Source organism: Hevea brasiliensis, chromosome 18, assembly GCF_030052815.1.
Source record: "Hevea brasiliensis isolate MT/VB/25A 57/8 chromosome 18, ASM3005281v1, whole genome shotgun sequence".
Taxonomy (NCBI): Eukaryota; Viridiplantae; Streptophyta; class Magnoliopsida; order Malpighiales; family Euphorbiaceae; genus Hevea; species Hevea brasiliensis.
Genome location: NC_079510.1, coordinates 39,988,244 through 40,044,713, shown reverse-complemented (window position 1 = coordinate 40,044,713; position 56,470 = coordinate 39,988,244). Strand labels below are relative to the sequence as shown.

Genomic DNA, 56,470 nt, shown 5'->3' with positions numbered 1-56,470 from the left:
CATTCTTAATTGATCTGTGGGAGGTAACTGATGGGTATTGAAGCAAAAAAGTGAAATGGGCCTTTGTCGGAAGATGATGCTTGCATGTGAGTGGAGAGTGAGAGAAGCTGGGATTGTATTGGCGTGGTTGTGTGAAGAGCCTTAAGAATGCTCTGTGGCGTTGAATTTCTACCCAGAAGTGAAGGGATGCTGCTTGAAGGGAAGTGGTGTTTTAATTAACTCTAATTAGGGTTTTCTTTATGTTTTAATTTGAAATTAAACATGTTGATGTGGCTTTAGCTGTAAGATTTAATGGCTTAATTGATGGTAGGGTATAATTGTAAAGAAATTAAAAATTTAGAATATTTTTATTAAAAGGTTTGGGATAAAATTATAAAAAACTTCAAAGTTGACAATTTTTTGGCATTATCCTTATTATTATTTTTTCTTTTAAGAATAAAACCTTTGAAATTATTGCTTATTGTACTCACTAAAGATAACTTCATCTTGAATTTTTTTTCTAATAAAGTAAGCTACTCTTCATTTGGAGGACTTTTATTTTATTCGTTTTGTTTTATCTGTGTTAGTGGGAATTTTATTCTCTTTATATTAGGGTCTTTTTCTTCCTAACGTAAAGGTGGGATAAATTTAAATAGTCATCACTAAATTTTGGGTTATAATAAAGTTATTTGGTGTAAACTGAGGTTGATTTGACTCTCAATTAAAAATATAGAGACTTATTTATTTTTTTTTTAATTTTTTATGATTAAAAGAGGATTTTAATATTATTTAATCAAAACTTATTAATCAGCTAAGAATTTTTAGAACAATTTTTTTTTCCATGATAGAATTTCAATTATCAATTAAAAATGATAAATTATTATAAAGTCTTTATAGAATGTCAACATTAATTAGTTAGTCTCTATTTTTTTAAAACCCAGCTAAAACATTCCTCTATCTTATGAAATCAATTTATTTAGTCTTTGTTTTTAAGACTTTGTTGACAAATTCCCTTATTAGTAATTAAAAAAAAAAAAACAAGATGATAAAATTAAGGTTAAATTAAATCAGATCGCTATATCATATAAAGTTGGTTAATTAATTAATCTCTTATTTTTTAAAATATACTATTTAGTCCTTATATATTTTGAAAGATTTTGAGTAATAAAAATCATTGAGTAAGGGAATATATTAAAAATATTGAATGAAAGAATTAGAGAATTTGATTTTATAAAATTGAAAAACATTTTAATTGAATTTTTAAAAAAAGATGTTAATTAATTAATTGTAATATTATACAAAAACTGATAATAATTTACTCAATTAAGAAAGATATAAATTCCTCGCAAATGCAACAAGAGAAATGCTTTATTTGAAATTTTTGTTGAAATTAACATTTAAAATTTATTTTTATAAATATATTAATTTAAATTAAATTTAACATATTTTATTATAAAGTTTTAAAATATTAAAATAATTTTTAAATACTTTCTCCATCCATTTTTATCTTTTTTAAAAATTATTTTGTCTAAAATTATTTATTCATTGTGAAAATTAAGAAGGGTTAATTTTTTTTCCTAATTTTATATTTATTTTTACTAAATACAATAACTATTTCTATAATTTTCTAAAATATTTTATTACTTTATCTTCCCTCTCTTAATTAGGTAAGATATTTATCTCTATTAAATATAATAACTATTTTCACAATTTCATAAATTATCTTATCACCTTCTCCTCTCTATTAATTATGTGAGATAAATAATAATTTAATAAAATAAAAAAAATTTATTATAATTTAAATGATTTAATTGATATTTTAATAAATAATCATCACACAAAAACCTAAAATGATAGATAAAAATAGAGAAAATAATATATTTATTATTTGAAAGGGAAATAATATTTAAAAAAAAAACCTTTTTGAGATAAATTTTACTCATAGTCATTTAACTTTGCTATTTGTTTTATTTTAGTATTATACTTTAATTTACTTCACTAAAATCACTTATTTTTTATTTATTAGCTATCACTCAAACTATAATCCAATAGAATTTCTGGTAAAATCATAAAAAAGATTATATCTTTATCACGTCCTATCAAAATATGTTTTTTTTTTTTAATTTTTTAAATAAAAATTAATAAATATAATAAGTAGCATGAAGATAAATTTTATTTTATCTTATTTTATTTTTTTTGTTTTTTAATCTAATCTAATAAGTATATAAACTTTTTTTTATAATTTAAAGTCATGCTAATTAAATTTTGATCTGAATGATAACTACAAATAATTTTATTAAAATAAATTAAAGAATAATTATTGAAATAAAACGATAAATAAAATTGAGTTTCTGTTAAAGAAATTTTTTTATTTTTTATTTAAAACCCTAATGCCCAGAATGAGTCGGCGTCTCGCGTCACACGCCTGTATTTATTGGCCTCCGGACTATGCGTTATGGTCGTAGCATGGTCCCATAGTTCTTTCATAATAATCGGCAATTTCCTTTTTTTTTTTTTTTTTTTTTTAATACTCCCTTCTAGTCACTGCCTCTATTTAATACACACAACTATTTTCTTTTATATTTTCACTTTTCTTTTTTTAAATATTTATACTTAAATTATGTAGGGTGAAATTATTATGTTTATTTCATATAAAAATTTACTTTATAATTATTAAATTAAATTTTTTTATTTAAATTCATTAAATTGTTATATATTTTAATCAATTTAGTAATTTTAAGTCTTAGGTCTACAAACTCAACACAAATACTTTTAAATTAAATTAATAATATATTAATTATTTATTATCATCAAAACATAGATTAAGACCTTAGGTCCAATAATTTTCATAAATTTAAATATTATTTTTTTAATAATAAATATATTTTTATTAACAAAAAATCAACAGACCTCTAATATAGAATAAATTATTATGCATTTGTAATATATATGCACATCTACTTATAAATATATGTGTCCTATTTTAATTTTAAAATTTAATTATTTTTTTATAAGTATTCAGTCTATTATTTTTTAGTATAATAAATATATTATATAATTTACCTATATATTTTATAATTTGCATTAATGATACACATTTAAAAACTTTTACTATATTTACAAGTTTACCCAACAAAAGGAAAAAAAAAATCAAGTAAAAGCATTTAATATTTGATTTTTAAAAAAAGATTTAATATTATTTTAATTAATCAATAAATTTTAATCCAATAACATTAAAATCGTTTCTAAGGCTGTGGGGTATCAAATTGAATATCAGTTAATTATAAAAAAAAAATATTTAATTAAGATTTTGAGAATCAATTTTAAATTTTCAATTATTACTTAAGGTAATATAAATTTTAGAATTCTTTAAAAAAAATTAGTAATTTTTTTTTTCAGGAAAAAAATTAGTAATTATGAAAGTCAAGTCAATTCGTACCTTCAGTGTCGATAAGGATTTTATAAGAATTTAATATCGAGTGCCATACACTTGTCATATGATCCCTAACACCGCTACGGCTGCTATTCCATTATGTAGTTTATAAAGGTTTCACAATTTTTATTTATTTTATTTTTGGTTTATATATATATATATATTCATTTTAATTTTTATTTTAATTTTAAATCCTAAAAAGAAATATTGATCGAAAAATAAAACCTTTTTGCAACTTTATTATTTAATCGACGTGTTTTTATTGTTACTTTTTGTTTTTTAATATTTTGTTTAAATTTTATTTTATTATCTATAAACGAAGATTGGTTACATAATCTGAAAATATTATTAATAAATTATTTTATATTTTAATTTTAATAAATTGTAATAATAAATTTTAAAAATATTTAATAAATTATATTATGGACATTTTGTTCACATTAAGAAGTCAAAATAATTACCAATTAATTAGGAAAATTTAAAAATTAAAATTAATCATATTATTGTTGACTTTCCAACTCTTAAATAAGCATTCTCTCGTTTTGTTTTATATCTATTAATTACATTTGGACTAGAATCAAAATTTGTAATAATATTATAATTGAATATTTTAATTTAATATTCTCTCCATCATATTTTAAGTGATTTTAAAAATTTTTATATAAAAATTTAAAATATAATTATATAATTTCATTTTTATAAAAAAAATATTAATAATTAACTAAACTATCCTTATCAAAATAGAGAAAGATGATAGAAAGAGATAATAAAAATAATAAGGATAAAGTTGAAAAGAATAATTAATATTTTTTTTTCATTTTTTAAAAGGACAAATAAAGTAGGATATATATATATATTCACTTGAAATTAGACAGAGGGAATATATATTCAATAAGGTTAGTCATAAGACCTAGAAATATGATTTTTTTATTTATTTTAAGTGCCTTTTAAGATTTTTACACAAAAATTTAAGAAATAATTGGTAATTTTATTTTTTTTAAATATTAATAATTGACTAAAATATCCTTATATTTAATTAAGATAAAAAATACCCTTATATTTAATTAAGATAAAGAAATGTGATAAGAAAGGGATAATGCATTGAAATAACAATTGATAAGAATAAAATTGAAACAAATAATTAATGTTTCTTAGATTTTCTAAAAAGATAAATAAAGTGGGATGATTTTTTTTTTAAAAAAACCACTTTAAATGATAAAGAGGGAGTATATAAATTTCATTCCAAGAAAAGATCAAATGTTAAAATAGCGAATAAAATAAAATGCAAGATTTAAAAAAAAATACTTCTAAAAGATTAGTAATTATACACAAAAAAAAGAAAATTTATAAATTAAAATACTATGAAAAGTAAATAAATGTATTGGAAAATTATTAAATTAAACATTTTTATTCTTATTTATATATTTATTTTAAATATTTTAATTAATTATGTATAATTTTATTATGATATAATTTAATAATTATTAATTTTTTATAAATAACACACATAAAAAATAAATATATATAAATTATGATAATTTTATCAAAACATATATATGCTGAAAGCATGGAAGAGACTATATAAAATTGAGTTTATGTAACATACATTCATTTTTATTTTATTTTGCAAGATCATCAAAACTAAGATTATCACAAAGCGAGAACAAATAATAATAATGAGCTTTCTTGTCTATTTCTGTAATTCTATTTGTAGCTGCCAACAAAGAACAACTGTGGCTAAAGCCAGTATTAGCTGGACCAAAAACTTGCCCTTCCTTTCCCTTTCTTCTTCATGTTCAAAGACGTGCAAGGAATGGCCATTTCAAGTTTGAACATTCTGCTCCATCCACTCTTTGAAATTTGAACCCTTTTTTTCTTTGATCATTAATTTTTCTTTATTATTTCCCTTCGATTTCCACTCCAGATTACAATACTCCCATAAAAATTTGCATATACATTTATTTCTTTCCCTGTCAAGACCAGTAAAAAAATGAATATTTTTAAACAAGATTGCAAATACACAGAGAAATTGACATCTCCTTCCTTCTTCAAGATTCAAGAACCCTTGTGTAGGAGTAGCATATAATCAAACCTGTCATCTGCCCTCTCTACGTGGTAGCCTCTCTCTAATTATCGATTGGTGAAATAGAGGTCGTTGTTATAGTTGTATCAAACTTTTCTAAAACCCACCCCCCTCTTCCTTCTTGTTTATTTCTTTTCGCGGATCCGTATTCTCTACGTGCACTTCTCCTATACACTATTTATACTTCTCTTCACTCAAAACCCACTTCGCCGAATCATTTCTAGACCCCCAATATGAGCTCTCAATCGACTATATCATCCTCCGCCGCAGCCGCTGCTGGTGGTGGTGGTGTTCAGATCAAGCAGTCCCGACGATTGCCTGATTTTCTACAGAGTGTGAATCTTAAATATGTGAAGTTGGGGTATCATTATCTTGTGAGTCATTTATTGACCCTCTGTTTGATCCCTTTAATGGCGGTCATTATCGTTGAAGCCTCTCAACTGAACCCGGAGGATATTCACCTACTCTGGCTCCAACTTCAATACAATCTTGTTATTGTCATTGTCTGCTCCGTTTTTGTTGTCTTTGGATGTACTGTGTATATTATGACTCGACCCAGATCAGTTTATCTCGTTGATTACGCTTGCTATAAGCCTCCATCTAATCTCAAGGTCGAGTTTCATCGGTTCATGGAGCATTCGAAGCTAACTGGCGATTTTGATGATTCCTCGTTGGAATTTCAGCGCAAGATTCTGGAGAGATCAGGCCTCGGCGAAGAGACTTATGTCCCTGAAGCTATGCATTACATTCCACCAAGGCCATCAATGGCAGCAGCAAGGGAAGAGTCAGAGCAGGTGATGTTTGGTGCGCTGGATAATCTCTTTGCCAGTACCAATATCAAACCTAAGGATATTGGTATTCTTGTTGTGAATTGCAGCTTGTTTAATCCTACTCCATCCCTTTCCGCCATGATTGTTAATAAGTATAAATTGAGGGGCAATATCTTGAGCTTCAATCTTGGGGGTATGGGGTGTAGTGCTGGGGTCATAGCTATTGATCTTGCTAAAGATTTGTTGCAAATTCATAGGAATACTTGTGCTGTTGTTGTGAGTACAGAGAATATTACACAAAATTGGTATTTTGGGAACAAGAAGTCAATGTTGATACCAAATTGTTTGTTTAGAGTTGGTGGTGCTGCAGTTTTGCTCTCAAATAGATCCACAGATAAGAGGCGGGCTAAGTATAAGCTTGTTCATGTGGTTAGGACCCATCGTGGAGCTGATGATAAGGCGTTTAGGTGTGTTTATCAGGAGCAGGATGATGCTGGAAAAACTGGGGTTTCTTTGTCAAAAGATCTAATGGCAATTGCAGGTGGAGCACTCAAGATCAATATCACCACCTTGGGTCCTTTGGTTCTTCCAATAAGTGAGCAACTTTTGTTCTTCGCAACTTTGGTAGCCAAGAAAATGTTCAATGCGAAAGTGAAGCCTTACATCCCAGATTTTAAGCTTGCATTCGACCATTTTTGCATACATGCTGGGGGAAGAGCTGTGATCGATGAGCTTGAGAAGAATTTGCAACTTCTGCCCGTGCATGTTGAAGCATCGAGGATGACTCTGCATCGGTTTGGTAACACTTCATCAAGCTCTATTTGGTATGAATTGGCCTACACTGAAGCAAAGGGCAGGATGCGAAAGGGAAACCGTGTGTGGCAGATAGCTTTTGGAAGTGGTTTTAAGTGTAACAGTGCAGTGTGGGAGGCTCTGAGGAATGTTAAGCCCTCTACTAGTAATCCATGGGAAGATTGCATTGACCGGTATCCAGTGCAGTTAGTTCTGTAGTTCCCGAACAATTTGATTAGAGACTCGATTTAGAGAAGGGTACTTTGATAGATTGACTGGAAACTACTCTGCTATTTTGTTCTAGCCTGTGTTTATTTTCCCTTTTTTTTTTTTTTCTGATTTACTGTGTCCGGTCATGTGTGATTTTTCTCACAAGTCATGTGTGATTTATCTCACAAGCCAGTGTCTCACATCATTTCTCAAGCTGGCCTCTCAAATAAAAAAAAGAAAAGGCTAAATCCCTGTTCTACTTCAATGTTTTGATAATTATAATGCTGAATGTATGACTATGGTGTCTTCTATTTCTTTGAAGGTTATAAAAATATGCATTTTGATATACTTTATTTATTAGTTTTTAAGAGAATTTGAATATATAAGAATCATGGTTTGCCGGGCAATTGCCAAACCTGAATGTAATCAGATCGTTTCTTGGGAATTTCTTTCTAACTCGAACTTAAGCAATTCTAAAAGTAACATAACTTGAGTTGGTCATCATGAAACTGTCACAAGGTGATTCAACTAGGCATTCCTCGCTTTCACAATTTCTTGGCCACCTGCTATGTGCAAGTCTTGTTGCCATAAGTTGGTTCAAATGTGCCATCATAGCTTGACTTTTTGGATGAAAATTTCATGTCCTTGGTGTAGGATGACATCACTTTTTCATCAATTAGAATTTTACCATTGCAGATGATCCATGAAAGTATTTGTTGTGTTTATATCCTATATTTGGAGCCATACTGATCCACGCAATTGGTCTTGAACTACAAGTTAAATCAACAGTAGCAACCACGAATTTTCCTAGCTATTTCCGGAGTACGGATGATCCATTGTAGTAGGTAGGCAATCTTTTTTCTACCAAGGTTAAAACTTAGTTCATCTTCCAGAGACTTGATGTCATGCATATTTTCGCATTTGTATATGGAGCAACAATTTGGCAACCTTTCCTAGCTTGATTGATAGCCTTTCAAGTATCTTAATCTGGTAGAAATCTTCTACCATAAGTCATTAGACGGTTTAACTGGTGGAATATTTTTATCTGTGTACCTTTTCTTTTTCAAAATCTTGTGCATTACTCCACAGGTGTTATTTACTGTTCAATATGCTTCTAGTAGTCTTTGTTGGATGCCTTGTCTGAGGACTCACATGAAATGCTTATGATGGTGCTGAATTAAACAGCATCAAGTGCTGAGAATGAAGTTTATTATTCAAATTATTCTTTACGGTGTGACTCAGTGCACGAGACATCCCATACTTGTGGGCTCTGAAAATGGTTGATGTATGTAGCTTTACCCTTATTTTGTAAAGAGATTGTTTCCGCGACTCAAACCCATAGCCTTTAGGTAACAAATGCAGTAATTTTACTGTTACACTAAAGTCACCCTCTTATTCTTCACTAACACGATTTAGCGAATTTAGTATGATGTACCAAGAAGATGAGTTTGGCTCCTGTTTTAATTGGGAATTGGTGAAGTTCTATTCTGAAGCTTGGGATGGTTTGGCTGCTTATATATTTATATGTGTTAATACAAAAGGACATGGCTAACAAAGGAACGTGTCCAATTAGTCTTTTCTGCAATGTTATATGGTCACTTTCTGAGGATTATGTCCCTTTACTCAACTTTAGGTAGTGAAGCAGACTCTGTTCCTGCATAGTTGATGTTTGTTTGACTGAGTTGAACTCGAACAATGGCGAACGGAAGCAATTTTTAGGTTTTGAAACTCATCTGTTAGTAGGAGGAACTGAGAAAAAAATGAAAGGAAGAGATGAATAATGCTTACCTTGTATTTCTTCATCCTTGAGGATTTGAAATAGTTGATTAAGACCCACTACCAGTAGATGAGAAAAGCCAGAAAGGCGCATTGAAAACACTTCAGTTGTTAATTACATGAAATCCATCCTTTCTCGAAGGGCGTTAGGAAGCCTATCAGTTTCCTTTCGTTTTCTTCTTTATTCTATTATCTGATTGTGACAATTAAAACCACCAATGCAGAGAGTTTGCTTTTACCTTGTTAGCTCTTAGAAAATGGCTTGAAAATGACTTCAAATTTTCTTTTAATCAGAAATATTTCTTTTGTTGAATTTTTGAGTGCCTCAAGAACTGAAAATATTAAAAATCTGTGAAACAAATAGAGCATAATTTTTTTTAAAAAAAATATATAATTAATTTCAAATGAAATTTAAAATTGAGATCTCACTGAAAATAACACTAATACTGTTGATTTAATGGGTCAGAAAATTTTGAATCCTTGTTAAGTGCTAAATACTAGTAGATCTAATATGGTAATTAGCAGCCAGTGCTCAGAACATGGTAAATTTTGCAATGTAGTTTTTACTAGTTTTTTTAGGGTAATTTTTATAATTCTTTTTAAATTTTACCTAATATTTCACTTTAATCCCTTAACTTCAATTTATTATTAAAAAATTTCTAAATTTTAATTTTGTTTTTTAAAAAAAATCATTCTAACTTATTATAACAGGTTTTCAAGTTAAAAAAATTAAAATTACTTTTTCATATTTTTTTTTCTCATACTCAAAAAAATCAGCCTTTTGAATCAGTATTTAAATCTATCAAAAAATAGCAGTGCTATCATAACAATCTACTTTCTAAAAATGATGAGAATTTATGATTCACCAAAAAGTTTAAAATGATTTTTTAATCTGAAAATCTATTATTATAAGTTAGAGAGATTTTATGTAAAATAAAATTCAAATTCAAAGATTTTTTAGTAAAAATTTAAAGTTAAAGAACAAAAGTAAAATACAAAGCAAAATTCAAGAATAAATTATAAAAAATACCATTTTTTTTAATTTTTAGTTGTAATTTTTAATATATATATATATATATTGCAAAAGTTAACAAGTAAAAAAATTAAATTTTTTTTTTTTAAGGAAACAAGTAAACAATCTTAAGATATACATTAGGTTGTGTGAATTTAAATCTTACACGTTACTAAAATTTTTATTTATTTAATTTTAACTCAAAATCTCATAATTATTAAAATAATTTTAATATTATTAAGTTAAAATTTATTGATAATGTAACTGAATTTTAATTTTTTTTTTATTATCTGATACCGAAAACATACTACCATTTATTCTCCGTTTGTTTTGTTATATAATTTATAATAAAAAAAATTGAAAAAAAAAGCCACATTTTCATATGCAATTTTGGTGAATTGCACATTCTTTTGTTCAAAATGAAAATTTTCAAGACTGGGGCTTCGTTTGTTTATGAAAAATATTTTTTAAAAAAATATTTTTTATATTTTATATTTTTTAATATTTAGAGCACTTAAGAAAATTAGTCTAATAAAAAATATTTTCTCAATTAAAGGAAAAGTTAAGATTTAAAAAAAAATAACTTCTTTTTTTTAAAAGAGTAAGTTATTTTCTTGACTTTAATAATTTATTTTTTTAACTTTAATAGTCTTATTAAAATATAAAAATACTTAGGCATGTATAATATAAATATACACCTATAACTTAATATTGTAAATCAAACAATGAAATATATTTTCATGAAAATATTTAATTAAAAAATAATATCTATAAAAGATATTTTTTATATATAAATGATTTTTTATGAAACAAACGGAATCTAATTGTAATAACTAATTTATTAAAGTAGGGAACTTGCATTGTTTAATTAGTTTCATTTGAAATATTAATTGTTTAAATAATTGTCATTTTTTAAAATATTATACTGAAATTAAATCTGACCCACTTGTCAAATAACATTTTAAAATTCATAAAATCATATTTTTTTAATCAAAACTTTAACAGTAAGTTATATATTGCACATGAAATGACAAAATATTTTGTCTATCAAGATGATAAATTATGTTATCAACTATATAAAATAAATTATACTGTCACAATTTTAATTTATTATAGTATGCTGGTTCTTATATTTCTCGAAATAATAAAGTATTTTTGGAATTAACTGTAATTTGATTAAAACTATTTAAATGAGTAATTAAAAGAATTAAATTCTGACAAGTGAATTTTAAAGTTAATTATGGTAAAGTTGATATAAACTTAGACCCGGTCAGAGCCAATTCAAAACTTGAACTGAATTGAGATCGATTTGATTTAAATTTGAAATTGGTATGGATAATGATTCAATGGGTCTAAATTGGCTTAGAAAAAGGGCATTCCACTATCTTCGGGCCCAAATAAGAAGAGCTTCCATCCCTCTTTGATGGAACGAGAAGTTTCTGATTGCTTGGGTCCCCTTCCTTTCTTCCCTGATTTGTTGTGGCCGCCCGAAGCGCAGTTGTCGGACTGATCAATGTCCCATCTATAGGAGCATTATGCACAATGGCAGCTGTAGTCACAGACTGTGGATCCTCGGAGAAAGGAAGAGTCTTTGGAATGGTTGCTATCGTATTGCTCCTGTGTAGAGAGAGAAGATTAGGGAGATCTACATGACAATAATTGTCAGATTTTCTTGGGGAATGAGCTTGGCGATGATCTGAAGCATTAGGAGGCTGCTTACTCAGTGCCGGAGTTTGCAATGATGAACCTTGAACGTTGGCTGTGATAATAAAAAGATTTTGTAATGTCTCACCTGTTGGAACAAAAGGATTTGATGAGATTTGCAGATTATCTCTGGGGCCTTGGGATATTAGGTTCTTAGCACTCAGCCATAATCCATATTTGAAAGGAGGTGTAACAGCTTGGCCAGTAGCTTCCAACTTCTGCTTCTCCTCATAATTTCTGACAATATGCCCAATAATTCCACAAAGAAAACAGAATACAGGTAGTCTTTCATAACGAATACTGATCCATTCCTTTTTCCCATCCTCTTTTGGATAAAAGAAACTTGTAAGAAGAGGTTTAGTAACCTAAATTCTGACCTTGATTCGTAGGAAAGAAACCCACTTTACGTTGCTTGATTTTGGTCTATCCCAACTGATGAGTTCTTCAAAGAGCGAGGCTATCCTCTTAACACTATCCTCATTCCAGAAAGTAGGTGGTAGACCATGAATCTGAATCCAGAACCATGTAGATGAAAGATCTACCTCTTGTATTGCAATGTCAGGTGGCCACTTGTTCAAAATAATCAAGTTGTTATAAATTGACCACAGTCCCTCATCGTAGACTTTGTCCTTCTCTTGACAATTAGCAAACTGAAAGATGAAAATGCCATTTGGATCCCTTCTTACTTGCAGTTCTGCTTCCAACTTCCAGGCCTTAGATAAAGTGTTCTTTAAAAGCCATGGATTGTATTTATGAACCGATACAATCTTAGCAAATATTTTATCCTCTGTTAGTTGTTGTCCAAAATTATTAGAAGCCACCAAAACTAGGGAAGGTTCCTCACAACTTAAAGACTCTGTCATCGTGATTATATCTTTTAAGGCTGAATCACCTGCGTTCATAATTAGGAGAGATAGTAGATTTTATAATAAAGGACTGGAGAGAATATAAGAGCAATAAAGGAGAGATTTAGAGAAATAAGTGAAATATAAGACTAGTTGATGTCAGAGAATCAAAAGAAAGAAACACCCGTAAAACAATCCACACAACTATTCCCTTTCAAAAGCTCCTCAAGGATGGAGATATTCCATAGCCATTCACTTAATTGTTGTTTATCTCACGTCTAGTCTAGCCTACCTGTTTGGAGAGCCCAGAACAACAATCTTTATGGGCCAAAAAGAAATGGACGTTAAAGGAAACTCTCCCTCAACTTCAACTAAAGAAACCCAAAAACCTTGACCTTTCCTTCCTTGAGCCAAAGCCTTTGGATTGTCCAGTGCACTTGGCTAGTAGTATTTACAAACCTGAGACAATTATTTCAGGGCCCAGTCCTGCTAAAATAGCATCCATCCTAAAATTAAAAGTTCCAGCACTAAGAAAAGAAGGAAATAACGATAACACTCAGCCTAAGGGACAATATGATATAGAGACAACTTCTGAGGAGAATGCCATAGTTGGGCAAGAAGGAGTAAGTGAACGGAACATGACTTGGAAGCGTAGAGCTCGGCAAGGCTCTCAAAACGAAGGTGTTACTAATCCAAATTCACCATTAGAGAGGTTGACTGAGGTAGATAATATTTAGAGCACAGATATCCATTACAGAACATTTAAAATGGACAAAGAATCTTTGGATACTCCTCTGACTGAGGCTTCGATGGCTAGCATAAAGCCACCACAGGGGCCATGAGGATCGTAGCTTAGAACTGCTAGGGAATTGGGCAAGCCCCGGCAGTTTGAGCTCTCTTGGAGCTCATACGTCGACATCGCCCCTCCATTGTGTTCTTGATAGAGACAAGAAATAAGAAGAAGTATATGGAAGGTTTAACAAGAAGAATGGGCTTTGATAATGTTCACTATGTAGAACTTTAGGGCCTATCTGGAGGTTTATGCTTATGGTGGAACAACGAAGTGAACTTAGTTATACATAAATCTTCTCCTAATTTTATAGATACTGCTGTGTAATTGAAGGGAAGTAATTTTATTTAGCAGTCTATTTTTGTTTATAGATGTCCAAATCAAAGGAACAGGAAAGATTTTTGGAATCGGTTACATGATATCTCATCTCCCTATATCCCTTGCATCTTTGTGGGTGATTTTAACTCTATTGCTTCTCAGGATGACAAATGGGGTGGTGCTGATTTTTCTTTCTCACAAGCAAGAGATATGCATAACTTCATCGAATTTAGGGAGCTTATGGACCTTGAATGTAAGGGTCCTTATTTTACTTGGTTCAACAAACAATTTGGTAGGGTAGCAATCCTAGAAAGACTTGATAGGGCTTTAACATCTATTGAATGGAGAGAAGTATTCTTGAAGGCCTATGTTTTGAATGGAGCCCTTATTGGATCAGATCATTGTCCTCTAGTCCTGTGTTTAGACGGCTTTCAAATGCCCAAGAAACAGTTCTCTTTTAAATTTGAAGCTAAATGGAGGCTACATTCAGAGTGTCACGTGGTTATCTCTTCAACATGGAATCAACAAATCATCGGGTCGCCCATTTTCTCCATAATGCAAAAGTTAAAATTTTGCAGAAGAGCTTTAAGCAAATAGAGCAGGGAGTACTTCAAAGGGAACTATTTGGAAATCAATCAGTTAACAAATCATCTCGAATCTCTGTACCAGAATCTGATAGATGAAGCTAATAATTTGATTAAACACCAAATTCTATCCTATTTTAAGGAATTATGGCGTAGAGAGGAAATGCACTGGAAGCAAAGATCCTGCATTAATTGGTTACAAGAAGGTGATTACAATACGCGATTCTTCCATGTTTCAACCATGCAAAGAAGACAGAGGAATGCTATTTTGAAACTTAAAACATCAAATGGAAACTGGGTGGATTCGAAAGCTGCAATTCAAGATGAGATTGTTTCTTTTTTCCATAATCTATATTCCAGTCGTACTATCTACGAGGAAGATGATGTTGTTAGTCTCTTGCCTAACATTGTGACTCCAGAGATTAATATGAAGCTAATAGCCCTTGTTCTCGAAGATGAAATCAAAGCAGCAGTGTTCAGCTTGGGTGGATCGAAATCTCCAGAACCTGATGGATTCCCAGGTCTCTTCTATTAAAACAATTGGGACACAATTGGTAGGGAATTGTGTATTGTTGTACAAAGTTTCTTTACCAATGGCTTTATGTTAAAAGAATGGAATAAAACAAACATCGTTCTCATTCTGAAATGTAAAAGCCCATTTAAAATCAATCAATATAGGCCTATAAGCCTATGTAATTTCTATTACAAAGTTGTCTAAAAAATCATTGTGAATAGGCTAAAGCCATGGATGAATTCCCTCATCTCTCATGACCAAACTGCTTTTATTTTAGATAGAGCTATTCAAGATAATGTTATTATAGCCCATGAAACATTCCACTATCTTAGATCTTCTCATAGTAAAAAGCACTCAATGGCCATAAAACTAGATTTGCAAAAGGCATATGATCAAGTTGAGTGGATTTTTCTCAAGAAAGTTCGTCTGCAGTTTGGTTTTGATGCAGCATGGGTTCACCTTATTATGCAGTGTGTCTCTACTGCTAGTTTTTCTATATTGATCAATGGTGCCGCTTCTCCAGAGTTTTATCCTTCAAGGGGGTTAAAACAAGGAGACCCCTTGTCTCCTTACCTGTTTCTTTTTGTATCCCAAGCCTTATCTTGCCTTATTCAGAAGGAAAAACAATAGGGGAATAACCAGGGAATCAAAATTGCTAGAAGCTTGCCTGCCATTACAAATATGCTCTTTGCTGATGATACTTTATTGTTTGGCAAAGCTTCAAGAGTTGAAGCCCATGCTCTATTGAGAGCAATATCTTTATTTTCAGCAGCCTCAGGTCAACAAGTAAATTTCCATAAATCCAGCGTGTTCTTAGGAGACTTTCTCCTATTCAGTTGAGACAAGACATCCTTAATATTCTAAACATGAAGGAGATGGGGGTGGATGATTTGTATCTGGGTCTTCCAGTCTTTTGGGGTCGGTCAAAAGCCTAAGCATTAGAATTTGTGAGGAAAAAAATTTTGTTTAAGACCCAATCATGGAAGCAGAAGCTCCTATCACAAGCTGAAAGGGAAGTGTTAATTAAATCTATCATTAATGCCATTCCTACTTATTCTATGGCTATCTTGCTCTATCCTAAAAGCTTCTACAAAATTCTCAATAGTATTGTCTCGAATTTTTAGTGGGGGAGAAAAGATAAAGAGAGAAAGCTCCATTGGGTGAGTTGGAGAAAGGCAACCTATCCAAAGTATCAAGGGGGCTTGGGTTTTCGAGAATTCAGGCTTTTCAATCGTGCTTGTTTGGCAAAGCAATGTTGGAGACTTATTCAAAATCCAACAAGTTTGTGGGCTCGGCTAATAAAAAGTATTTATTTTCCCCATTGTTCATTTTGGCAAGCTTCTTCTTTGAGGAAAAATAAGTATTGGATATGGCAAGGTTTTCTAGCTAGGCTGGATATTTTAAAAGAGGGTTTCCATCACAATATTGGGGACGGTAAAGATACTTTGTTGTGGTTAAATCCTTGGTTACCTTCAATTCTAAATTTTAAAGTGGCAAGACCTTTGAATTCCACACCCCCCCCCCCCCCCCCAATATAAATGTTGTTGCTGATCTTATAATCCATCATTCTCTTACTTAGAATCACAATTGGGTTGATGCTCTCTTTGAACCCAATGTAGCCAATGAGATTAAGAAGATCCCAGTAGCACCTGTAGGCTATAAAGATTCCTTTGTTTGGCACTTTGATAAATTTGGTAAGTACTCAGTTCGCTCTGGGTATAGATTCTTGGCTCAAAAGGCAAGAACATCAACTCTAATTCATCTGTCTCAGCAAGTCGAGTTATGGATTAGTCTTGGAAGCAGTTGTGGAGTATTCCTATTTAGCCCAAAATTAAAGTGTTTATATGAAAGGCTTTGCTTGATGCCATTCTAGTACATGACTGTCTAGCAAGAAGGGGAGTCCTTGTTGATTCAACTTGTCCAATATGTGGTAATACTGCTGAAACAGTGGAACACATGTTATTTTGGTGTGACCATGCTTGAGCTACTTGGTTATCAAGTCCTTACAGCTATAAGCCTAACCCTATTGGCTTCACATTCTTTGCTCTATGGTGGTCTAAGTTGATATTAGAATTTCATAACGATGTTGAAGCTTGGTGTCTAGCTGCGACTACGTGTTGGATGATATGGAAAGAAAGGAATAAGCCTTTTTTTTTTATTATATTTCTCCTAACCCCATCAATGTAGCTTGTAAAATTACAAATACAGTTGAGGAACTTCTGTTGTTGCGAGAGACCATCCATAAACCCAACCATGGTGATCATGTTCCAGTTAATTCTAGTTGGGAAGCTCCCCCGCTTGGTTTTCCTAAACTTAACTGTGATGTTGCTTGGAAAGAAAATTGCATGGAAGCAGTAGCAGCAGTTATAGTGAGAAATCATAAGGGAGATCTCCTGGATGGTAAAGCTTCCTACATTAGTGCGAGCTCTCTGCTAGCAGGGGAAGTAAGGGCTATGTTAGAAGCTCTGAAGTTAGCTACAATTGTAGAAGCCAAGTTTATTGCTCTTGAAATTGATAATGCAGAACTGTTCCATGCAATTCAAGCTCAGTCAGGATTTATTCCGTGGGAAATTAGAGCTTCAGTACTTGCAATTAAAGATCACATGGCTGCATTTGATGATGTGCGTGTAATGTTAGTGAAGAGAACAGCCAATAAGGCAGCTGATTTTATAGCAAAAAATTTTTTATCGAGTTCTTTAGATTGTTCTTGGATTAGAGCTATTCCCCAGAATCTTTGGTCCATTTTGTTTTCTGATGCTCAGTTATCTTTTTAATATAAGTTCTTGGATGCAGTTCAAAAAAAAAAAGGTCTAAATTGGAATTTAACTAGTTATCTATTCATGCATTGTGCGGTAATTTAAATTTTTTATTTAATTTAAATTAAGTGAATTTCAATTAAATTAAATTATTTATTTTGATAAAAATTTAATTATTATATTAATTTATATACTTATACATATTGATTAGTAGTATTTGGTTTAAACTAAAATAATTGATCGAATTAAAATAAAGATAGAGAAATTTTATAAATAAAAATTCTTAAAAGATATAATTGTATTTTTTTTTGAGAAAATTTGGTATTTAATTAATAAGAATAATAAGATAAGTACATTATAATGTTCTCATAAGAGAAAAAAATATAAATATAGAGTAGAATAGCTAGCCTTCCGAGTAGTAATTGGTCCTTTTTGATTTTGGATGACCTAAGAAAACTTTTACAATACTGCTCTTTTGGAAATTTGTTACTTCTATGGCCCATTGAAAATACAAAATCACCAACGTCAATGGAGGAACATGTCACATTACTAAGCTTCATTGACTGAATAATATTATCCATACTTGAGTCTCCAACCAAAAGAAATAAATAATCTATACTATATTTCAAATTGCTAAATAACTCATTCAAATATTGGAAAAAAAAAATCTCACTAAGGGATAAAAAAAAATCCTATTAAGGGGAGAAAAACAAAACCCCAATAATGAGGAGAGACAGGACCCTAATATTGATGAAAGAATGATCTATTCCTAAAAAACACAAATCTAATGAAAGAAATTCAGATATGTTTCAAATGTATACAGATCTGAGAGGTTATTAGGAAAAATTAATAAAAAATAATAAAAGAAAAAGAAAATCAATTTATAGGGGTAGCCCGGTGAAAAATTCATTGCTGTCCAAAAAAGAAATTTGAAAGATAAGAGAGAGAGAGAGAGAGAGAGAGAGAGAGAGAGAAAAGGGGGGAAGAGAGGAGGAGAAGAGAGCACAAAAAAATAGGAGCAGAATATTATTGATATAATTGTAATTCATAGCTAAAAAGATAATCAGTGAAAAATCTTTTAATATATCTGAAAAAATGAAATAATGTAAACACATTAAATAAAAAATATGATTAAAAAATGAATATTTCTAAAATAAAAAAATAATATACTAATATACCTGATAAATTAATTTTAGTAGTCTCATGGAAAAAAAGTTCAAGTTGTGTCATGAATTTAATATTTCAAAATGGGTTATTAATATATCAATTTTTCAATTTTTAATTGTAATAATAGGCATGATAAAAATTGTATTTATAATTAAAAATAAATTAAAATGTAATTTCAAATTTAGTTAAGATAAAATTATTAAGTTACATATTATCTAATACTAATAAATAAATTTATAATTAAGAAAAGATAAGTTAAAATGAAATTTTAAACTTAGTTGAGATAAGATTATTAAGTTAAGTATTTTTTCATAATTAAATTTATAATTAGAAAAAGATAAATTAAAATGAATTTTTTTTAAATATTATTATTTTTTAACCATATCAAATGTTGTGGATATAAATGCAAATTTTAGTCAACAGTTTTTACTCTTTATATATATATATATATATTAAATTAGATGGTCTATCTTTTTAATATTATTAATTATTTAATTATATATTTGTATTTTATACATTAATGTCAATTATAAATATATAACTCTTTTAAAAAAAACTAAAATTTATAAATTGATATATTCAAATGTTAATAATTATGAATCACTCATATTTTATTTTTGACAAAGTGTTTATTTCAGATTCTTTTTATATAATATTCATTCGATATTATATCAACTATTGTTTTATACGCATATGTACAAATCATAAAAGTCAAAATTTGTAAACTTTTGAAACATGAAATAAATTTGACCTTTATTCATGTTAATTATATTTTATATGTACTATCTATAAAATAAATTATTAATTTCTTTTTTAAGACATATAATTATTAATTTTAATACATATATATATATAAATGAAATAAATTGAAATTATATTTATATTAAATATATTTCCTTTCATTTTATTTTATATTTCAAATTTTTAAAATATATATTTAAAATAAAATTATTTAGTTAAACATTATCTATACTAATAATTAATTTATAATTAGAAAAGATAAATTAAAATGATAAATTTTAAATAAAATTGTTACTTATGCTAAATATCAATTATTGGTTAAGTCAGATGTAAAATGTTGGTTATAAAATTATTTTTTTATTAATAATGCCAAATGTCAATTATTGATGTAGTCAAGTGTCAAATTTTAGTTAAAAATTTTGAGGACTTAACTTTATATATATATATATATATATATATATATATATATATATACTAAAAACGTAATTATTAATAATTTTAATATATAAACCATATATAAATAATTTCTTTTTTATATATAAAAATAAAATAATATCTTAAATTTGTTGTTAATTATTACATATTTTATCTTATTAAATTTTATTTTAACTAAATTTTTTATCTCACAATCTTTTCAAAGAAGATTTCATATAATATTATAGAAACCAAAAAGTGTTGCTTAAAATAAATTGCTTAAAACCCTTGTCTCCAGCCCTTTGTCCCTTTATACAAAATTTAGAGTAATTTTTAATCAATAGTCCCTCAATTTTGATAGTATTTCACTATCATCTCTCATCTCTCATCTTTATTTTATTATTATAAAATATCTAAATTTTAAAAATATTATACTAAAATATATAATGCCAAAATTTCATAAAACGCCTATGTGACAGTGTCACGCTATCAAAATAACCAAATAAAAAAATTACTATCAATACAGCTCATCTACCATAATTTCTTCACCATAGATAAGATCTCTTTCTCCTTACTCTTACTCACCTATGTCCATCTACAACGCCTCTCACGGGCCCCCTTTCTACATGGTGTTTTTTGACACATGTTGCTACCATGTCAGCATCTTATTGAAAATCCCCTTTCTACATGGTGTTTTTTGACACATGTTGCTACCATGTATGTTTTTTGACACATGTTGCTACCATGTAAGCATCTTATTGAAAATCCCCTTTCTACATGGTGTTTTTTGACACATGTTGCTACCATGTAAGCATCTTATTGAAAATCTAAACAAATTGTGACGAAAGAGATTCTAATTTATAGATTTTATAAAAAGAAAATGAAGATGGAAGACAAAGTGAAACACCTCTCAAAATAGAGAGACGACCAATAAAATTATCCACAAAGTTAGTGCTAAATGAAATTTATTATTATTATTATTATTATTATTTTTTAAGAAATAATATAAGATATATGAAATTAAAATTTTATCAATAATATATTATATGAAATTATTGTGAGAGATGGTACATAGACACTGAAATGTGTCTATGTATTAGAAAATAATATTATTTTTTAAAATAAATTTAATAATTTATTAATAAAAATAATAAAATTAATATACTATAATATTCTTATAAAAAAATATATATATATAAATATAGATAACTAAAATATTTTATTCATAAATGATAAACCTAGAATAATCTTCCAAGTAGAAATATTATTAACTATTTCAATTTCGTTAGGAAAAAAATTTTTCTTTCATTTAAAAAATAATACATAATAATAGATTTAGTATATTTTTAAAATTTAAAAAATATATATATAATATTTTAATTTAATAACTTTTATTGCATTAAAATTTTTATTATTATAAATTACATAAAAAATTAAGGCAATATAATTCGTTTATAAGATTACTCATCCATTCGTATATTTATATATATTAGTTTTTTTTTTTACTATAAATGTTGTTGTACTCATTATATATATTTATTATTTAACATTTTACATAATTTTTTTATTAATTTTTTTATATATAATATAATATTATCATAACATTTTAAATATTATATTTAATTATTTAAATTAAAATATTAACTTTAATTATTTAATTTCCTTTATTTGCAATTGAATTTCAACACCTATACATTTACACTCACACACATATATTTCTTTGCAATTTTTTTAGTTTTTTTTATAATGTCTTTTCATTTTACTCAAATTTTTTCTCTCATATTATTTTTTTTCTTTAAATATATTTATATTCTAATAAAATTATAACTTTCATATGTATATTATAATTATAAATAAGAATTTTTTAGCATATATGTTGCACATGTATTTGTAATATATTATTAATTTTTTAAATATATTTTATATTATTAATTTGGTGGACTGCATTTCATAAACATTGTGAGGATTTTTTTTTTTATATTATATGAAATTATTAAGTGTTTTGTTTTATAGTTTGGGTAAGACTGCGAAGATATTAACTTGCCATTTGATTTAAAAAATGATGCTAAAGATTGCCATTTGGCTTAATTTAATAATCACAAGTGTCATTACAAGATTATGGTTACTAATAATACAACTCTCCTTAGCAATAAAATTCAAAAAAAAAAAAAACTCTTACAAAATAATAAAGTTAAAAAATTTATATTATACGCATATTAAAGATAAATAAATAAATTATGAATTTATATTTAACTTTCAAAAAACAATCTACTTAGATTTTAACTTTATTATTTTGTATATATATATATATATATATATATATATATATATATATATATATATATATCTTTTTTGCTATCTATTATCTATAACATATGTCTGTGTATTCATTATATCAAGACCATCAGGATGAAAAGCATTATGCTATTCTTAAAATTAGGCCATACATCTATGTAAAATGGAGTTATGGTAATTAATTATTTTATTTAAAAAAAAACAAATATAATCATTTTTGAATTATGACACATTGTTACAAAAAAATTTTTAATAAATTTGTGGATAAACAATGTTGATTGATTACAAAAATTAATCTATAAAAGGATTGAAAAGTTTTTTTAATAAAAATTCATTTATGTGAGCTTTGATAAAAAAATTAAAAAAAAAAATTCATCTTGATTGTGCCACTGTATTTATAATAAAGCTAATAGTATTTGAGTAAAAAATAAAAAAATAAAAAAAAAAACTAAATGAGACATATAACTATTCTAAATTTAATAAAATTTAATTACATTTAACATATATAATTTAGGATTTTACCACTAAAAAATTTAGCTGTGTGATTTTAAAAATATAAAATTATAAAAATTAAATTATATTTTTAAAATAAAATAATTAATAATCTGCACAAAGCATGGATAAAATTTTTTTTTATATTTTAAGTACAAACTAAAACTCATCCAACATGAAAAGATGGCTTTGGTAATTATTTTTTTTTTTAAAAGAGTGTATTTAAATTGAAAAATATATTTATTATCAATTTAAATTTATGGGTATAAATTTATTGATGGACAATGGGATAACTATTATTTTTCAGTATAATTGCAAACCATATTACATGAATAATAAATTTTAATTTAGTATTATTAACATTATTTTCAAAATTACTCCCGTTAAACCTGTCTGGTCCTGTTTTAATAACCATGCTCCTTTCACCACAGCATGCCGCTACAAAATCCGCCTCCCCTGTGTGTGTGTGTGTGTGTGTGTGAGAGAGAGAGAGAGAGAGAGAGAGAGAGGAGAAAAGATATGGTGAACATCGTTGCAATATACATGACCTTATTGCATGGGCTATTAAAGCTAGCTGGAATGAGACCACGAGAAGTGGAGATCCAGCCAGGGACGATGATGCACTTCTGGGTTCCAAGAGAAACCATAGGCAAGCCTGTTGTTGTATTTCTTCATGGTTTTGCACTAAATGGGATTATGACATGGCAATTTCAGGTGCTTTCTTTGGCCAGAAGTTATGAAGTTTATGTGCCTGATTTCCTCTTTTTTGGAGGCTCAATCACCGATAAGGCTGATCGGTCACCGGCGTTCCAAGCTGAGTGCATAGCCAAGGGTCTAAGGAAGCTTGGAGTGGACAAGTGCACTTTGGTTGGTTTGAGTTATGGAGGAATGGTTGGGTTCAAGATGGCTGAGATGTACCCTGATTTGGTTACATCAATGGTTGTAACCTGCTCGGTTATGGCTCTTACCGAGTCCATTACTCGTAGCGGTTTACAGAGAATTGGGTTCTCATCTTGGGCAGAATATTTGCTTCCTGAAACAAGCAAGGGTTTGAAACAAATGCTGGACATTGCTAGCTACAAGCTGCCCTGGCTGCCTAATTTTGTTTACAAACATCTTTTGGAGGTAATTAATGTTTAAAAGAGTTTCACTTTATTTCAAAACTTTTTTTTTTTAATATTGTTATTAATTTGACTCAATTGAAGACTTCAAAACTTAGGAGATTGCTTCAATATCAATAAGCTTTATTTCAAAACTTTTTGCAGGTCATGTTTGATAATAGGAAGGAGAGAACTGAACTTTTGGAGGCATTAATCACAAGGGACAAGGACTTTAGCATTCATGGCTACTCACAGGTTAATTAATTAACAGTAATATATTATTATTGTTGTTGTTATTGAATGAGGGTTGTTGAGATGAGGACTAAATTTAGTAAGTATTGACCTACTATGATTTTAATTAGATAAGATTTATCATGATTTTAATTAGCATCACATATATAAATTGAATGAATTTTTTATATATTAAGTATAGATAAGTATTTCTTATTGAGATACCTTTTTAATCCTTACTAAATAAATTTCACAAATTTGAAATATAATTAAAAAAAAATTGAGTTGCTTGTTCCCTTAAATTTAAGCATGAAGGAAAAATTTTTCAGTGGCGGAGGGACAAGGGAGGCTTAAGGATAAGATGCGCTTCGTTATTTGACCATCACTCGTGTCAACAGTGTTGATTTTTCTCCTAAATAAAAATTGTAAAATTGATGTTTCAGGTGGCTATGAATTATTTGGGACCATTACCGACTTCTCTTTCCTTTTCTGAAATTAACCATTAGCAAGCTTTTTCTGACTATTCATAATTTAGGCTTCAACGCTCCTATACCGCATATTTCATAATGACCTCATATATTTTTTTGCCTGAATTTAATTTGTTATAAATTTAAAATATAAAACATATAATGGGATTTATCTATTAAATATATAAAAATATCATATATTTATATTTTAAATTTATAATAAATTGGGTCTCTGAAAAATTTCTCTATTTTAATAATATAGACTTTGTCTAATTCAGTGCTCAAGTTAAAATTTTGATTCCTTTTATTACACTGATTGAGAAATGGTCAAGTGGTAAAGCCCAATTTATAGGCAAATTTGTCATATTATTATACAGACAAAATTAGAGGAAAGCCAAAAAAAAAAAAATGAAGGCTAGGAGTAAGTCCAAGACAGTCTAATTACGGGTTTGCATTCATTTGCAGAACATTCAACTTTTGTGGGGAGAAAATGACATACTTTTCAAACTGGAAGACGCTCATAATTTGAAAGGGTATGTCATTATTTATTATTATTATTATTATTATTACAAAGGAGAATTTCGAAATTAAAATTTTATTTAGTATTATTAATAAATGTAGTCAGTAGATTTTGATTGGAAAGTTTAATTAATCACCTGTTACTTGAATGCATGCAGGCAACTAAAAGGCAAAGCAACATTGCATTCCATAGAGAAGGCAGGCCACCTGGTTCCTATAGAGCGACCATTTGCTTACAATACCCTCCTCAAGAAAATTCTGGCCTCTTTCTGTGAAGATGAAAAGCAGAAATTGTGAAGAACAACAATTAGCATTTTATTGTCATTGAGTAGTTTGCTTGCCATCAAACAGTACTAATCTGATGTAATTTCTTTTTTGAGTTGGGAAATAAAGATAAATTAGCAATCCAACCAATATCATATGTTAGGATAGAAATCATCCCTAGAAAATGGGAACTAACCAATGATGAAAATTAATTTACACAGATAATATAATGTTAATAAATTTCTACATTTATTTCTCCTGTCCAATCATATATATATTCTTGTAATTTGATTTCAGACCATCTTCAGCGTAGCGAGTGATTTTATTGAAAAACGCAAAGAAATTTCCTCTGGTAATCCTACAGGATAATATACTTAAATTACACACAAAGCCTTTCATTATTTTTTTTTTTTGGTAAAATAAGGTGTAAAACACCAGGGGAGACTAACGACAATAAGTAATCCCTACCCTCTCATGAGCAAGCCATGGAAGAACTCCTGTAGGAGGGTTGAGAAGCACATGTTTGCCCAAAGGAACTGATTTAGCAATCCCAACAAGCCAGTCAGCAGAGAAGTTGGATTCTCTATACACATGGACGACACTAATATCTCTCAACATCACCATGAGATCATGAACAGAGCGCGCAAGAGACAAACAAGAAGCCATAGGCATCATAGACCCGGAGATAATATCAACACCTTTATTGTCACATTCAACAATAGCATGCGAGATACCCAACTCTTCCAATAGCTTAATGCCGTGGTAGACTGCCCAAAGCTGCACAACAAAGATAGAACACTCACCTAGATTTGAGAAAAAGTCTCTAATCCAATTGCCAAGATGGTCCTGACTAACCCACCTCCAAAAGCAAACCCATTGCTAAAAGAGAAAGCACAGTCCGTATTTAACTTGAAGAAATTAATAGGTGGACATTGCTAGCTCACAGCCATAGGACCACATATTCTAGTAGATGAACTAGCAGAAAGGCTAATCAAGAATGAATTAAACATATTAGCTTGAGAGAGAACTTCATGGACTATCCCATCACCACTAGAATAAGTGTTCTTAAAAATAAGATCATTTCTATGATGCCACAGCGTCCAACACGCAACTGTTAGTAGTATGCCCTAGAGTATATCATTTGTATGTATCTTGTACATATCTTATTAATAAAAGACAATTTCACTTTTTCATTTATATAATATATTTATGTGTAATAGAAAAGGTCCATTGATGTATTGTTAGAAATTCTATTCTTAAGTTGTTAAGAATATGAGTGATAGTATTTCTAGTACAAAGTATCATAAATTGGTTCACAATTAAGAATACTTTACAAATGACATAACTTATTCAGAAAGATTATAATCATATTTATTCCCAAGTTATTTATATGAGATATAAATAAGATGGAGTGGTGAGTCTTATGCCACATAACAAACATGATAAGCACTTATATATGATAAGTAGGCCGAATCAGTGACGCTTATGACAAGCACATAGAGTTTACTCTTTTCAATGCATTGTCATATATCATATCAGTACATATAATCTTTAGACCTGAGATAAAACAGTTATCTTGTATATAGGTGGTTTGAGCTTGATACTGTTTTCATACTTGTACTGTGTATAGGTATATGGGTATGTGTTGGCTCCTACTAGTTATATATGGAAATAGGTGTTGATCAAGATGGAATCCATTACCCTAAGTAAATAGGGATAAAATTCTATGTTCATTTAATTGTTCTTAATGTTTCAAGTTCCTGGCCAGAACAGACAGATTTAGTCAGAAAAGAGTTTCTGACAAGAAAATCTAATTAATCAAGAACTAGAATTAAAAGAGAACATAATGTTCATAACAAATGGGGTTGGACATTAACCATGACTCCAACTCGAATTGGGATTTTGTAACGGAGAGATTCTAGTGCATGGTAATATATGATTAAAGGTTCATTTAAGGTATTCCTTATTACTGATTGGGTGACCATAGCATACTATACTAGGTATCAACCATGGTCTATGAGATGCCTGAAATGATTTAGAAAAATCATTTACGGTAAGAAAGAGTTCTAATGATATTAAGAGTTAATATCATTTCTCATTGCCAATAAGTAATGAGCCTAGTAAATCACAAATCTACATAAGCTAATCACCATTTAAAATGTGATTTAATTGATTAATTAAAGAGTTTAATTAATTGATTAAAGAGGTTTGGTTTGCAATAAGATTGCAAAGTCCCTAGCATGACTTGAAACCAAATCTAGGTTATTTGATGTATAGTATAAATTAAATTTATATTTAATTTGATTAATATAAATTTAATTATGAGAAATTAATTAATTTATATTTAATATAAATTGATTTAAAGAGGATAAATTATGATTTTGGGTTGAGAACTCAAATAAAAGAGTAAGGGAAAATTGGTCTTTTCACATGGTGACATGTGGCACCATGAGATGGTGACACATGGCACCATATGATCTTGCCACTTGTCTTTCTATGATGGAAAATCACATGTCATGATTTAAATGGAGCTTGACACTTGGCTTCATAGGATTAAATCAAATAATAACAAGATGGGATCTTGTGATGACATGTGGCAAGGGAGTTAGGATTTGACCTAAGTATATAAAGAAATATTATAAAGAAAAATCAGCCACTCCCTTCTTTTCTCTCATGTTGGACAGCAACATGGAGTCTTCTTCTTCTCTTCAATTTCTCAATTGATTCAAAGGGAAAAACTTAGATTTCCTCTTGAATTAAATTATTAGAAAGTGTTTCTAACACCCAAAACATTCATACAACCTTCACAAAGCATAAACCCCATCTCAAAATTAGTTGATAAGGCTTGAGAAGCCAATCTAGGGGCTGCCATTGCATTTTTGGTGTGTGCTTGTGGTGGACAAACTAGAGGGATAATATTTGGGGTCCTAAGAACATCCTAAGAGTCGGAATTGCATCAATTGTGCATCAAGAGATTAGTACCTAAAAATCCCTCTTTTAGTTACGGTTTAATTGAATTAAATGTTAATTCACAATCTTTAATAGCAAATGAAATTTTAATGCATGTTAAAATGTGTTTTGGTATGCAATTGGGCATTGGAAATTGATTAGGATCATAAGACACTTGGTATGGTGCATGTAACCTTATAAATAATTTTTGAAATTCAAGGTTCTAATGCCCTTTAATCCATGCTTCCACTCCTTCAATTGGTATCAGAGCCACTATATTTGCCATTAAGATTGTTTATGAGGCTTAATTGTATGATTGGATCCGTACAGGGGCGTGTTGGGCTTTTTGGGCTTGGTTTTTGGGCCCATTTTGCAATTGTTGTAAGGCCCATAATTAAGCCCATACCTAATTAAATTGTTTAACTAGGAATTTTAATCACATAATTAATTTATGAAAATTGTTTTCATAAAATTAAATTTGGAAATGGTTTCTAAATTTAAATTTATTTGAATAAGATTCAAATTTGAATTTTAGTTGAATATGTGATATTCAATTTAATTTAATTTTTTTATAGCATGTATATTTCATTTAATTGTTAAATTTCAAATACACATGATGGATGATCATGGACAATAAAAGACCAATGTGATTGGATTTATTTCTTTTATTTTTCTTTGGGATGTAAAATAATTAATTTTATTTTAGTGGCATGTATTATAAATATTGTGATAATTTAGGTTGTAATTTCATTTATTTAAGGACTTTAAAGTCCATATTCTTGTAAACTCGCCTTGGTATGCTAAGGATTACAATGTAATTAGATTACAAGAAGAACAAGGAGGTAAAGAGCATTGGTGGGACTAGTGGGAGGAGATCAAGATCAAGGGTTGATTATGTACTCCTTCAGCAACTCTTGTAACATGAATGAATGAAATACACCTAGGAATGCCCTGATTCAATTCTTGGTGGCTCAGAATTAAATCCCTTAGAAAGTCTATGATCATACCATATTATTTGTTTATCCATGTATGCATGAGATGTGTATGAATGTATGCAAGTATATGATATATGCATGCTAATTGGATAATGTACAAAGTGAGACCATGATAGTAATTAAGTCGACCACAAAATCTTCTAAATAAATGATTAAGTTGAAAATGGTATAATTAAGGTAATTATATCATGGCCCTCCATTGAGGCAATTATTTTAAGAAATTTTAAATATTTGCATGTGATGCATTTATTTAAGAGATTTTCTTAAGAATAATTGTTAAGCATAAGATGTTATAAATATATAAATAGTTGGTGGCCAATAATGGATGTGCCTAAGGACATTAAAATTATTTGCATGATTACTGGCTCAATGGGATCAACTTAACTAATGCAAGATAAATCAATAATGGATGTGCTTGAGATTTTGAGCATTAGGGGCTAAATAAATGATTGAACCTCACATGAGATGTGATGGACAAGGAGTTGTTCACTTATAGTTTATTGTGATTCCAATAATGGATGTGCCTAAGGATGATCAATAAGACTATAAGAATTCAATCACCCACCAGAAATCCATCCAACTAGGATTTCCGTTTCCTACTTTGAAAGTGTGGGATTCGCCAAGTTACTGGGAGGATTAATTTGATTAAAAGACCATAATTATTTTGGTTAATTACTTAATACCTTTACTAATTAATCTAGTTATTTTCTGCAGTTAATTTTTCTGATAATAATGAGCACACAACAACCACCACCATCCAATATCCTTGCGAGCATACTTAATCACAATAGGTTGATGGGACCTAATCTTTCTGATTGGCTCAGAAATTTAAAACTTGTCTTGAACCTAGAACGTATTGGATATGTTTTAGACTTAAAGGTTCCTGGTCCCTTACCTCCAGAGGCCACTCAAGAGGAACTAGACACTTTGGACAAGTGGAAGGAGCATGATATAAGAGCCAAATGTTACATGCTTGCTTCTATGACTAATGAGTTACAGAAGCAGCATGAAAATATGCAGAGTACAAGTGAGATCCTCCTTCACCTGCAAGAGTTGTATGGTGAGCACAGCAGGAATGCTAGGTATGAGATATCTAGACAGCTATTCCGCATGAGGATGTCTGAGGGACAGAATGTAGGAGATTATGTTTACAAAATGATTCGGCTTATTGAGCAGCTGGAACATCTTGATTTTCACATGGATTTCCAATTGCAGACGGATCTGATCCTTCAGTCCCTGCCTGAGTCATTTGGGAATTTAGTGACAAATTTCCATATGACAAAGCAAGAGTGTACTCTGGCTGGGTTGCTTAACATGCTAGTTATTGCTCAAAAGAATATGCCAGACAATAAAGGAAAAGAGGTGGCTTTGATTGCATCTTCTTCTTCTACTGAAAAGTCCAAAAAGAAGAAGGGTAATAAGAATAAGAAACCTCAAATTCCTGGACCTTCCAAGAAGATAGCCAAACAGAAGGGCAAGACTGAAGCTGACAGAGGCAAGAGAAAGTGTTTCCACTACCAGAAGGATGGGCACTGGAAGAGAAACTGCCCAGAGTATCTTACTTATCTGAAAGAAAAGAAGGATAGACCTTCAGAAGGTATGTCTGTGTCTTGTTATTTAGATTCTGATGATACTCATAATTCATCTACAGCTTGAGTTTTAGATACTGGTGCTAGTTCTCACATTACTTTTGATATGTAGGAACTAGTAAGTAATAGCTACTTGCAGTCACGAGATATTAGACTTCGGATTGGCAATGGCTCAACTGTTGAAGCTTTAGCCATAGGATCTAAATCTTTATACATGAATGGACATGTTTTGTATTTAAATAATGTTTTGCATGTACCTGATGCTTTTAAGAACATCATTTCTATATCTAGTTTGACTAGAAATGACTATGAATTTCAGTTCACAAATGATGTTTGAAATATTTATTTTGGAAATAAATATATTGGCTCGGGTTATATGCATGATAGACTTTATTATTTAGATAATAATGTTCAATACAAATCTAATGCAAGCAATCTAAATGAATATAATGCCATGATGAAAATCAACTCAAGTTCAAAATATATTTGATACTTAAGATTAGCTAATGTTGCAGAACATAGGATTACAAAGCTGGAGAAATGGGAATTTTATCCTCATTGGGTTCTAAACCTACTCCAACTTATGAATCCTGCCTTGAAGGCAACATGACTAGATCACCTTTTGTTGGACAAGGGTTAAAAGCTGAAAATATTTTGGAACTTATACATAGTGATGTATGTGGTCCATTTAAAGAAATGACTAGAGGTAGTTTTCATTACTTGATTACCTTTACTGATGATAAATCAAGGTTTGGGTATTTGTATTTGATGAAATACAAACATGAATCCTTTGAAAAGTTCAAAGAATTTAAATGTGAAGTAGAAAATCAAACAGGAAAAAGTATTAAAACTTTTTTATCAGATGGTGGAGGTAAATACTTAAGTACTGAATTTGATGAATATTTGAAAGAGCATGGCATTGTCTCCCAACTGACTCCTCCAGGAATGCCACATCTGAATGGTGTATCTGAAAGGAGAAATTGTACCATATTAGATATGATATGCAGTATGATGATCTATACTGATATGCCAGTCTCCTTTTGGAGATTTGCATTAGAATCAGCTTTGCATATTCTGAATAGGATTTCATCAAAATTAGTCTCTTCCACACCTTATGAGATATGGCATAGAAGAAAATCGAGTCTTAAGTATGTTAAGATTTAGGATTTTCCAGCTTATATTAAAAAGCTGAACACTGATAAATTGGAAACCAAATAAAAAAAAGGTCGATTTATTGGATATCCAAAAGAAAGTTTTGGATATTATTTTTATTTGCCTACATCACAAAAGGTTGTGGTAAGCAGAGATGTCATATTTCTTGAACAACAGTTTATTCAAGAAGGTGGCAAAGGAAGGCAAATAGAGTTAGAATTGGAGAATTCTGACCAACCAACAGATCAAATGGATATAGATCCATCTAGTTAACCTACACCTATTGATGAAACATTTACAGTAATTCCTCGCAGATCGACCATGATATCTCACCCACCAAAGAGATATGGTTTTCTTCATGAAGATGAACAAGAGTTATTTACTCATGAAAATATAGATCATGGAGATGATCCTCTTACCTATGAAGAAGCTATATCAGATATAGATTCTTAAAAATGGATTGAAGCTATGAAATCCGAAATTGATTCCATGCATAAGAACCAAGTTTGGGACCTTGTTGACCCACCTGAAGGTATTATAACTATAGGGAATAAATAGGTTTTCAAGAAGAAAATTGGTTCTGATAGAAAGGTAGAGATCTATAAAGCAAGGCTAGTGCAAAAGGGTTTCGCCATAGGTAAGGAATCGACTATGAGGAGATTTTCTCACCTGTAGCCATGCTTAAATCAATTAGAATTTTATTAGCAATAGCTGCATACTATGATTATGAGATTTGGCAAATTGATGTCAAAATAACTTTTCTCAGTGGAAACATTGATGAAAACAGTTTCATGGAATAACCTAGGGGTTTTGAATCCCAAGATGGTTTCAAGGTATGTAAGCTAAACGATCCATTTATGGATTGAAACAAGCTTCGAGGAGTTAAAACATCCGTTTTGATGAAGCCATTAAATCATTTGGTTTTATAAAAAATATGGATGAGCCATGTGTATATAAGAAGGTTAGTGACAGTGCTGTCACTTTCCTTGTTTTATATGTAGATGACATTTTATTGATAGGCAATGACATAGGTATGTTGATAACTGTCAAGATATGATTGTCAAATACATTCTCCATGAAAGACTTAAGGGAGACAACCTATATTTTTGGAATTCGCATCTATAGAGATAGAGCAAAAAGAATAATTGGTTTATCCCAAAGTCTATACTTGGAAAAGGTGTTAAAGAGGTTTAACATGCTTGATTCTAAGAGAGGATTGTTACAAGTAAGGCATAGTATCCACCTTTCTAAAGAGATATCTCCAAAGACACCAGAAGAAAGAGATAAAATGGCCAGGATTCCATATGCTTTGGCTATTGGAAGTTTAATATATGCAATGTTGTGTACGAGGCTGGATATCGCATATGTTATTAGTTTGACTAGCGGGTTTTAGTCCAATCCAAGTTTGGAACATTGAATAGCTGTCAATAATATCCTTAAGTACTTGAGAAGAACTAAGGATTTATTCTTGATTTATGGAGGTGGCAACTTACAACTGGATGGTTACACTGATTCTGATTTTTAATCAGATATTGATGATAGAAAGTCTACATCTGGATTTGTGTTCATTTGTGATGGAGGTGCAGTTAGTTGGAAGAGTTCCAAACAGAGTACGATTGCTGATTCCACTACAAAGGCTGAGTATATTGCTGCATCAGATGCTGCAAAAGAGGCTGTTTAGCTAAAGAAGTTCGTGATAGAAATTGTAGTAGTTCCTTCCATTGAGTCAGCAGTTCCTCTATATTGTGACAATAATGGAGCAGTCATACGGGCTAAGGAACCCCAATCTCATCAGAAATCTAAACACATAGAAAGGCATTATCATATTATCAGAGCGATAGTTGGGAGAGACGAAATAGCCATGCAGAAGATAGCATCAGCTGAAAATCCCGCTGATCCATTCACGAAGCCTATGTCACAAGCTCAGTTAGACTGACATCTTGATAAGATGGGTCTGAGATACTGTAATGAATGGCTCTAGTGCTAGTGGGAGATTGTTAGTAATATGCCCTAGAGCATATCATTTTGTATGTATCTTATACATATCTTATTAATAAAAGGCAATTTCACTTTTCCGTTTACATAATATATTTATGTGTAATAGAAAAAGGTCCATTGATGAATTGTTAGAAATTCAATTCTTAAGTTGTTAAAAATATGAGTAGAATAGTTAGCCTTCCGGGTAGTAACTGGTCCTTTTTTATTTTAAATATGGGTATAAATTTATTGATGGACAATGGGATAACTATTATTTTTCAGTATAATTGCAAACCATATTACATGACTAATAAATTTTAATTTAGTATTATTAACATTATTTTCAAAATTACTCCCGTTAAACCGGTCTGGTCCTGTTTTAATAACCATGCTCCTTTCACCACAGCATGCCGCTACAAAATCCGCCTCCCCTCTGTGTGTGTGTGTGTGTGTGTGTGTGTGTGTGAGAGAGAGAGAGAGAGAGAGAGAGAGAGAGAGAGAGAGAGAGAGAGAGAGAAGAGAAAAGATATGGTGAACATCGTTGCAATATACATGACCTTATTGCATGGGCTATTAAAGCTAGCTGGAATGAGACCACGAGAAGTGGAGATCCAGCCAGGGACGGTGATGCACTTCTGGGTTCCAAGAGAAACCATAGGCAAGCCTGTTGTTGTATTTCTTCATGGTTTTGCACTAAATGGGATTATGACATGGCAATTTCAGGTGCTTTCTTTGGCCAGAAGTTATAAAGTTTATGTTCCTGATTTCCTCTTCTTTGGAGGCTCAATCACCGATATGGCTGATCGGTCACCGGCGTTCCAAGCTGAGTGCATAGCCAAGGGTCTAAGGAAGCTTGGAGTGGACAAGTGCACTTTGGTTGGTTTGAGTTATGGAGGAATGGTTGGGTTCAAGATGGCTGAGATGTACCCTGATTTGGTTACATCAATGGTTGTAACCTGCTCGGTTATGGCTCTTACCGAGTCCATTACTCGTAGCGGTTTACAGAGAATTGGGTTCTCATCTTGGCCAGAATATTTGCTTCCTGAAACAAGCAAGGGTTTGAAACAAATGCTGGACATTGCTAGCTACAAGCTGCCATGGGTGCCTAATTTTGTTTATAAACATCTTTTGGAGGTAATTAATAATATTAAGAGCTTCTTTGAATTAATAATGTTCAAAAGAATTTCAGTTTATTTGAAAGCTTTTACTATTATTATTATTATTATTATTATTATTATTATTATTATTATTATTATTATTATTATTATGACTCAACTGAAGACTTTACAACTTTGGAGATTAAATCAGCTTTATTTCAAAATTATTTGCAGGTCATGTTTGATAACAGGAAAGAGAGAACTGAACTTTTGGAGGCATTAATCACAAGGGACAAGGACTTTAGCATTCCTGATTACTCACAGGTTAGGTTAATTAATTATAAGTGGATTATTATTATTATTATTATTATTGGATGAGGGTTGTTGAGAAGGACCAAATTTAATGGGTATTAATTATATGTGAGATTTATTATGATTTAAGATAAGACTGCTTATGATTTTAATTAGCATGGCATTTGTAAATTGGATGAATGTATGTATTTGAGTGTAGGTGAATATTTATTATTGAAAAAACCTTTCAGTCCATAATTTAATCTAATTAATTTCACAAATTTGAAATATATATATATATATATATTTATATATTGAGTTGTTTGGTTCTTTAAATTTCAAGCTTGAATGATTATTTTTCAGTACTGGAGGAACAAGCTTTAGGATAAGATGCCTTAATTTGACCATCACCTGTGTCAATAATGTTGGTTGTCTCCTTCTGGTGAAATTGAAGTTTCATGTGGTTATAATTGTTTGCGGACCATAAAACACCAACTTCTAAAATTAACCATTAGCAAGCTTTCACTAGACTTTGTTTAATTAGGTGTTCAAGTCAAATTTTTCCACCTGAAAACAAATCCTAAATAGTCTAAGTAAGAGGTTGCATTCATTTGCAGAACATTCATCTTTTGTGGGGAGAAAATGACATACTTTTCAGCCTGGAAGACGCTCATAATTTGAAAGGGTATGTCATTATTATTATTATTATTATTACAACGGAGAATTTTGAATTAAAAATTATATTTAATATTAATAAATGTATGATCAGTAGGTTTAATTGGAAAATTTAATTATCCACCTGTTACTTGAATGCATGCAGGCAACTAAAAGGCAAAGCAACATTGCATTGCATAGAGAAGGCAGGCCACCTGGTTGAAATAGAGCGACCATTTGCCTACAATACCCTCCTCAAGAAAATTTTGGCCTCTTTCTACGAAGATGAGAAGCAGAAACTATGAAGAATTTAAATGCACTTTCAATAACAATTAGCATTTTATTGTCATTGAGTTGTTTGGTTGCCTTCAAACACTGATCTTTTTTTTTTTTTTTTTTTAGTTGGGAAATAAAATAAAGGAGACTTACAATTAGTCCCTGTATTTTGGTTCGTTAAACCATTTAATTTTTTTATTAAATTTTTTATTATTCAGTGCTAGTTAAATTAGTATTTAGTCTCAATCCTCCTATTTTGAAAAAAAAATATTATTTAATCTCTCTATTTTAGTAAAACTAATTAATTAGTCTCTATATTTTAAAAATATAACATTTTGAAAAACATATTATTAAATAAAAATGTAAACTTTACCCTATGAAAACTAAATCTGAATATATATATATATATATATATATATATATATATATTAATTATTCAAGTATTTTCATCCAATTTTTGAACATTATTTTTGTATTTTGTCTACTAGAAAACAATTTTCTTTAATTATTTTGAAATTTAGGGAAACTAATTAATTTTTTTGTGCAAATCGTTTGTTTCATTTTTATAAAAAATGAAAATAAAGAGAGGATGAGTAGAGAAGGGTATGGGTGTAGAGGAGAAAAAACATAAAGAGAGAGAAATAAGAGGGAGAGGATTGGACAGTTTAGGTATAAAAAATAATTATAGAACTAAATAGTTAACAAAACAAAATTACATAAATTAATTAATAGCATTACTAATGGAAAAAATTAATGGAGGGACTAAATTTAACGCAAGAAAAATATAAAAACTAAATAGTATATTTTTAAAAATATAAGGATCAAATAATGAATTTCATTGAAATGCAAAGGCTAAATAGTAATTGACTCTAAAGAAAAATTAGTTATGCCCAAAACCAACTACAATATCAGATGTTAGGAAAGAAGTCATCTCTGGGAAATGGGAATTAATCAATGATGAAAATTAATCACCAGTAATCACATGAATGATCCTAAACTATGACACCACTTATGTCAAGCAGCAAAAGACCATGAAGCTCCTGGGGAGAATCTGTAAAATAGTGAACACCCAAAGGGAGGTCCTGACCCATACGAGCAAGCGCATCAGCCCCATTCCCTGATTCACATGCAATGTCCAGTCACGACCAAACAACTCTTTGATGCCCATCTCCAAACACCAAACTAGTGCAGGAGTTAACATTAGCCATATTCTTCGAAAGACAATTAACAACAACAGACAAGTTGTCTTTTTCAATCGTATCTCTTCTGTAGCTTGTCCCATGTCAGCTGAAGACCAAGAAGTTCCCCACATCTCAGCCATAATAATCAATTTCAATTTTAAGATGCCATAACACTCTGTTAATGAAAATTCATTTGTTACACTCAAAGCATTATACTAAATAAATTAGTCATTTGATTAAGTATAAAATACTCATAATGGTGACCGAGCTAGATATCAACTTATAAAGGGCCAAATGTATATATAAGTGTACATATTTTATGAAAAAATAAATTATAATTCATATTAAATTAGTTTATTAAAATTAAAAAAAATATAATTATTTATATAAAAATAATGATGAAAAGTTAATTTTAATTACTTTTTTAATATATATGATTCATTGAATAATTAATTTATTGATAAAATCTACAAAACTCATTAAGATTGTTTAATAATTTAAATAAAAATAACAAATTATATCTAGTTAATACAAGCTAAAAATAACAAATTATATTAAGGGTAAATTATTACTTAGTCCCCGTATTTTAATGAAAATAATTATTTGGTCCTTATATTTTAAAAAATACACTATTTAGTTTCTGTATTTTGTCTTCGTTAAATTATTTAGTCACTCTGTTAGTTTTTTTGCTAGTTAATACTGGTCAAACTACTAATTAATCCTTCTATTTTAATGAAACTAATTAGTTAGTTCATGTAATTTGACTCCGTTAATTATTTAATCTCATAATTATTTTTTATACCTAAACTACCTTAATTCTCTTTCTCTTATTTCTCTCTTATCTTCTTTTATTTCTATATCTCCACATTACTCATAGTGGTTTACAGAGAATTGGGTTGTCATCTTGGGCAGAATATTTGCTTCCTGAAACAGACAAGGGTTTGAAACAAATGATACGCATTGCTCGCTACAAGCTGCCATGGGTGCCTAATTTTGTTTATAAACATCTTTTGGAGGTAATTAATAATATTAAGAGCTTCTTTGAATTAATAATGTTCAAAAGAATTTCAGTTTATTTGAAAGCTTTTACTATTATTATTATTATTATTATTATTATTATTATTATTATTATTATTATTATTATTATTATTATTATGACTCAACTGAAGACTTTACAACTTTGGAGATTAAATCAGCTTTATTTCAAAATTATTTGCAGGTCATGTTTGATAACAGGAAAGAGAGAACTGAACTTTTGGAGGCATTAATCACAAGGGACAAGGACTTTAGCATTCCTGATTACTCACAGGTTAGGTTAATTAATTATAAGTGGATTATTATTATTATTATTATTATTGGATGAGGGTTGTTGAGAAGGACCAAATTTAATGGGTATTAATTATATGTGAGATTTATTATGATTTAAGATAAGACTTATTATGATTTTAATTAGCATGGCATTTGTAAATTGGATGAATATATGTATTTGAGTGTAGGTGAATATTTATTATTGAAAAAACCTTTCAGTCCATAATTTAATCTAATTAATTTCACAAATTTGAAATATATATATATATATAGAGTTGTTTGGTTCTTTAAATTTCAAGCTTGAATGATTATTTTTCAATACTGGAGGGACAGGCTTTAGGATAAGATGCCTTTATTTGACCATCACCTGTGTCAATAATGTTGGTTGTCTCCTTCTGGTGAAATTGAAGTTTCATGTGGTTATAATTGTTTGCGGACCATAAAACACCAACTTCTAAAATTAACCATTGGCAAGCTTTCACTAGACTTTGTTTAATTAGGTGTTCAAGTCAAAATTTTCCACCTGAAAACAAATCCTAAATAGTCTAAGTAAGAGGTTGCATTCATTTGCAGAACATTCATCTTTTGTGGGGAGAAAATGACATACTTTTCAGCCTGGAAGACGCTCATAATTTGAAAGGGTATGTCATTATTATTATTATTATTATTACAACGGAGAATTTTGAATTAAAAATTATATTTAATATTAATAAATGTATGATCAGTAGGTTTAATTGGAAAATTTAATTATCCACCTGTTACTTGAATGCATGCAGGCAACTAAAAGGCAAAGCAACATTGCATTGCATAGAGAAGGCAGGCCACCTGGTTGCAATAGAGCGACCATTTGCCTACAATACCCTCCTCAAGAAAATTTTGGCCTCTTTCTATGAAGATGAAAAGCAGAAACTATGAAGAATTTAAATGCACTTTCAATAACAATTAGCATTTTATTGTCACTGAGTTGTTTGCTTGCCTTCAAACACTGATCTTATTTTTTTTTTAGTTGGGAAATAAAATAAAGGAGACTTACAATTAGTCCCTGCATTTTGCTTCATTAAACCATTTAATCCCTTCATCAAATTTTTTGTTACTCATTGCTAATCAAACTAATATTTAGTCTCTTTATTTTAAGAAAATTAATTATTGGTCTCTATATTTTGAAAAAAAATTACTATTTAATCTCTATATTTTAGTGAAACTAATTAGTTAATCCCTATATTTTAAAAATATAGTATTTTGAAAAACATATTATTAGATAAAAATGTAAACTTTACCATATGAAGATAAATCTGAATTTATATATATATATTTTAAATTATTCAAGTATTTTCATCCAATTTTTAAACATTATTTTTGTATTTTGTCTACTAGAAAACAATTTTCTTTAATTTTTTAGAAATTTAGGGAAACTAATTAACTTTTTTGTGCAAATAGTTTATTTTATTTTTATAAAAAATGAAAATAAAGAGAGGATGAGTATAGAAGGGTGTGGGTGTAGAGGAGAAAAAATATAAAGAGTAAGAAATAAGAGAAAGAGGATTGGACAGTTTAGGTATAAAAAATAATTATAGAACTAAATAGTTAACAAAACAAAATTACATAGACTAACTAATAGCATTACTAATAGAAAAAATTAATGGAGGGACTAAATTTAATGCAAGGAAGGTATAAAAACTAAATAGTATATTTGTAAAAATATAAGGATCAAATAATGAATTTCATTGAAATGCAAAGGCTAAATAGTAATTGACTCTAAAGAAAAATTAGTTATGCCCAAAACCAACTACAATATCAGATGTTAGGAAAGAAGTCATCTCTGGGAAATGGGAATTAATCAATGATGAAAATTAATCACCAGTAATCACATGAATGATCCTAAACTATGACACCACTTATGTCAAGCAGCAAAAGACCATGAAGCTCCTGGGGAGAATCTGTAAAATAGTGAACACCCAAAGGGAGGTCCTGACCCATACGAGCAAGCGCATCAGCCCCATTCCCTGATTCACATGCAATGTCCAGTCACGACCAAACAACTCTTTGATGCCCATCTCCAAACACCAAACTAGTGCAGGAGTTAACATTTGCCATATTCTTCGAATAAAGACAATTAACAACAACAGACAAGTTGTCTTTTTCAATCGTATCTCTTCTGTAGCTTGTCCCATGTCAGCTGAAGACCAAGAAGTTCCCGGCATCTCAGCCATAATAATCAATTTCAATTTTAAGATGCCATAACACTCTATTAATGAAAATTCATTTGTTACACTCAAAGCATTATACTAAATAAATGAGTCATTTGATTAAGTATAAAATACTCATAATGGTGACCGAGCTAGATATCAACTTATAAAGGACCAAATGTATATATAAGTGTACATATTTTATGAAAAAATAAATTATAATTCATATTACATTAGTTTATTAAAATTAAAAATAATATAATTATTTATATAAAAATAATGATGAAAAGTTAATTTTAATTACTTTTTTAATATATATGATTCATTGAATAATTAATTTATTGATAAAATCTACAAAACTAATTAAGATTGTTTAATAATTTAAATAAAAATAACAAATTATATCGAGTTAATACAAGCTAAAAATAACAAATTGTATTAAGGGTAAATTACTATTTAGTCCCTGTATTTTAATGAAAATAATTACTTGGTCCATATATTTTAAAAAATATACTATTTAGTCTCTGTATTTTATCTCCGTTCAATTGTTTAGTCATTTTTTCAATTTTTCTGTTAATCAATACAGGTCAAACTATTAATTAGTCTTTCTATTTTAGTAAAACTAATTAGTTAATTCTTATATTTTAGAAAAATATATTAGTTAGTTCCTGTAATTTGACTCTGTTAACTATTTAGTCTCATAATTATTTTTTATAACTAAACTACCTTAATCCTCTGCCGTTTATTTCTTTCTTATCTTCTTTTATCTCTATCTCTCCATATTACTTCTCCTCTACGCTTGCAATCTTGTCTGTTAATAAAAATGGTACAGATTATCTATACAAAAAAATTAATTAGTTTTTTTAAATTTGTAAGTAATAAAGGAAAATTATTTTCTAGTGGTGAAAATATAAAAATGATGTCAAAGGAATTAAAAATTTAAAAAAATATATAAATTCAGATTTAGTGTCCGCATAATAATATAATTTTCAAAATGCTATATTTTTCAAAATATATTACCCAACTAATTAGTTTCACTAATATAAAGTAATTAAATAGTAGTATTTTTGAAAATATAGGAATCAACTAATTAATTTTCTTAAAATAGAGAGATTAAAAAGTAGTTTCAATAGCATAAATAACGAAAAATTTAACAAAAGACTAAATAGTTTAATAGAAGTAAAATACAGAGACTAATAGTATATTTTTCAAAGTATATAGATTAAGTAGTTAGTTTTATTAAAATACAGGGATTAAATAATAATTTTTTTATATTAAATTATAATAATTATTTACAATGTAACTTTTAATTATTTTTATTGTAAATAAAATATTATTCTTAAAAACTTAAAAAAAAAAACAAAAGATAAATTATTTAAGAGAGTTAAGCCAACAACTTATTAGAACTTCCGATGCTACTGCGCGCGTGCGCAACGACCATTCATTCATTTAATGCATATTTCGAGTGTAACACAATGATTTCCATCAATTATTTACTTAAATAATTTTTTTGAGAAAATCACTAAAAAAATCATCAATCTTTGTCAATTTTTGTAATTTTATTATTATTATTATTATTTTAACAATTACACCACAATCTTTTGGGAACAAATTAATTACATCTTATCGTTAACTTCCTCATTAACAACAGTTAATTAATAACAAGGCGCAATTAATTTGTTCTCAAGAGATCAGAATGCAATTATTAAAAAAAAAAGTATAATTATAAAAGAGAGATTATAGTGTAATTGTTAAAAAAAAAGTGAAATTGTAAAAAAAATAATTAAAATTTAAAAAATTACTTTAAAAAGATTATATGAAAATTTCCAGGAGGCTGAGGTTAGAATTAATTGAAATTTTAATTTTTTTTAAAGTTGTATTTAATACAAAATATAAATATAATTGAAAATTGTAATTTGTTAATTAATGTAAATGATAAAAACTGATATCTTATTTCTAATGATGAATGCGATACTTATTAATGGTAAATAAATAATATAAAAATAATTTCTTCTAATAAAAAATTATAAATAAAATTTATTATAAAATTAAATTAAAATTAATAAAATTATTATATTTTGTTAATTAAAAATATTTTAAAAATGTTAATAATATAAAAATTTATTTTTCATAAATAAAAATTTACATTAGAATTAAATTAAAAAAACTCTTAATTATTTTAGGGACGTGGTGCCTTCGATGCGAGGATAAATATATGTTCTTTGCATTATATAAATTTCACCGGTCTTTTACTTAAAAAAAAAAATAATAATAACATGAGAAAAATAAAGAGTGATATACCTTTTTTTTTATTTGAAAAAAAAAAGAAAATACAAATAGAAAGGAAAATAAATATTATTTTTTATTTAATTTAGAGGAAAATAAGAAAAGTCATAAAAAATTTTTTTTTTCCAAATTAATGTTTTCACTTTCACACCATATCTTTGTTCTTTTTAACAATTACACCATGACATTTTGATATTGAATTAATTGCACACCGCTGTTAATGGGGCCGTTAATAATAGGGTGTAATTAATTCATTCCCAAAATATTGCGATGTAGTTGTTAAAAAAAAAGGGTAAAATTATAAAAATTAATAAAGGTTAAATTTTTTTAATGATTTTTTCTAATTTTTTATTAAAAAAATATTTTATTAATTAGAAATAAAGTATAAAAGAGAAATATAAATAAATATATTATATTTTTATAAATATAAAACTAATTACTCATAAAAAATAATATAAAAAATTTAAAAATATCAAATAATATTGACAGAGTATATAGATTGGCCAAAAAATAGATTACGGGCTCTACTCTTCGACTTTATTTTTTTTTTTCGAGCCTTATTAGATAACTTCCAAGTTTATATTTTTTTTAATTAATGAAAAGAATTTCACCTCATAATTTTTTTTTTCAAATAAAAAATATCTTTACTACAAAAACACATATATAAAAGTAGCATTAAATCAGAGAAAATACTATAAAAATTTAAGATCAATCAACAATGATAAATCTAAAGATTTATTCACTCAAAATCTATCAATGATATATTTGAGAATATATGTCTAACATCTATTTTTAATAGATATGCATAAAAGAATAATAATAATAATAATAAAAAAAAAAGAAAAGTTACTATTGGTGAAAATCTTCACCAATGGTTATAAAAAAAAAAATAATTGAAAAAAAAAAAGAGATTTCTAGAGAAAAGACGAAGCTCCCCTTAAATTTTTAACACATTAATTACTTCAATAATTTACAAAGACAACATAATGTTAATGGACTTCTACCTTTACTCCTTCAGTTCAGTTATATTGTAATTTGATTTCAGTCCATCTCCAGCGTAGCGACTGAATTTTTTATTCGAAATCACAAAGCAAATCCTCTGGTAACTTTTCCCTCGTAAATAGGATTAAAAAGGAAAGAACGTGCTGAAGTTACTGTTTATATTAAAATAATTAATTATTTTATTAATTATTTTTAAATTCAAATAATTAATTAAATTAATTTTAAAAAATTAATTTTATTTTAATAAATAAATTAATTAATGGCTAACTATTTTTAGTTTACAAGCGAGATTGAAAAAATTATATTCATTGTAATGAGTTCTCACAGTCATTTTATTAAAAAGTGAATGCAATTTCAATAATTCTAAGTAATATACTATATATCTGATATGTCCATAAAATTATAAATTGTGAGACGGTTAAAATTATTTTTAAAACAAATAATTATACACAAAACCTTTTATTAATTATTTTAACATGTTTTTAATCATAAGAGCTTTAAAATAATTAAATAAATTTTTTAAATTATTTTTCAACATTTAAAAGTAAATTCTAACTTTAATACAAAACATGCCATTGAAATCTGTATAGCTAGTTGAGGTCTTATATGGGGTGTGTATAGGACAGAGCCTACGGACTTCTATATCAATTGTGGCTGTGTCTACGTGGGTTTATAAAAATATGCTAAGGCTTCACTCAGTTTATAATTTTTTAAGTGAGTATTAATATAATAACTCCTATACTATCATGTGCGTTTGTCTACTTTGTCAAAAAAGAAACAAAAATTTGAATCGCTGGGGTTTCAATTCCATGACTGTCCATCCACTTTTCTTTGGAACTTCATTGCATGGAGAGGCCAAAACCCATAAAAATGAGCAACAAGCCCATGTAATGATATAGATAAAGCTTAGCCCAAATAAAATAATGAAAACACAAATTTAATCCTATCTCTTTAGTTGAAGTGCAGCATGATCATGGATCACACCCTCTTGCGCGAAAATAAATAAAATAATCTATATGTATTTAAAAAACATTTCATATTCACAAAATTTTTATTATTCTTGAAAATATAGAAAATGATCCCAACAGCACTGAATAATTCGAGCAATTAATTAAACATGACAAAAGTTGTTTCCAGCAACCAAGTAGAGGAGGAGAGATTTGAAGCTCTGCAAAACTCGTTTGACTCATGCCCCATATCGAACAGATTTTCAAAGGAAGAAAGATTAAATTACTTTGTGTACTTTCAGTAGACAAATAAATAAGTTTAAATTTAAGTTTTGGGTTAAATAAAAATTTAGCTTTCTAATTAAGTTAAATATATCTAATTTTTTTATCAAAATAATTAAAATGTTATTTTGTTTATTTTTTAATAATAAAATATTAATTTTATTTTTTAAAATTTTAAAAATAATTAAATAATATTTAATAAATATAAAAAATAAACTAATATTTCTTTTTTAATTTTATTTTAACTAAAAATAATAAATAATTTTTAATATTTAAAAATTAGAAAAAAATATTTTATTAGGTGATGATTTATTTGAATCCTTATTTAATCTAAAAATTGAATTTTCAACTTATTTAACTCTTGATTGAAAATATATTATTTTTTTTTTTGGATTTTGAAATAGAACCATCAAGAAGGCATAAATCTTATTCTTTGGACACCAAGTTTATTCTTTGAATCTTTTTCCCTCAAAGATGAAAGTGAATAAGAACTATGTGAGGTAGCTAAAATTTCTTTAAAGTTTTGATAAATTCGCTAGGGTTGGGAAACAAAAAAACAAGAGTGGATGGAAAGGAACAAACACCTACGTTAGAGAATAAATAAATGAAAAATCCCATAGAAAGAAACCCATAAAAGATAAGTCAAACAAAGGAAAACAAAAAAGAAAACGAAGAAAGATGAAAAAAAAAAAAGTAGAAAAAAAAAAAGAAGGGTCTGCCACTAGCCAAGGCCTTGGCTGACATTGATATGTGTAGGCACTAATGTCTTGAAATTATAGAAGTGGCTAGCGGAATTCTAGACACAACTGAGTTGTAGAATGAATGGTTGTAAGATAAGGGACGTAAAATATAGAGTGTAGATGTACAGAAAGATGATAGAAATAGGATATAAATTTATAGGTAAAATTTTGTATAAGTAGATATTTATAGGTAGAATATGATTTTGGTAAGGCCAAAGCTCGTTATGTAGTGATCTTATGTAGGATAACCTACATTGATAATAAATTAATAATAATTTTTATTAAAAAAATCAATAATAATGGATTTCATGAAAAAATTTTTTGTGTTAAAAATAATTTTTTTTTAAATTATAACAATTTTTTATTTAATTATTATATTATTGATTTGTCATTTCATACGTGTTAATCATATATAAGGTCTTGTTTAATTAGGGTTAAGTGGAATAAATAAGTAAAACTTATTGGGATGTACAAAAAAAGATATTATTTGATTTATAAATTTGTCCTAGAATCTTGTTATAATTTAAATTATTTTAGACATCATTATTTTTGACACTTTAAAAATAAATCTCTTTCTGATAAGTTAATTTGAATATTAAATACATTTATATCATATTTTTTTAAAAATAAATTATAAAATAAAATATTTTGAGATGGAAATAATAAGGGTATGATATAATTTCTCCCACTACAGATATTCCATGAATGGTAGAAGTAGAAACAGGCCTTTACATTTAAAACTTCTTGGAATTGACCAAAAAAAGAGATAACACAATTTGGAGAAAACTCTTAATTTTATTAAAATTGAAAAACTCAATTGCCGACTCCATTATGCCTTGAAAGTTGAAACAATGTAAGAAACAAAAATTATATTAAATAAGAAAATAATAAAATTAAATTACCTAAATAATAATGATCCTACATAAATATTTTACTATTCATATATGGAAAATCTATATTAAAAAATCAGACAAAAATATCCTAAATAAATATTATCTTTTAAAGACCAAGGATAAATATATAAAACAAATTACTTAAATGCAAACAAGAAAATTAAACGACATCTAAAACACCAAAAATTTAGGGTAATTTAATATTTAGTTCTCAAATTTTATAATTATTAAAATAAATTAGTTATTTTTATAATTTCTTTCCATTTAATAATTAAGCCATTCCGTCTAATTTAAATAAAATGTTTTATTATTAATCAAAGTTTTTTTATCTTGGTTGAGTTGTAGAAAAAAATATTATAATTCCTAAATTACCTCTCTCTCTCTCTCCTAATGTTTCTCTCTCTTTCTCTTATTGTTTCCTTTTTCTCTCGATAAATTATTTAATGCACCTAGCGCACATATATCAGCTCTATTAATCATGTGAAATTTACTCTCCATATTATAAGAAGGCTCTACTTTTTAATTTTAAAAAGAACTCACTTTTTGATAAGAGATAGAGCACTTTTATATGCATTGGAAGTATTCTATAAGCTGTCTCTCTCTTATTATTATTACTCTTTGCATGTTTCTTTCTCTTCCCCTGATTTTCCTTCTCCTCATCCCTTCTCTCCTCCCACACTTTTGTCTCATCATCATCAATAATCAAATTAAGAAATACCAAATTTTTAACAAACTTATAATTTCACAAATTCATGATACAATCCCAAGGTATTAATAGAAGTACAATCCCACAAATTCATGACCCATAAGATATAATACACTGCAAGTTTTAGAGTTAATTTCTACTTCCCTATTGAATTCCCTTACGAGTCTAATTCCTTTGGTTCTTTTTCCATAACCACATAAGTCCATGTCGAATTTCATTGAGCTAAAAAAACCCACCAACATAAGACCCACAAGCATAAAGATTACAAAAAATCGAAGAGGTAAAGAGAAGAGAGCAGGTGAGAGCCATACTCTACCAAGCATATCTGGTAAGAAGAAGCTATCCTGGAATCACCGTTTCAAGTTTGGTTTTCGAGAAAAAGGATTTTATGTAAGGTATTAAGAAGGAGTTTTGATCGTCTGAGGAAGCAAATACGCCATCATAGGAAGAAGGGTATGGAAAATGTGGTCTTCTATGAGTGCAAAGATAGACAGTGAGAAGAATGGAAGGTTAGCAAAGTGACGGTAATAAGCGAGAGACGATTGAGATGGAAGGAGACAAGGAGAGCTTAGAGCCTTTGCAAGCTCAAGAATTTTAATTATTAGAACTATAAAAGTTGGATAACAATTTTAAGATTAGGAGAGAGCAGTTGAGCGAGGAGTGGGTTGGGTGGAAAAATCCTAATTAATAAAGTTTTAGAGAGTTTTTTTCTCTCTTTTTTAAATTTCTTTTAGATTCACTAGTCTATTCATCTCTACGATGTAGTTGGCCTTTCTTACCCCTTTCAGGCAGGGGACAGCTTCGTCTTCTTGCCTGGAGAGTGCATTGTCCATCCCAACCTCTGGGTGGGTCTGTAAATAAGAGATTTTGGTGTGTTTTCTCTGCAGGTGTGGTTCAACAAAGAGGGTCTGAGATCCTGCGCGGTGCTGGATGATTTCATCTAGCTTATTGTTTACCTAGAGGCTGCACGCATTCCTTCCAGCACTCCTTATCTTCGATGAAAAATGGCTTGTTTGCTGTGTTTGTGCTCCTTGGGTATGTCATTGCGGGTCTGTTTTAGGGGGTTGGTATTTTCAGGGGATGCTACTGATGCCATCTGTAGAGCACCTAGTCCCTTAAGTGGCTATAAGAGATTGAGAGAGCCTATGGAGCTATCTCAACCAGCTGCCCGGTGATCCTCTGAAGGAGGGGCTCATGGTCGGCTAGATTTGGTTCTCTATTTAACAAGTTGAGTCAATCTTTAAGCATTATCAGAGCTTCTTCTTGTCTTAAGACTCTCCTAGTAATCACGTTGCTTGTTGCTTTTCATCTCTAGCACCACTCGTTTGTCCTGTTGCTCCATGGTTGTCGGCAAAAATATGTTTACTTAGAGGCGGTTTCATCAAGTGGAGCTGTTTTGGGTCTTAAGTTTTCGGTTAGGAAGTTGGACTTCTGGGTGGTTTTGAGTTAGGGCCCATGTGTTAAGCCCACTTGAATTGTCACCTGTACTCTTTTGTATTGGGCTGATTAGCAAGCCTTTTTATTAATGAAAATATCTATCTATTGGCACATAAAAAGAAAAGGATGGGTGGGTGGGTGTGTAAGCGAAGGGTAATTTCGTCTTTTCATTGATTACTAATAATAATAATAATAATATGTTTACTTTCCTTTTCATCTTTCCCAAATTATATATCACTTTCTTTTTTAAATTATTAGTTCATTTATTGGTGTTCTAATATATCCCTCTTTAACATGTATTGGACAAAAAAATCCATTAACTTCAAGAATAATTTAGTAAGATCTATTTAATTTTTAGTGAAGCAATATGAGTAGCGGGTACACTTAAAAAAAAGAATTGATTGTTTTAATTAAATTAAATATATTTTTTAAAGTTATATAAAATTAAAAATAAATTTATTTTTTGGGATGGAGGTAGTGATAAATACCAAAAAGCCGGCGGCAAAAAGAGAAACCTTTTATGCCAGGGTTTCAATAGGAAAGGGTAAAATCAAGAGAAAAGTTAGCAGCCATGAGAGAAGAAACTTCTGTTCTCAAGATGAGGGTTAAGTAGAGGGAAAAGTTAGTAGCTATAGCAGAGGTGAAAAACATGGTAATGATTGTCTTTACTGCTGCACCTTTCATGTTTATATGGTGCTCTCCATTGATAATTAACTTTGTTAATTAATTTATTTTTTCTTCTAGTGGTGGCAAGGTTATTTAGCCAATTTTTATATATTTTATTAAGTTCACCTCTCTTGTCCAATCAAAAGTAAACGAAATTGAGAATTTCAAACAAGAGAAAATTCTTCTTATATCCAAAAAAAATTATTATTATTTTTTTTTAGAATTTAGTACATTCCTGTTCTAGATAACATTTTAGTTGTAAATGCAATTTCATAAAAGGTTAAATTAAATTAAGTATACATTATTTCCGTCAATTTTTATTTGTGGTATTTAATTTTTTTTTATTTAAAATTATCTTTCTTATTTAGAAAATTAAGAGTATTAATTATTTTTTTTTTCAATTTTATCTTTTTATCTCATTAAATATTATAATAAATATTTATATAATTTTTTAGACGAGGTAAAGAGTCATTTAATTAATTTTTAATATTTTTTTTTATAAAAAATGAGATTATCTAATTATTTTCTTAATTATAGTCCAAAATCCAAATGTAATGAATAAAAACGGAGCTAATATATATAAATTATGGGATAAAGAAGTGGTGGATAGATAAAATGAGAAACATCTCACTGAAGTAAAGATGGTTTCACTAAATCGGATAACAGAAGAATGTGCACTTTTACATATTTGCTACTTAGATGACAAAGTAAAATAGCTAGCTTAGTGCTTTGGACTTCACTGCAGCTTCAGATACCTCAAAACCCTGCAAAGCAATTAAACCAGAAAACATCAGACTTAATTAGTTCAATAACATGCATTAAACCTATGGTGTAAGACATTGTTCAAACCTTTGTCACTGGGCTGTCTCCTAGGAATTAGACGATTAGTATTGTTCATATATATAGAAGGATGAAGTATATATAGCAAAACCCGTAAAGATTCAGTGCATGCATGAGAAAATAAACAGGAGAGAGCCTACGAATTAAGCATGAGCTTGATTAACGTGCACATTAATTAATTAATTTAATTACCTGCCGTGTTTTAATTAGCATTGCTTTGGCTTCCACCAGACTTGTAATTAGGAAAGGGGACACGACCAGACTCGATGTGCTTAACATCTTCAATAAGGATTTCATAGTGTCTCTTTACTTCTTCTGCTGATTTGCCACCAACAGCTTTGGCTATATTTTCCCAGCGCTCTGGTGTTTCTTTATCATACAAGGCTAGAGCCTTCTCAAACAGTTTGTTTTCCCTTGGAGACCAAGAGGGGCTAGAGTTTCTTGAACCTTGGTAGATTGAAGACATTATTTCTCAGGATCTGATCACTCTTGATCAATGAGGTCTTGGGTTGAAGCTAGCTAGGGATGGTTTGTGCTTGGTGTGGTAGTTATAAATAGTAGAGAATAGTGGTAGGTTGGATCCAGTTGGAGAATCTATGAACACCCAAATAAGGTGGTATTAGTTTGACGAGTGACGAGTCTTCTTTGGAACCACAAGAAGAAGGAAGTACAGACACTGGACCTGCTGGGAAGAGAATCAGTTTCAAAGGAAGGATTCCCAAGTTTTTCTTTTTTTATATACTTTAAATTTTGTTGTCTATATGTCCACGGTTCTTTCTTTCATTTTAATTGATCTTTTCTTTCAAAAAAAAAAAAAAAAAGGACTCTTTAGATGTGACAGTCATGGCCTTTAAACCCAAGTCTCGCGATCAGTTTACATCTTAAATTATCAACAAGCTTATTTCGTTAGCTACTTCTCGCTAGTGTCTTGTAATAAGATGTGAAACTTCTTCCACCCAATATAATTAAGCCTGAGTTTGGAGGTGCTAGGATAAGGCATCTTGGGGTTTGAGAGTTTATGCATACATCTAGACCCGCAACGCCAAATGGGATTTAAATAACCTATACATGATAATAAAACATTATTTAAGGGATATTCAATTTTCATAAATATTACTTAATTAACAAGTTAATGAGTTTATTATATATTCTTGAACTTAAATGACTCGGCCATGTTATAACTGCAATGTAAAGTCTGTTACTTCTCTCATGCACCTGTCCAATATGCCAAAAGGTAATGGCCTTAGAAGAAAGCAACAAAACATGAAAAGGCAGGGACAAAAGGAGAGAGAGAGAGAGAGAGAGAGAGAGAGAGAGAGAGAGAGAGAGAGAGAGTTGGGTCAATTTCACTCCTTGGACTGGCCTGCATATTTCACCTTTTGCCTTAATCTGGCTTAAGCATTGGTGGTGCGTAGCTGAGTGGATGATGAGTACTTGGGATAAACGAAATTTTAGAATAAATTAAAATTCTTAGCAGTCTCATATTCCCTTCACAAACCATAACTAGACCTTGCCATTGTCCAATTTTAATCTTATCAATCACCAATCGGGATTTGGCTCAATTTCAATTTTTAGCTAATTATGGGTAAACATGTTCACAAGCATAGGCCTCATCTCGTCAACTCTTAAAAAATTGAACTTAGCACAAAAAATTTATCTCTTGATTATACCTAAAATTATTGTATTTCAGACACTATTAGGGTTGAATTTTTTTTTTTTTTTTTTTGATATGCTAAGAACTCCAGTAATTCTTAATGTACTGTAATCAATCTTTAAAAAAGTAATTACAAATTAAGAAACAGGAGACACAAAATTGAAATTTTGAGGCGCAATCCTTCATATTAGCAAGGGCTACATGTATAATATCTTAAGAATCTGTATATCTCATCCTGAATATGACTTTGAAGCCGATCGGAATCCTGGTGGCTTGATTTTATTAATATTGGCTTCTGATGGGCTCACACGTCTTCACTTGAACCAAGCTCATCATTTTATTTTTTTTGGATGCTATTGAAAAAAAATATTAATTAATTATTTTAAAGTTATTATCATTAAAATATATTAAATTTAATTTTAAATTAATTTTAATATCTCCCATAATTAATATATTTAAGTAGGTGATTTTTCCTCACAAAGCTGCTAAATAAATCCTTAATGATCTTGTCATAAAAACACTCGACTCATTAACTTATTTAAAGAAATAAATTATTTTTTCAATAACCGTGCTAACAATAATATTAAATAAATACTTAATAATGAAGACATAAAAAAACCTAACTCTTTCATTAAGATCTGTTAAATTTTTCTTATCTAAACTCAATTAACCATGAATCTAAAATATAAGATGTATGATAGAACTCATGTATTTAATATATAGATTTTATATGTTTATATCTTAAATCTATAGCGAATTGGATTTAGCAAGATTTTTAGTATTATATAAAAATTTTATGTCTGGTTGCTTATAAAAAAGTTCTAAAGGCTTAAACTAATGAGTGATGAGATTTAAATATTATATTAAATTTTAATCACTTAAATAACCTTCTCAAGTATCTTACAAACACTTAAAAAAAAACTGCTAGAAAAGTAGAAATTGGATAAATTAAGATATCTTATTGATCACTTGTTTCAGTACTCAAATCCTTGGCCTGTGATGGCAGAAGACTGACAAAATCTTTGGATACAGCAAGAAAGGGGAGGGGGTAACCCCTGATTCATGCACTTTTTTTTTTCTGATTCGGTTTCAGATCGTTGGAATTGGAGTTTCGGCCTTTTGTTTCTGAACAATATTGCTTCAGCTGCTGGATACCTGAGGCTGTATATATGTAAGATCATCTCTCTAGATGCATGCAGAGGGCAATTGTCTGCAGGTGTCATACTTAGCCACTTAGCAATCAACTGAAACAAAATCCTCCCTCTTATCCAATAAAAGCCCAGCAGCATCTGCTGACTCTCTCTCTCCCTCTCTCTCTCTTTCGATCCCTATATATATTAGGCTGCATATGAAGCAATTTGGTTCTAGCAAATGCTGTGTTGGAATATGATGCGATGAAGTATGAATTTGTTAGATAATAATGGAGATTTGAAGAGTGTCTCTAAAATTATGAAAACTCTAATCAGAGTTCGATAATCAAACAATTCACTTTTTTTTTTTAACAAGCAAAGCTGTTTTATTTTAAAAAATAACATTCGTATGTTGAGATGTAAATGTGGTTTTAATGAAGCTAAAAAGGACTTTTTTTTTTTTTTTTAACTAATGAAGTCTCTTTGCATATGCAAGGTCATCATCTTAAAGGGACCAAAGAAGAAACAAGCACTGGTCCATGCCAGAATGCCACTCGTGATATGATAAAGAAATTTCATAGATATGCAACATATAGTTTGATAGAGCAAAGACAGACCATTTTTTTAATTTTTTTTTATAATCCTTTTAAATTTTGTCTTAATTATTAGTTTTTTTCCCTAAGACTGGATGAAATTAGACTACATAATGAAGGTAGTTCATCTCTCTCCCTCCTAATTCCCCTTAAATATTTTATACCCAATAATTTATTAATATCAAATAAATGAAGAGACTCAAATTCCAAACACTTCATTATCCGCAAATTAAAGCAGATTGAAAAATCAGTCATGAATTTATATGGAAGAAGTCAATTTTGGGGGCAGGATGAGACAGATGGGGATGGCAATTCTAGGTTTCAGGAGGTAATAATTTTGCGTACATGGTAGATATCTAGCCACGTAGGAAGACTGCAACAATTGCTCAATTTGATGGGGTAATGGTTGAAGATGAGGTGGTTGCCAGCCAAATCGATCGATCGATCGATGCAGGGGGACCAGTGGAGGAGGCCCTAGTTATTCTGTATTCACACATTTTTCTCATAAAAATGTGTTACACATCCACTTTAGTTTGTAGTTTGTGTGAACCATTGATGGGCCATGCATGCCTCCTGCAATATTTCCTAATTTTCCTACCTCCCAGAAGTAGCATATATGTGTACTAATACAGACGTATGGTATGAAGAAGTGTTATATATATATATATATATATATATATATATATATATATATATATATATATATATATATATTGTTGACCCCACAAGCTCAAAAGAGCATAGATTTTGATGATACCAAAATTCAACTAGAATCAAACTAACATTGTTTTAAGTGTTGTGCATCTGAAAGAAAAAGACACAAGGATTTCATGATGGATTCGTGCTTCTGAAGAAAGGATGACATTCTAAGGATAACAAAGGACAAAACAAAGGAGATAAAAGAAGAAAATGTTACCTTCTAAGGTTGCATTGAAAATCAGAATTGAAGGTACATATAGTATAGAAGTTAAGTTTTATTTTTAGGATTACTTGTGAAAAGAATTGAGGAGTAAAAGTCAATGATACTTATTTTTAATCTCTCAAAAGATTTTTCTTTTAAATATCTTTATTGGCCTAAAAGTATTTGACTATGATTTGGTGTAAAGTTTTATAGCATTGAAAGTTATGCAGAAATGTTTTCCTGGTATGCTAACTGGTTTGCTACTTATTTAGTATGCTAACTGGTTTGCTATTTTCTCAAGTATGCTAACTGTCTCAACTCTGCACAACATCGCAGAAAAAGACAAAATAACAGCTATTTTCTTGAAATTCGTAACTGTAACATTCAAATGAGTTTCCAAACGGTAAAAAACGTTCCAAAGCTATAAATACACCTACCTTTGGCCATTTTGCACTTAATGAAAGTCTCTCCACTGTTCAAAATCATAAAAGCTTTCATTCAAAGTGCTCAAAGTGTTTTTATTGCTCTTCATTGGCTTATTTACTCAACTCTTCTTTATAGATTCTGTTGTATTGAGTGAGAGTGGATTTTAAACACATTATTATCATTTATGAGAGGTCATTCAAGCACCTATTGAAGCTTGGTTGTGAAAAGTGTTTGGGATAACACTTGGTAAAAGTGTGAAGCTACTTGTAAAAGCTTTGGTGAGAAGATTTGTAAAAGGCTTTTTGTCTCTTGCCTTTAAAAGAGAAGAATAGTGAAGTAAAGACTCAAAGTGGGATCTTTGAGAGAGTGGATGTAGGCTAGTTGAAGCCGAACCACTATAAAAATTTCAGTGTTCATTTTCTCAACCCTTGCTCTTTACATTTATGCATTTTAACTTTATGATTGATATGTTTTTGCTGATATGAAAGTTGAGGCCATTTGCTGTTAACCTTGCAGCAAATTGAGAAAATTAGTTTACTGCTAAATCTGTTAATATCTGATTTAATCTGCTTGTTGTTTGATCTGCTGTCAGTTAGTATATTTGGTATACTGCTCTGGTTGCTGTGTTAAAAACTTATCCAGATTACTGATATCTCTGCTGAATGCTGATATAATTTGTTAGATCAGTATACTGATTGCATATAGACTATCTTTGAATTAACTTGTCAATAGAGTTGTATTGTTCATATTTCACATTAGTCAATTGAGTTGAACCTAGCTGCAATTTTCAAAGGTTTTGAGTAAGAACCGAAAATTATTTTTAAAGTCCAATTCACCCCCCTCTTGGACATATTTTGGGACATCAATTTGGTATCAGAGCTTGTCTCTCTTGCTTGAGGATTAAACCCCTTAGAGTGATCCATACACATGGCTAGTTCATCTAGAAACTCAGCTGGTATACCTGCCCCCTTAGCTGAAGGTTATTCCATTACTAAACCACCACTTTTTAATGGCACAAATTATTCTTTTTGGAAAACTAGAATGAGAAACTTTATA

The 56,470-nt window shown here is 29.3% G+C and overlaps 5 protein-coding genes across 7 annotated transcripts; 4 read left to right on the top strand and 1 right to left on the bottom strand.

The window, feature by feature from the left end:
• The first annotated feature begins 5,143 nt into the window (after window positions 1-5,143).
• LOC110651559 (3-ketoacyl-CoA synthase 4) lies at window positions 5,144-7,566 on the top strand. The gene has a single exon (XM_021806925.2). It carries the CDS (start codon window positions 5,729-5,731, stop codon window positions 7,274-7,276), a length of 1,548 nt encoding a protein of 515 aa, XP_021662617.1. The 5' UTR covers window positions 5,144-5,728; the 3' UTR covers window positions 7,277-7,566.
• Window positions 7,567-23,107: 15,541 nt separating this feature from the next.
• LOC110641398 (uncharacterized) lies at window positions 23,108-25,488 on the top strand. Of its 2 annotated transcripts, XM_058140766.1 has the most exons (4): window positions 23,109-23,800; window positions 23,941-24,030; window positions 24,939-25,006; window positions 25,151-25,485. In XM_058140766.1, exons 1-4 carry the CDS (start codon window positions 23,195-23,197, stop codon window positions 25,287-25,289), a joined length of 903 nt encoding a protein of 300 aa, XP_057996749.1. In that variant the 5' UTR covers window positions 23,109-23,194; the 3' UTR covers window positions 25,290-25,485. The 2 variants fall into 2 exon arrangements, with proteins under 2 accessions (XP_057996750.1, XP_057996749.1); XM_058140767.1 differs by lacking the exon at window positions 24,939-25,006 and having other exon boundaries at window positions 23,108-23,800; window positions 25,151-25,488.
• A 212-nt stretch (window positions 25,489-25,700) lies between these two features.
• On the bottom strand, window positions 25,701-26,133 carry LOC110641388 (uncharacterized). The gene is made up of 2 exons (XM_021793090.1): window positions 26,116-26,133; window positions 25,701-26,033 (listed from the first exon to the last, which is right to left on the bottom strand). Exons 1-2 carry the CDS (start codon window positions 26,131-26,133, stop codon window positions 25,701-25,703), a joined length of 351 nt encoding a protein of 116 aa, XP_021648782.1.
• Window positions 26,134-34,391: 8,258 nt separating this feature from the next.
• On the top strand, window positions 34,392-36,393 carry LOC131175942 (uncharacterized). Of its 2 annotated transcripts, XM_058140771.1 has the most exons (4): window positions 34,392-35,052; window positions 35,250-35,339; window positions 35,924-35,991; window positions 36,127-36,393. In XM_058140771.1, exons 1-4 carry the CDS (start codon window positions 34,447-34,449, stop codon window positions 36,263-36,265), a joined length of 903 nt encoding a protein of 300 aa, XP_057996754.1. In that variant the 5' UTR covers window positions 34,392-34,446; the 3' UTR covers window positions 36,266-36,393. The 2 variants fall into 2 exon arrangements, with proteins under 2 accessions (XP_057996754.1, XP_057996755.1); XM_058140772.1 differs by lacking the exon at window positions 35,924-35,991 and having other exon boundaries at window positions 36,127-36,315.
• A 1,974-nt stretch (window positions 36,394-38,367) lies between these two features.
• LOC110641385 (uncharacterized) lies at window positions 38,368-39,757 on the top strand. The gene is made up of 4 exons (XM_058140555.1): window positions 38,368-38,433; window positions 38,637-38,726; window positions 39,299-39,366; window positions 39,502-39,757. Exons 1-4 carry the CDS (start codon window positions 38,368-38,370, stop codon window positions 39,638-39,640), a joined length of 363 nt encoding a protein of 120 aa, XP_057996538.1. The 3' UTR covers window positions 39,641-39,757.
• Window positions 39,758-56,470: the final 16,713 nt, after the last annotated feature.

Excerpts from the sequence above, each read along its gene's own strand:
- LOC110651559 (XM_021806925.2), top strand. The coding sequence starts at position 5,729 with ATGAGCTCTCAATCGACTATATCATCCTCCGCCGCAGCCGCTGCTGGT.
- LOC110641398 (XM_058140766.1), top strand. The coding sequence starts at position 23,195 with ATGGTGAACATCGTTGCAATATACATGACCTTATTGCATGGGCTATTA. Across the intron at positions 23,801-23,940 it reads TTTACAAACATCTTTTGGAG|GTCATGTTTGATAATAGGAA; the intron begins GTAATTAATGTT and ends AACTTTTTGCAG. Across the intron at positions 24,031-24,938 it reads GCATTCATGGCTACTCACAG|AACATTCAACTTTTGTGGGG; the intron begins GTTAATTAATTA and ends ATTCATTTGCAG.
- LOC131175942 (XM_058140771.1), top strand. The coding sequence starts at position 34,447 with ATGGTGAACATCGTTGCAATATACATGACCTTATTGCATGGGCTATTA. Across the intron at positions 35,053-35,249 it reads TTTATAAACATCTTTTGGAG|GTCATGTTTGATAACAGGAA; the intron begins GTAATTAATAAT and ends AATTATTTGCAG. Across the intron at positions 35,992-36,126 it reads GACGCTCATAATTTGAAAGG|GCAACTAAAAGGCAAAGCAA; the intron begins GTATGTCATTAT and ends GAATGCATGCAG.
- LOC110641385 (XM_058140555.1), top strand. The coding sequence starts at position 38,368 with ATGATACGCATTGCTCGCTACAAGCTGCCATGGGTGCCTAATTTTGTT. Across the intron at positions 38,434-38,636 it reads TTTATAAACATCTTTTGGAG|GTCATGTTTGATAACAGGAA; the intron begins GTAATTAATAAT and ends AATTATTTGCAG. Across the intron at positions 39,367-39,501 it reads GACGCTCATAATTTGAAAGG|GCAACTAAAAGGCAAAGCAA; the intron begins GTATGTCATTAT and ends GAATGCATGCAG.